Genomic DNA, 72089 nt, shown 5'->3' on the forward strand with positions numbered 1-72089 from the left:
TTCTAGACAGAGAAAAACATTCGACAGAGTTTGGCATAAAGGTTTGATCGCAAAATTTAAAAAACTTCAATTTTCCAACATATTTTTTTAGAATAATCCAAAGTAATCTGTCAAAACATACACTTCACGTTAACTATCAGAACTGTCAGTCCGAAAGACTTCCTGTAAGAGCTGGTGTTCCTCAAGGTAGCATTTTCAGACCAACATTATACAATATTTTCACATCTGACTTACTTGATTTACCTCAGGAATGGTAAAAATCTTTTTTTTTTGCGGTTGACACAGGACATTTTGGATATTTTTTTCATACTTAAAAAATTGAAGATTTCTTCTAATGCTTCCTAAACTCAGAATTCTTACATACACCAAAAGCTCTTCATTTGAAACCTTCAAGTAGATAAGTTGTCATGATGAGAGGAGTTCCAAATAATTGGTTAGATAAAGTTAAGTATTTAGGCCCCCGCTTAAAAAAAAAATCAAAAATCACATTGCGGGCATTCAAGCCAAATGTAACAAATATATAAAATGTCTGCATCTGTCTTTTGATCTTGAAACAAATTTCAGGCCAGCCATGTTGTATGCTGTCCAAATATAGACTAGCTGTTGTAATCTCAGGGTGAAAGCTTTGCAGAGGATTCAAAATAAAATTTCGAAAATGATTCTGAAGCTCTTCCTCTGGTACAGTACTAATGAGATACATCGAATATCCAATGTTGAAACATTGGAACAAATATCGAATAGAATTGATAATAATTTTGAACAAGAATGTAGGGTAATTAAGGTAAAGTTAAATGAAAGCATTTTTTTCGCATATGAGCAGCACACAGGTATTTCCACATTTCGTTCAAATCATGTGTGTACTATTTTTATTAATAGTTGTTCAAGGTAACTGCTTGGAATTGCAGGTATCGTCAATGTGCGAGGCCAGTATGGTAAAGTGCTCTGAAACACATTGTTATATGATTATTGTTATCAGCACTAGCAAGTCAAGATACAGTTACTTATTCGACCTAAACATATTGTGACCAGTTCAATGATTATATCTAACTGTTACTGTTGAAACCCTGAGATCCAGGAATAGGCTGAAGCAAAACGGTGAAACAATTAAAGGTCAAAACAGCCACCCAACCAAATATCAACTCCGAAATTGGGTTGATATAACAGGACACCATTTGCGTCACCGTTTCGTTAATTAAACCCGAGAAAAAATAATCACACCAAGTTCCGTGAGAACTCGTGGTCCAGATCCCTACTCGACGTTAATCGTTGCAGCAATCTATCACCCTGGATTCAACAAATTGATCCAACATTTTACCCAACCGAACAGCCCCGATGGTTAATGATAATCGTCCTCTCTGGCTCGAAATCAGACGAAGAAAAACTCCAAAGCTGCCACTTAACCGCCGTAACAGCGCATAATTAATCAAACCTGGTTGGGAAATACTCGCGTTGCTCTTATTACAATCCTATTACTGAAATTCATAATTCACTTGCGACCGGCGATGAAGAAACCCGGAGGAAAAAAATCCAGATCGAGACTCTTCTGGTGAAGGAGAAAAAAAAATTCCATCATCGCGCGCGAACAAGCGCAGCAATCTCGATTCGCATGTGATTCGATTTGATTCCGTGAGGAGCGCGACGGCGTCGAGAAAGAAGGGTGAGAATCGATCGAAGCAACCGACAAGCCACGGCAAAGACCGCGCACGGTCCGAGGACAAGGGGGTATAAAAACACAGATAATAATAATGAAAATAAACACAAATAGGGTACACCAATTATCGAATGGACTTATAACAAGCTCCTAATAATATATAATAAATAAAGTAAACATCCACCACTACCGAAACGGGTTTCGGATGATGGTTGAAGAAACGAAACGCAAGAAAAAGTAATGTAAAACCGGGCCATCTCTCACCTCGGGGGCAGCGATGCCAGATTTTCGGAGCATTGATTCCGTCGGTTAGCTTATCGGATTGTAAGGGATAGTACGGCCAATAAATCTGCTATCAATATAATCATATGAAAGTGACTACATTGATGGTCTTTTTTCTGGTCATATATTGAACCAACCAACGAAATTCAGTTATTTAGGGTGCGGTGGGGAGTTGATGAGCACTTAAGCACTAAAAACCGCTGAAACCTATCGCTGAATATCTAGTAATTTATGTTAAGAGAAAAATAACCATTATCGTTTTACAGATTTTCAAAACACATTTTCAAGAAAATCTATCATTACATCGCACTTGGTGTCAGTAATGCGATGATAGATTTTCATGTGGTGACAGGGTTGGTGGTCTAATGGCTACCGCCTCTGCTTCATAAGCAGAAGGTAATGGGTTCAATCCCAGGCCCGTCCTTTTCCTCGTACTTCGTAGTTGTATCTTTCACTTGCTTCTATCTTCTACTCTTAATATATATCACAGTTGATCTATCACAGTTCATAACATTTGCTAGAACCCGAGACGGATAAAACAAAACCATTTCCCCCTACGCTACCATTCTTGCATTATTATAGCACGCCTTTTTTACGTTTGATGCATGAACATGCTGTAAAACGTTTGACTTTTACTGTGCGCCCTGTTTTCAAGTTACCCGTGAGCGAGAGCGACACAACACCAAAACATGGCGCACTGTATAAGTCAAAAGAACTTATAGCACATACAAAGGCTCATAAGCAGTCTGCTAACGGAACAGCAAGCCTCCCTGCCATAAAAATTACCGCCCCTCTACACCCTTCCCGCATAAACTGGAGCCATCATCAATTTCTCCCCCTTTCCCTCATTGGTCTGCATTCTGACGTTGCAGGCGCCATTGTTGCCTAAAATAGAAGATCACCAGCACTGAGGGTATCTGTTAGTCCCAAGCAGTCATCTGGTTGGTTCCTTGTATAAGTGCAAATGATCTGACGATTCTAGAGTAGTAACCACGGGTGGCCAATCAAGTTTAAGCTCTCAAGCTCATTTCATCGCACTTGGTGTCTGTAATGCGATGATAGATTTTCATGTGGATTTCTTTGAATTTGAACCAGAAAAAAAACTTTTAAATATTTTGATTATTGCTGATGATTGAATGATGGATTCTTGAGTCTTGTGTTGTTTAAGGCTCAAGAATCCATCATTTAATGCTAAGAGTTCACTTTACCAGTGACATATTTTTAAGAACATGTGTGCGTAGTGTTCAGGTAATTGGTGCAAAAGCACTAAATGATTTATCAAAGTTTTTTTTCGCTATTTTGTATATTCAATATTTAATATAACGGATGTTCAGTCGTAACTTAGAATGATTTCAATACCTTTTTGTAATTTAAGAAAAGAGCGTATTTTTTTCTCTCAAGAGAATTGCTATCTGGACTTTCTAAAAGTGAGTAGCGTGTTTTTTTAGCTCGGGTGCTGTCAATTCAATCGAAATAGCAATCACTCCGCGAGCGTGTTGTATGGTTTTACGGCTTTACCGTACGTACCGAAAGAAAGGAACCCGACCAACTTGCCCCCGTTGCCGTCTCATTGAGTATTTTTTTGGCTCCCTTAGTGGCCTAGTGTACAAAAATAATTGTCGGGCCAAGGATAAGAAGCAGTTGACCACGAGGATCCGGAATTGTATTCGGAAGGTGGACGTCATTGCCGTCCAGCGCTCTAGTGAGAGCTTCGCGACTAAATTGCGTCGTACGGCAGATCAGGGCCCCTTCCCCAATATTCATTGACGTTTTTGATTTTTTTAAGAATAAGCATTACGCTTTTGATAAGAAAAAAATACTGAATTCGTTGAAGAAATTTTTTGGCTGTATGACTGAAAAAAATCTTATTTATTAATTAAAACCCGTTCAGATCGATAAACTGCTAGTTAGGGCCTTCCAAGAGTAACAACTAGAGGAAAATAAACACAGACACCCGTTTTCAGCCATTTAGCTCCTCAGACTGTAACTTAACACTAGACAAGAGACAAGCATGTTCGAATGGCTCAGCCGAGAAACATTCCGAAAGAAAAGTTTTCATGGTTGATGCGGGAATCAGACACACACTGCATGCCACAAAACGCTTATATGCCTGGCGACACTAACCGCACAGCCGCGTAGCCCAAGTATAGGAGTAAACCTTGGAAGAATTCCCATTTTATCGCTAAAAAATATCTTACAATGATTCAAGGAGAATTTCCTACTGAGTTTCCTTTCAAATATGCTGAGGAAATTTCTAGAACAATCCATGGAAAATTTCAACAAAGTACGTTCTTGATAATCTCAGATGCTGTAAGTGGAAAAGACCCTGGAGAAATTCCTAGAGCTTACCCTCGAGAAACTTTTAAAGAAATACTAAGAGTCGTTTCTATAAAAATCATCGACAATTCCTTAGAGCAATTCCTGGAGAAGTTCTTCTATGTTAAGGCTAAGTAGCCCTTCATTCGTTTTTGGCAGCCATCTCGAAATTGCAGCTCAAAATTTCAAAGTAATAAAACGCATTTCTCATAGTGAATATTGGTCTGGAAAAGTATTACTATTTGTGCGTATGTGCTGATACTTTTTCAGTTGCATCAATGAAATATTAAGTGAGTTTCATTTATTCGAAATTGAGACTTCTTCGCCTTAATAAAAAACCTCTTGGAAATCCAAGGGCAACCCTGAATAATTCCCAAAGGACATTCTAGAAGTAAAGGTTGGATCATTTCGGAATAAGTCTTTGGGCAATTTCATGGGGAGTTCATAACGAAAATAAACATGAAATCTTGTTGAGCATTTTTGAAGAAATTTTAGCAATTCTTAAAGGAAAGTACAGAAATGTTTATACACATTTCAATACTAATACCTAGAAAATTATTTCCAACGTTAAAATATGAAGGGAATATTTTGGATTAATCTCTGAATGAATTTCTCCAAAATCTAGGGGGGGGGGAATTACAGAGGAAACCATAGAGTAAATTCCTACAAAATTCATGAAAAATCTTCAATGGATTTTCAACATTATTTCTTATGGAATTTTAAAAGGAAACCATGTTTTTTTTTCAAATATCATTCATGTACAAAATCTAAATTGTTAGAAATGTTTTAACAGGGAAACCTAGAGAAACCTTTGGACAATCCTCACGATACAATGCTGGATGGTTTCTTAGAAGGAATTCTACATAAACAACTTTAAAATGAGTAAATGAGTGTGTTATGAAACACATTGAGAAACTTCTTAAAGAATTAGCAAAGGACTCCGTGGATAAACCCTTTTCTTTCAACTTATAGAATGAAAAAACTCAGCGTCTTCGCCAGTCTCGTCTTAGCTTAAGAATAAGAGCACTTCCACAGTTATTAATTACCAGTTTTCTTTTCCGATTGACAATGTTTGAACTCCTGGCAGAATAGCAGACGGGTTTTGGAAATAATTTTAACTGCATTCTTTGGAAATCCTAACGTGACATAGGGCCAAATTTTAAAAGGATCTTGATTGATATTGAAATTGTAATAGTTTATTGTTTATGAGAATTTCAAGAAAATTTTGGTAACTTAGATACAGAATTTTCCATTCAACACCATGGGTTCATGTTTAATAAACTAATACCTGGCCGAAATTTACTGAGACCACGTCTTTTGATCACTCAGAAAATTTTCTGAAAAATTAAACTGACTTCCAATTTTTAACTAGATTATTTAGAACCTTAGATAAAATTTTGAAGAAGCCAATTAGATTTTACTTGAAAAAAAAAATAACAATAAAGTATTTGGTAGAATTGCATGTGTGATTTCGCATGAAATTTTGGAGAAATCGTTAGAGAAATTTCTGAAGGAGTTTCATGTAGAATCCCAAGTCAAATTTGAAGAGGAATTCCTGGAAAAGTAATAATTATATATCCTCGGATAATCCTAGGATGAATTTGAGGAGCAACTTCTAGGGAAAATGTGGGTGAATGCTTGAAGGAATCCATATAATTCCTGAAAGGATAACTGGAGAAACAGGCACAGAAATTTTCGTAGATTCCTGGGAAAATCCACAAATAAATGTTGAATGATTTTTTTTCTTTTTTGTTCTTGTAAGAAACTTTGGAAGATCTTCTATAGTTTCAACCGGAGAAACCAAAGGAGTCAAGAAAAGCGTTGGAGTGCTCATGGATTTTCTAGAGCAAATTACGAGAAAAATATCCTCTAACCATCGCTTGAAACAACGCTGGGAGATTTTTTAGAAGACTTTGTTACTATATGAAAGCATGGTGGGAACCCCTGTTATGGGAAAACCTATAGGACAGGGGTTAACAACACACCTTTTCAGGGTCGCTTCAGATGGTGCTCCCGGACAATCTTCCCGTGAATATTTGGTGGCAAGGTGGACAAATACAATACAAAATGGCGGAAAACAAGATTTTTCTCTAAAGATTAACTTAGAAGATGCAGTTAGGGTTTAGTGGCCATACATATTTAATTCAAAACTTTTGAAAGAGCGTGTTTAAATTTCAATTTACAATTTATTGTTTTTCATTTTTGTGAGCTCACCGGTGCGGCCGTTCGTTGGTCGACATGCAGGACATTCAGGAACATGCGGTCAGGAACTCCATCGATGACAACTCTTCTTCTCGTTCTTTTCTGCTTCTACTCTCTTCACTTTTCTTCTCCCATGGACTCTTCTTTACTTTCTTTCACTGTCCCCACACTTGACAAGGGAACCACTGTTCGTGTGTCGTATGGGCCATTATAGCGAAGGCCATTGTTCCATGCCCGGGGAGTGGTACCAAATCGCGCGCGCAACTTTTGAGTGGTTTAATCAAGCGAGCTTGCACCACACTTTGAGCAGGACAGACACAGTCTTAACACAATACCTTTTCTTATTCTGTCCGCTCACCACTCTTAATTTTTCACTGCAGTTCTATTGTTCAAACCACCAGCTCGCTTGATTCAATTACTAAAAACGGTTTTGCCAAAGTTAGACTAACGCGACTAGAATTAACGTTTTTCACTAAATGGTGCACTTAATTTTCTAGCCGTAGGTGGTTTTACTTAACAATGGCCCGTATTAGCAATTTAACGTATTTTAATTTAGGGTATTTTAGCTGTGATATATACGTTTTTACTAGTTTGTAAGTTTTAACACGTTTCAGCGTAACGGTTATCTTACACGGAACTACTAAGGATAGCTAATGTAGCGTTCTATCCCGCGGACCGACACACTAACTTCACTCCTCCGGACGGTAAAATTAAACAAGAGACCCCACCCTAGTTGGAGTAGCCTATTTATAGTCCATGATCATATTACATAACTCACGGTCAAGGTCTAGACGATGATGACGATGACGAACGTGGACACGAAGAAGGACGAACGATGACAGTCGGTCGGCGAAGACTTACACACTAAAAGGAGTTTGGTTGATGCCCTATACTAAATTACACACCTACTCCGACAAAATTGGCTGCATGCTTTGCCTTAACAAAATTCAAAAACCCTAATACTTGTTTCCGCAAAATTTGATATTCTTGATAATATAACAGATCTAGTAATATGTAAATAATGTTCTAAATAAATAAATAAATTTGGTGTAAATAAACAATCTGAGTAAATAAATAAATTATGTAAATAATAATGTAAATATTCAATCGAAGTAATCTAATAAAAAATGAATAAATAAATAAATAAATAAATAAATAAATAAATAAATAAATAAATAAATAAATAAATAAATAAATAAATAAATAAATAAATAAATAAATAAATAAATAAATAAATAAATAAATAAATAAATAAATAAATAAATAAATAAATAAATAAATAAATAAACAAATAAATAAATAAATAAATAAATCTAATCTACGGTCGGAGTAAGGTTACAAACAAAATAAATAGTTTTGTGGAAGACATCAACCAAAACACTACTAATTGCGAGATAAACATCACTCAAACACTAATAAAAGTGGAGACAGATATTTATTTCACACTTAGACATTTAATTGTTTTAAAACGGCACATTACATAAATAACAATATATTGGGACTAAACCTCTAACTGGCCTTGCCAACAAATATTTTATTGTGACCTTAAAGTGAGCGGTCACAATCTTCCCGGAGTCGGGGTAAAAAAAACCAAAAGGTTTTTTTTTTGGGCTGCCGACCTTTGATGCGACTACTGCTCCACCAGTTCCAGTTACAATTCGTTGGATGATTTTTCATGGAAACCAGAGGAGCTCTTTCCAGCGAATTGTAAGGATCTAATGGAGTGAGCCTGTCCATCAGATGCGACTACTGCTCCACCAGATCCAGTTACAATTCGTTGAATGATTTTTCATAGTAACCAGAGGAGCTCTTTCCAACGAATTGTGAGAATCTAGTGGAGTGAGCCTGTCCACCTTTAGTCACGAGCAGTTACCAGGGAACTGTCAAAGCCTGTGGAATAGTGAATCCTCCAATTGTTTTTTGCTAGGATTGTGAAAATTGCGTTTGTCGAGATTGTTCATGGTGCGTCAGAATAAACTACATGTATAGGCCATCATTTCAGTTGTTGAGTTCAGTTACAGGTCAGAAATTCTCACCTCAACTCCTTGGGTTGATTTTAAATTAGTGCTATAGAGACCAAACTTTCTTCAACGTCTCTTTCAACATCAACTGTCACAAGATTCTCCTTGGACCCCAAAACACTTATTATACTACCACATTCAAACCGATTCATTCACACGCACTCATACATAAACCCCCTTATCATTCACGCTTACAAACATACTGTCATTCACACACCTAATTATACATACAAATCTGCCTTTCGACGCTAGATTTATGAGCTTGCCTAAACTATGGTAGGGTACCCTTTTAACTAAGTTTGTCATATTATCACTCTCCTAGGACAGAGTGACTATGACTTTTAGTTATTTAGCATTAATTGAATCTAGCGCACTCGACTCGAGATTTCTGTTTGCTCGCTTGCTTTTGCAAGTGAAAAAAGGAATGAAATTTCGCTGAGTGGCACGGTTCAATTTTCCGTGTATCCTATCGGAACTCCGACACGGATGCAGCTGCGTGCGCGTCTCTTGCACACCCCTAATGTGTACTAGATGACATTTAATATCTGTCAATGAACTCAACGACTACAACGATGACAAAACAAAACAAAACTGATGGCGAAAGTTGAGTTGCGGTAAGTATGATACTAAATTTGGATTATTTTTCAAAATGGACTTTGATCCAACCAGTCAGAAGCATCAATAGTGCAAGTTGGGCGCCAATTGTTACTATATGAAAGCATGGTGGGAACCCCTGTTATGGGAAAACCTATAGGACAGGGGTTAACAACACACCTTTTCAGGGTCGCTTCAGATGGTGCTCCCGGACAATCTTCCCGTGAATATTTGGTGGCAAGGTGGACAAATACAATACAAAATGGCGGAAAACAAGATTTTTCTCTAAAGATTAACTTAGAAGATGCAGTTAGGGTTTAGTGGCCATACATATTTAATTCAAAACTTTTGAAAGAGCGTGTTTAAATTTCAATTTACAATTTATTGTTTTTCATTTTTGTGAGCTCACCGGTGCGGCCGTTCGTTGGTCGACATGCAGGACATTCAGGAACATGCGGTCAGGAACTCCATCGATGACAACTCTTCTTCTCGTTCTTTTCTGCTTCTACTCTCTTCACTTTTCTTCTCCCATGGACTCTTCTTTACTTTCTTTCACTGTCCCCACACTTGACAAGGGAACCACTGTTCGTGTGTCGTATGGGCCATTATAGCGAAGGCCATTGTTCCATGCCCGGGGAGTGGTACCAAATCGCGCGCGCAACTTTTGAGTGGTTTAATCAAGCGAGCTTGCACCACACTTTGAGCAGGACAGACACAGTCTTAACACAATACCTTTTCTTATTCTGTCCGCTCACCACTCTTAATTTTTCACTGCAGTTCTATTGTTCAAACCACCAGCTCGCTTGATTCAATTACTAAAAACGGTTTTGCCAAAGTTAGACTAACGCGACTAGAATTAACGTTTTTCACTAAATGGTGCACTTAATTTTCTAGCCGTAGGTGGTTTTACTTAACAATGGCCCGTATTAGCAATTTAACGTATTTTAATTTAGGGTATTTTAGCTGTGATATATACGTTTTTACTAGTTTGTAAGTTTTAACACGTTTCAGCGTAACGGTTATCTTACACGGAACTACTAAGGATAGCTAATGTAGCGTTCTATCCCGCGGACCGACACACTAACTTCACTCCTCCGGACGGTAAAATTAAACAAGAGACCCCACCCTAGTTGGAGTAGCCTATTTATAGTCCATGATCATATTACATAACTCACGGTCAAGGTCTAGACGATGATGACGATGACGAACGTGGACACGAAGAAGGACGAACGATGACAGTCGGTCGGCGAAGACTTACACACTAAAAGGAGTTTGGTTGATGCCCTATACTAAATTACACACCTACTCCGACAAAATTGGCTGCATGCTTTGCCTTAACAAAATTCAAAAACCCTAATACTTGTTTCCGCAAAATTTGATATTCTTGATAATATAACAGATCTAGTAATATGTAAATAATGTTCTAAATAAATAAATAAATTTGGTGTAAATAAACAATCTGAGTAAATAAATAAATTATGTAAATAATAATGTAAATATTCAATCGAAGTAATCTAATAAAAAAATGAATAAATAAATAAATAAATAAATAAATAAATAAATAAATAAATAAATAAATAAATAAATAAATAAATAAATAAATAAATAAATAAATAAATAAATAAATAAATAAATAAATAAATAAATAAATAAATAAATAAATAAATAAATAAATAAACAAATAAATAAATAAATAAATAAATCTAATCTACGGTCGGAGTAAGGTTACAAACAAAATAAATAGTTTTGTGGAAGACATCAACCAAAACACTACTAATTGCGAGATAAACATCACTCAAACACTAATAAAAGTGGAGACAGATATTTATTTCACACTTAGACATTTAATTGTTTTAAAACGGCACATTACATAAATAACAATATATTGGGACTAAACCTCTAACTGGCCTTGCCAACAAATATTTTATTGTGACCTTAAAGTGAGCGGTCACAACTTGGTGGTGGAATCAATAGAGACATTTCGGAAGGAGATCCCAGAAGTATACCTGATACTGAAAAAAAATCAATAAAATTAAAAATTAATGAAAATCATTGGTTCTACTGAAAAATCTCTTTGGAAAAGCTTCAAATTTTATGAAATATTTTTTCTGACAGCCCCCTCAAACTGACAAATCAGGCCATAACACGTTAAATGGGGTGGAGAAAAGGAGTCAAAATCAAATTTAAACCTTGAAATCGTTTGCATACTTTCTAAAACCTTGAGCTCTATTTCCAAACACCTAGCTCAATACTATTTGGATTTATTTCCCAAACCGAATAACTCAAGATATTCTCAAAGTTGCTCTGTGCTACACAGTGTCTTGCCTTTGACTCAATCATATTTTTATATTTATAATCGTATTCTAGTACATGCTTGTTTTTCCTTGAACATGCTTGAAATTTACGGAAAATATATCTATTCTGAGCATATACAGTATCGGACATATAAAATGCACCATATGATGAAGTGAATGAAAAAGTTGTCTGAAAACTATTGATTCAAAAGTTACAGATAGGTTGAATTTTGACATAAAAAATGCACCAAAACACTAAGTGATGTAGCAGAAAAACTATGCGTCGTATCCTTTCGGTGTCCTTAGCACATTTGGTCCTTATCACTCAATGAACAAATGCGCTGAAGACACCAAGATGCTACTTTTCGTCTTGGTGCATTTTTTATGTCAAAATTCAACCTATCTGTAACTTTTGAACCAACAGTTTTCTCACAACTTTTTCAATAGTTATTAAATATTGATGTAATTTGTAGTTCGTCACAGAAAAAATGAGAAGAATCGGTTGAGAAACGGCGGATATATAGCTCTCTGAAGTTGACCATTTTGTATGGGAAAAAGGCTTTGGAGCATTTTATATGTCCGATACTGTATACGATGTTCAGTATTTTTAGCATTCATGTGAAAAGTTACAAAATATTAACCATTTTTCAGCGTTAAATGGTTTTTTCTTATAGCAAACAAATTTCTTTGCAACTTTTCTGCGCTAAAAACGTTTTACGACTCAAAAACCGAGACCAATAATTAGTTTCGCTTATTTTTCTTTTATTAAAGACGATAAAAATAAAAATTGTCTTCTTATTCAAATTTTGTGGACCTAAAATCCATTGGTTTTCATAGAAAACAGAAAATGTTTCCGTGGATTTTATCCACAGAATCCTTAAAAACTCTTCAATTCCATAGATCTACGAAAATTTACGTACATCTGATATCGCTGCCTCGGCGCAGTGAAGATGCAGAGAATGAGAAAAAGAAGAAATTGTGTACCAAATGGAAAGTACATTAACGCGAACAAAGAGCGCTAAACGAGCGCGAGAGCAGAAGCAGACAGCGGTTGCTTCCATTCAGGGTAATGTTGTTTTTAAATTGATATCGAAAGAGATGGAGAGAGCGGGTTGCACCTGCCATAGAAGGAGTAACAGTGACAACATGACGCTAATAAACATTTAATTTGCTTTTCCCCCATCTAAAGTCTCACGATTCAATTGTACGCTTGTGTACATAGAGAGGGTGTTAAGCCGCTTAACTCACACTGGAAGCAAGCAAAACCATGCAGAGACGGAATGGAGACAATGAAAAGCTCGCTGAAGGCCGTAAGCCACGCCTACTGTGTGCTGGCGAAACATGTTGCGCGCACCACGACATAAAAATTAACAAGGCAGGCTCTTCACTGATGTAAATATCAAGTTTGATTGTAAACATCTGACGTCACTCCTATCGTACCATATACCTTCCGGACCACTAGATCATTTTTTTCGCAAATTTGTTCGAGGTAGATAGGAATGACGTCGTCAAGTAGCTGTCAGTTTTCGGAATATATCACCTTCTTAAATATAGTACACCGTGGCGCGCACTAACCAATACAACGCAGCAGGCTGGTGCGCCTGGTTGTGCAGTGTTTAGAGGAATGGGGGATGGAACACATGCAATTCAATACGAAAAGCTCGCATTGCGAAGAGTGTATTGGTGTCATAATCCATATTAGCTCATTCATAGCGGAGTGTGCGGATAGGTTGTGAAAAGTCACCCTACCAGTTTTCATTCCGTGTTCAGCGTTCGTTGAGCAAAGTTCCCGTGTTTGTGCGTTGCTCTTGCTTGATCTTGACTTCAGGTCCCTTCATCGTTGTTTCTCGCGCCACCTCTCCGTCGTCCGTCGCTTTCGTTTCGTGAAGTTCTGCGCCGTCGTCGGATACAGCCATTGAAGAAAGTGTGTTTTTGAACAGCAGTGCTAGCAATAACAACAGCAACATATTGTGCACGCTAATTGGTGTGGCCCGGTGATTGATGATCACGCAATTGTGCTGTTTAGTGCAGATATATAGTGAGTTGTTTTTCGGTGCGTTTTTGACTAACTCAAGTGAAGAGATTTGTAACGAGTTAATCAGCTTGTGAAGTGTTTGAAAAGTTTAGCTGAAAGCTCTGGGTTCAACGAGGTACTCAGCGCAGAGAACGCAAGAAGAGAATTTTATGTGATTTTCGGTGCAAACAAAAGTTACAAAATTTCGACCTACAAAATGCCGACGCTTCAGCCGCGGATAGGTTTTAGTATTGACTCTATAGTAGGGAATAGTACTCCCAAAACGCCACCTCATGCGATTACTAAGGTGGATAACTCGCAGCGTTCGCCGAGTCCACCACAGTCCTACTCGGTCCGGTTGAATCGGTTGCAGAGCCTATCTCCGCCCCATAACTACAGCATCACTCGGCTTCCAGAATCGCCGCAGAGTATACCGGAGACTCAGACCCGATTGGAACCTCATCCTACAACCAGTCCTGCTCTACAGGCGCGGCTAACACCAGATGATCATCCGTCAGCAAAGCGACCACGAAGCCCGTCGCCACCGTCATCTCCTTCTGGCCCTATGCCTCAACTAGGCGCTCCCGGACCAATCGTAGTACCTGGGCTACCAGCTGGACTGATACGACCCTTCCCTGTGAGTCCTCCACAGCAGCAACCACCTCAAAATCCGGACATAAAGAGCCTGCCACCGTTTATGCATACCCCGGAGATGGTGCAGGCTGCGCACAATCAACACTTCCTAGCCGCCCAGTTCCAGGCAGCCGCCCTAGCACATGCTCAAGCTGGACAGCCTTTCCCGCCTCATCCCGCTGCTGCTCACCTGCACAATCCAAACCTTCCACCCCGGGATAGCTACCCGCTGTATCCATGGCTACTCAGTCGGCACGGCCGTGGCGTCTTCCCCATTGGATTCCCTGGCAGTAAGTACCCTGAAACCCTACTATTGATTTGACCTCAGTAGGTCACCATCAGTACCGCCGGCAACCCTCGTAAATCTACATCCTACATTGTAGAGCCACGTCCGGAAGATTGACGACCCATTAATTCCGACTAATTTCGTTCCGCCGTCGGTTGGTAGATCTCGGCTCCTACCTTAAACTTTAATAGCCTACTTAACAAATTAATCGCTCTGGCTCTCATGTGGTCTTTTTCGGTCTTCCTCGAAATACCCCGGTCCTTCTAGTAGACCGTGGGTAGATTATTAATTGCTCAATTTTGACTCGAGGCTCTACTGATCGCGTTCTCAGCAGCAGCCGAGAACATGTTTCACGCTAAATTTTCACAAAACGATTCCGATCCTGTCTTTGTCAGCCAAAAGTTCCCATGCTTGTTCTCGTTTCTTCTTGAACAGTCGGCTGCTCGTCTTCTACTGCTGCTTCTTCCCGGCAGACGGCGTTCTTCCCGAAGTCATAATTCTCCTTCGGAGACCGTTGTTGTTCGCTTGCCGCACTCATGCTGTGCGCACGTTTGTTCGATCGGGTGTTAGCATCTCGACTCTCAATATCCCAAAGCGGCTGCCTACACAATTTCTAACACACAGAGACTGTTTAAGTAGCCTATTGTGCTGGATTCCTTTGAACGCCGTGCAACTTCTTTCTGATCCCTTTCGGATCTCTGCCCTTGTTTGAATTGGCTTTTATCGAGTCAGTCTTGCACCTACTTCAGCATCCGAGGGAGTCAGCCGGGGAAGGCAGTGCGAGGGAAGCGAGGATGATTATGATGATGCCCGGTCTCACTCTCGGCATGTCTCTTGCTGCTTAATTGGAAACTGATCATTCCGGGGCGCGCTGCATTCGGGATTGGAACGATCCAAGAAAACTGTCATAAAACAGCTTGATTGTTTGGTGATTTCTGGGAAAGAATGGTTTGTTTTTATGGGATTTCTATCGCTCGCACTCTGAGACAGGCTGTCGAGACTGGGGAGATCTTTTTTTTATGGGTGCGCGCGAGCGATCGTAAAGTGATCATATTCGGACCAAGTTTGCTCTTTTGTGAGGCTGGGATCGTCAATTCAGAATGACGTTTTATGTGCATTTTGGGGGCGCTATCGTAATATGGTGATAATGGAAAAATTTGGATTTTGAGATCGATTTATTTGCTAAATATCGAACACTTCATCTTTGAACACACTTCTTCTAGTAGAAACATTATTATGAATGAAAATTTTACACGACCAAAAACCACAAACTCATGATGTATGATTTGAAATAAATTTCGTCATTCGTCAAAGAAACGTGTTTAAAGAGACCTCCAAAAGTAATTTACAAAACGTAGTTATTTCAATCTTCTCAAACTTATTTGAAATTGCCAGAAAGTATAGATGTAAAAGAATAGAAAAAGGCTCTAATAGCCTCATAATGGTATAAGTAAACAAAGCTGTCGTATCCAACTTACAATTTCACCATTTTTGAAAAAGTGTGTTATAATAATCAGCTCAGTCCGTTGAAACTTCTATTTGCGTAATTGTACTATTGAAACATGTAAAAAATCAGTCCAATACAATAGGAAAGCATTGATTGTGAGAAGTGCGGACCAAATTTTAACCCCAATTTAGTATATTGGAAGCATTGAGAGCTACCACTATCAAAGGTCGGTTCCTAGTAGAGTGCAAATGATCTGACTTGTGTCATGTGATAGTATATGGATACATATTTATGATCCGTTATGGACGATCAACTGTCACATGATATTTCGGAAATCTGATCTCAGATTGTTCATATACTACCAAGAATCGAACTTTGAGATGAAAATTTCTTTTCATCTTAAAAATCGATTTTCTTAAGATTCCCATAAAACAAAATTTGCCACCTATTCAGTTAGACATTTACTTATCTGTTCAGGTGTATAGTTCGTAAGTGGTTTAAATTGGTAGTTTATGTGTGTTATGGACTAATGACGAACCCATATACAAAATTCAATTAAATCAATTGAATTGTTTGCCGGCTAAAAGCTCCTAAATTGGTGGCTTGTTTGAATAAATATTATCTATAGATATCATTGAAAATTTAGAATGCCCGTCTGCCTTCGATGTCTCTCTAACAGCTTTCCTGACCGGTGGTTTGCTGACCCCTTGGTGGCCATGACAGCTACCCAAGGGGTCCGCGAAGCCATTTGTAAATATGTTGCTTTTTATTGATAGATAAATAAATGTAAGGAGTCTCTTACATCGTTTGTTTTACAAGAAAGCATCAGTAACTAGGTTCAAATTGTAGCAAAAAGTAAAAAAAAAACTCTTTTGATCTTGGAAAAAAATGATATAATATTTGTATTGTCCTTCTGTTAATAAGAAACTGCAAGCCTTATTTTACATACAAAGGTATCGACCGTGAGGCTGTCTTGGTAGTGTCATTCTCAAAACACACCAAGCCGTTCCCATAGGGGACGTTAGCCACAAGGAAGAACGTTTCAAGTACAGTCATCCCTCCATGCGTCAATATTCCTTTGCTCGATATCGACTCATGGAAACATACTAAAAACATAAAATCATGGTTACTATGATGGTCCCTTCAAACAGCTTTCCAAAGAATGGCTGTTCCATGACTCGATATTTCCACGAGTCGATGGTCCCTTCAATATCGACTCATGGAGGTTTGACTGTAATACTGTTTCATATGGTATGCCCTCTTCAGCATCTAATCCAATTTCTCTCTTCCCTTACGGTACCTATCCATCTAGTATTCATTGCTTTCTTCTCCATGCTCCCTCTTACTTCGAGCAAAAAGCGAATTGGTAAATAAAACATTTGTTGTTTCTTGAACTGTCCTTAACAAATTCCTAGCACACTTTGAGTTTGATTTGTAACAGATTTCACACGCTTTCCCTTGAAAAGGCTTAGAAGTGCCTTGACAAACTATTGACGAGATATTAGAAATTCGAAATTGTTCACTCTTTCCTTCATTGGCGAAATTCTTTTGAATCTATCAGCAAATATATCTTCTGTGATTTTTTGGAGGATATATGTAGTTGTTATTCATGATACAGTCAAACCTCCATGAGTCGATATTGAAGGGACCATCGACTCATGGAAATATCGAGTAATGGAACAGATATTCTATGGAGTGCTGTCTTAGGGGACCATCATAGTAACCATAGTAACCATAATTTTTGAAAATTCGTATGGTTCCATGAGTCGAGATCGAGTAATGGAACATCGACTCATGGAGGTTTGACTGTATTTTTTTGCACAAACTTTTATTGAATACCTTACTAGGTTTCCAAGAGTTCAAGTTCTTCATATATTCAAAGCAGCTAACAGCGATGATGATTGATGGACACCTAACATGTGTTAAGGAAATTTCTTGGCTAGAATTTTGCCGATTCTGGTAAAAACCTTAGAAATACCGGAGAAAGTCGTGCAAATCCCGTGGTAATTTTCGAAGAAATCTTCATTAAACTCTTGTGAATATCGTTGACAAATTGAGTTGGAATCTTTCCAACCACGTGGCCAATAAAATTTTTCGTTGGATTTTGGTAACACCCTGTTTCGAAAGTTCCTTGGAGGTTGTCCACTCCCACCTCTCTTGTTGAATTTTTTCTTTATGAAGAAATTAAAATTTGTATGGACCATGGTCATTGGCCACACATTACTCCTCCTCCTATATGGCCATGTGGTTTATAGACGACCCTTAATCGGAATTTGGAACAGATGTTTTAGGGGGCTCCTTAGGGTTATAGCAGAACTCTTGTATTATCTGTGGTGGAATAAATACGTGATTTTCGGGTGTACTTACCAAGGATATCTGTTGATTTATAATAAGATCCATAAACTTTTATTTTGGAAGTTAGGGGACCGCGTAATGTTTGTGGATCTCTTAAGGGGGTCGCACCTTCAAATATGTTGGGAATAACTCTGTTAGTTACAATTATTATATTTCTTTTTTATTTGATCATGATTTTTTTGTTGAAAACGTGCAATTCTTGCTGTGGTATCGATGTTTTCGTGAAAATATCAATAGTTTGATTTTTGTTGTTGAGCTCCATAAGTTTAAAAATAATCATGAATCTTCTGTTACTCTTTGAAACTTATGAAGGTACCACCAAAACAATATGTCAAGATTTCAGTTTTAATGTAGCTTAGTAACAATTTTGAATGCAGGTTAAACATTCGTTTAATTATGATTATGATCTACTACAAGATTTTAGATGAAAACCCCAATTAGTTCACGAAGAAACGCACAAATTTTATAAATTTTGTGCTGAAGGAACATTTATCATATTGTCTACAAGAGGTCATGCACAAATTAAGTCACGCTCCAAGGGGGGAGGGGGTCATGCCAAGCGTGACAAGCCTTACAAAATTTTTGAAGGGTCCATACAAAAAACGAGACAAAGGGGAAGGGATGGGGTCGAAAAAGTCGAAATTTAGCGTGACATAATTTGTGTACCATCCCCAACATCAGAATTTTTAAAAATATCGATGCAGAATTCGATTTTTACAGCACTCATTGTAATTATCCGACTCGGCAAGTCTCGTAGGATAAATTTACGACTAGTGCTGTAAAAATCATCATTCTGCAACTTGTTCTGTAAACTACTATTCACTAATTTATAAAAAAGGGTGTAAAGTAAAAAAGAAGTATGATTATATCAATACCTTCGAAACTAGTTCTAGCGTACAAAACAATTATAGCTGCGTTGTTGCTAATCCAATAAATAGAGCTTGTGACAAAAACAATTTATTATTCTTTTTTTATGATTCGGAAAAAATCTATCTGTCTATCTAACAGCTGCTCAAAGCTTGGCGACATAAGTTAGAGGCTATTTTATTGCATCACAACATTAAAATTCATTATAATTCTCGACTACTTTTACGAAAATTAAAAAAAATGTTCGGTTATTTTTAGCCAAATGTTGTTTGGCCGAATGCCGTTAAGTCGAAAGGGTCATTTGGCCGAATTACGAACTAAAAATTAATTAGATGGCTACAATACAGATGTGAAGAATTTATAAGTGCGGCCCAATGACTGATCAGCATTATTTTAGTTTTTAGATTCTTGTTATGTTACTGATCATCATGTTTGTAGTTGTATAGAGCTTCAAGAGAAGCATAAAACCAACTTATTAATTTAAAACGAATCTTCACACTTGGTTTCGAGATTCTTAGCTGTTGGCTGGTTCATGTTTGGGTTATCAGCTGTGTGCTGAAGTTGGTTTCATCAGAAGTTTTTCCTTCTAGGCTATTCTTTCGAGTTGTACTGGTTTCATTACATTTGACGAACGTTTGCTTTTATTTCAATAGGGTATTTTACCTTCTTTAAGTCATTGGCAGCTCTTTGTAGTTTTACTGATATAGCAATTGTTTGTATTACATTTTCATACGAGATTTTTCATTCGTCAGAGTACAAACTGTTCTTCCATGAGAAAAGTATTTCTCGTAATTATTGAAATTGCAGTTTATAATATATTTATCAAGAGTTTTATCAAAACCTTAATTCTGTCTTTTAATATGATAGCATTTCATTCGAAATTTGAACTTCTTTGAAGCGAAGCACGGACTTGAAAAAAAGCACTCAAGTAAATGTTTTCCTTTTTACCAAAGTAATTTTGACAGCTGATCCAGTATGAGCGAAATGTCACTTTAACTTACGGAATAATTGGGCGGCACATTTTTCCGTACGGAAAAATGACAGCTCCATTAGATTTGCATGGCAGGCGTTACCGACGTTAAACCAGCCCTACTTCTCAGCAGCGTACAGCGCAAGTAATATCGGTAGCTGAATGATTCCTTGACCGTTTCTTGTCCTATTCTACAGTATGTATTAACAGCGTACCACCCATAAAAAAGGCTTTTCTTCCAATTTGTGCAGTTCAGGCAATCTGATACTGTAGGGCTAGTTATTTATATATCAATGATCAATTACCCTTCTTAAAAAAAAACTGTACTTTGCATGATTTTCAATAGAATTATCATAGTCACTATCCACTTTATCGACGTCAATGCACCCCTCTGGTGTAAAGTTTCGGTAATAAACACAAAAAAACTGTCCACTTTTTTGCATGAAGGGGCCGGTATTGATATTGATATAGGCAGAAATGTAATTCTTTTTAGAAGACCCACAATTGACTTCTGCACGGTTTCATTATTAACGTATGGCTGACATCATTCTAGATATAAGCATCATATCCTGTTTTTGGAATGCTATTTATAATTTTTTATTAGTGTCATTTTTCGGCTAAACAGCATTCGGCCGAATGACCCGAAGACCTTAAATTCAACGATAATTTATTGTTTTCAACTGTGCTAATATAAATTAGTGCTGTGCCAATGCCAGCTGAATAATTTTGTGAAAGAGTCATTAGAATTTGCCAATCTGCCTAAAGTTATATAAAGAGTGTATGAGAAACTAGTATCATCCCGGTGAAGAACTAGTCATATGTCGATGTCCTAAAATTTACCTTAATAAAGAAATTAAGAAAAAGAAAACAAACATTTTTCTTAAGCACAAAATTTAAAAAATCTGTAGGGGATCGATGATTATATAACCCAAACTTTTCCTTGCGAAACCATTTTGAGTTGCGTGATGAATCATTACACAATAAGTTTCGGAAATTTCAAAATGATTTTCAATGCATCCAAATATGAATTCTCAAGTGATTTTCTACAAAAGTGTAAACAATGTTTTTTGCAATTATCACGCCAATCTGTCATGAAACGGCCTACTTTCCTACATTTAAGTATGCGGGAATAGTCATTACGCAACCGAAACCAGTGCTGTTATGATTCATTACGCAACGCTTTCTTATTACGCAACTGTTTTGAGTTGCTTAATGAATCATAACACAACAATTTTTCAGAAATTGTAAAATAATGGTGAATGCCTTCCGATATAATCTGTGATACCTTCAAGTGCTCTTCTACGAAATTGCAAAAAATGTTGTACGTAACTCATTACAACGCTGTTGTACTGCAACTTGTTCCGTAAACTACTAGTCCGCAACTTGTTACAGAACTTCATTTTTACAACACTAGTCGCAATTATCCAACTAGGCAAGCCTTGTTGGATAAATGTACGACTCGTGCTGCAACTTATTTTATGCTTTGTACCATTACGTGAACTACTATTATAAGTGTGCAGAAGATGTAACTGCTCTAAAAATATTGATGTCAACGAAATAAAACCTAAATTATGCAGTTTAAAGAAAATTGACAGTGATGCTATATTATCTAATCTTAATTTTAGTCTCTATATATTTTCGTTAAAAAAATTTCAAATAGCGGCGATAGCATTCTGTTCATTTTTTTATTGAAAGTTACATTCCATAAAACAAGTACCAAAATAGCTCAGATGCATTTGGCCAAGCATGAGCTGTAACGTCAAATTTCTATTTTAACGCAAGCACAACTTCCTATAAGACCGGATCAATTAATCATCACAACATCGCATGAGGGGTATCATCATCTTTTCTGCAGCTACTCGTAGAACTGAGAACTAAGTTAGTGATTTACCCTTTCTTGTTCAACTACTTTGAACAACTGTTTCTTTGAAAACAAAAAAGTGTTTTTACGATAAATGCTAGAACAAACAATGATACAAACTGACTAATTTAAAATCTGTATGATTTATTTTAGTGTTTTTTTTAATCGTAAATTAATTGTTTATCAATAGTTATACTATTTAAACAGTTAGTTGACTATTATAAAAGTGTTGCATATTATTTATCTGATTTTGTTTGTTCAAAATTAGCGAAACTTAATGGAGCTCTTGAGCTACCATGGAAAAGAGAGGGTTAAGGTTCACAAGAACTATCTTAAATGTACCTAAGCCAAACGAGAGAATCTTACGTATGTTGCTTCGCCATTTTCAAACTTTAGTCTATAAAAAAGAAGGCATGGTTGCTATTCTTAGAACCTGAATCACGCAACTGAAACTAAATTGTCGAATATCCGCATCATTCATTATTCCTATCTGGAACTTCTAAATTATCCGGCGGAAAACCCATCAAACTGAAATCACAATCATTCAGTCAAAAAAAAAAACGGGAGGCATAGGATGCTAACCCGCTCAGAAGACGAAGCCAAACGCGAAAACCGATTCTGCTTCGTTTAGGTAATTCAATTCAATTATGTTTCGCCACTCTATAAAAGCGCGTCGTTTAAACTTTTAGTCATGTTGAGTAAACTACGGTTTGGCAAAGCCGCCAACGAACTGAGTGAAGTCATCGCCTGGGTACAACAGGTTGTTCATAGTGTGGCGAACCTAAATAGATATAGGGTAGATGCACCGGTATTCACCATAGTGCCAGTATTCGCCATCCCAGATTTTAAACCGTTTAACGATGCAAATAGGCATAAATAGTTTAGCGTTTACCCAATTACTCAAAGATGATGTCGAAAATCGAGGTTTCTGACTAATTCTAAGATTGTTCCTTCTAAACATGAGTGGAATGCTTTCGATTAACATGTTAACAGTATCCATAAATCTTGCGATTTTTTTAAACAGTTTAACTAAGAGTAGTGAATACTGGTACACCTACCCTAGCGACCCGGAGCTGAGCGCAGAGAGCGCAGATCATTAAAATTCCGGCGGCAGCTTTCGAGGCGTGTGAAATTGGTTGGCCATAAAATGGATTTTCTGCTTCTGCTGCCTGGATCTTGTGAGTGATGCGTGTGAGCGCTTTCTGATTGCGCTGCGTTGCGGCGAGGTTTGCGCTGCTCCCCTTATAGGATCGTTTGGCTCTAATTGCGAACACTGTCAACCAATAGGTTCGTACGCGCGATCACCCTCTGTCGCAGTAGACGAGTGGGCGCGCGGCTTGCTGGGATATTCAGTTGGTAATAGAGAACCAACACATTTACACCTACTATCTACTGCTGCCGCCCACTGCCATCAAATGCGTTTGGCGTGAAGACCGAAGAGTACATAGGGAGAAGATGGAGCAGGCGAATATTTCCAATTTATATCAATACTTTGCTTTAAAAACGAAATAAAAAAAAATGTTTGCAACCTGGAATCGAACCAAGACCGTTCGTTTGATAAACTTATACGTAAACGATATCGTCGCCTAGATACGAAAAGATGCTAAAACAATGTATAAAGCATTCATGGTGCAATAATCGCTCCATTCGTAAAAATCTGAAGAACTATTTGACAAATGACTTATCACACTGTAGCCAATCTTCACAAACTCCATATCTTCGTCTTGGGCAAAAAATGTGCGTGTAAGGAGAACTTGTACGAGCCACGCGCAATTTCTACCAGATACCAGACCCTCGCTCCCTGTCTCCTCAGGAAAAAAGGGACCCAGGCCGATGATCGCATGTTTGTTGTGCTATTGTGAATACAAAACATGTCAGGTTAATTACGAGCCGAACGAGCCAACTCGTACTGATACAGTGCGCGCCAATCCGTTGGTGGGGCAGCAGCTAAAATGATTGATTTCGCTATGGTCTGTTTGCTTTGCCGCTTCGGCGATGGCTTCGGATATTCGGGCGCACTGGAGCCAACGACGTTAGAGGAGATACAATTAAAAACGCATAAAATGAGCCGACTGGACTCCAACAAGTCCCAGTCGATATGGTAATGGACCCTTTCGGGCGGATTGTGTTAGCATGCGTGCAAACAACCGCGGCGGCCACGCTTTGAACAGCTATGCGAAACTACACACTTACCGATCGGCTAATCAACGTCAAAGAATCGCACTGTTGTTTGGATTTCTCGATGATTAATGAGTTGGTTCGTAATTAGCTAATTTAGTTGAAAAACTGCGACGCCGATGCTTGTCGTGAAAATCGTACAAGCCGTTGGCAATCAGTAGGCTGGAAACAGAAGAACAACTGAATTTTCTTATTAAGCTTTCGAAGTTCCTGAGTTTCTGGGTTGCCTAGCGATTGCAATTCACCTTACAACTTTACTTTTGCATTGTTCTTGGCATCGAAAAACAGTCCAAATTTGCACAAAGAAGTCTGTCTAACGTTTGCATTCATCCTCAGGCTACTTGATCAGCCAGTTGATTGACACTAAAGTCGAGAAGAATACAGAAATGGTTGTTGGAATTACCTTCGAGTTCTGATGAAGAATCCTCATTTTGTCGTAGAATTCTGTTACCATCGAGTTAGGAGATATCGAGTAATAGAACACATAATCAGTGTTAGTGCAGTTCAATGAACAATCGTGTCAGCCATGAAAATCAACTCTTACTATGGTTCTATAGCTCGATGTAAACATGTATAACATTTACTTCCTAGCAATGCCTTATTTGCTCTATCAACGTCAACGCTGTCAGGCTACCTAATTTACCTCACACCTTTCGTACTCATCGAAGTCCATCACCAACACTCTGCCGATCAAAGTAACACTAATTTCTGTCGCCTCGCTAGCGCGTAAGCCTCGTGCGACAACGCCATGATCGTCGTCATGGTCTCCTTGGCTGATCGACGATCGCAATCTTCGCTACGAAAAGTTAATTAAAAGTGTGTCTGCAGTTTGCGTCTCCGCTACCGCGCACCACTTACTGGTGTGTAATAAAAGCCAATTCAGCGCTAATTTATCACTTGTGTGCACACACGCACACACTCATACGAGAGTTTCCGATCAAGCGATCAAGAGAATGCCCTATCTCTCTTGCACTGCACTCGGCCCTCTCGAAGTTATTAACACCCTATATCGAAGTGTAGAGTAGCACTGCTACCGAAACCCTTGAGTCTCCACCTGGACCCTAACGAATTTATGCATGTTGGCACCGACCTTACCAACCGATAATTTATGCACTGGTCCATCGCCTTCTACCCAGTCGATAAACACGAAATCAAGCTGCGCAGCGGCGTATTCTAGATGGGTGACAAGAAGGGCTGCCACTTCTGATTCCGTAGTCTACACGTTGCGGCCGTCATCACCGTCGCCGTCGAACGCAGATCGCAAAAGTTGCTAATGCGCAAGAATCTTAAGTACGTAATTACGCTCGAAACAGCGTAATTGCTGCAGCCAGCGCTTCGATCGTGGTCATCTCCGACGATGCAATCCCAAATTGGAGAGTCGATGAACCTCGGCGCTGAAAGGCGCAAACCCTCTGATCGCTACTCCAGTCAGCTGCCCGAACCGAACCCCGAGTTATGATCGCGTGATGGGCAGTACTTCGCCAAGAGTACCCTCCTTCATCCCGTCCAAGAAGCTGACCGTCCATCATAAGCTTGTTAGTAAATTATCACATCGCGCAAAAAGTAAACTCATAAACATTAGGACATAATGGAGGCAAGCGTAGAAAATCGTGAAGATGTGATTATACCTCGGTACCTCCGGTTTTCGTTTTCTCTCTTGCTCCATCTCTCTCTTTCGCGACCATCATCGGAGACCTCAGCATCCGCAAGAAGAGTCCCCGCGCGAAAGAATGCCAACGAATATTCAAACTCGTAGCCAAGGGGTGTGCAAATTACCTTGTCCCTCCCCGCTTCCAGAACCCCCCCTCGCAGACCAATTGGCCAAAACATTGGCACTCGGTAGTTATTACCTTCCAAATCGGACTTTTCTCACATTCTTGCTGCGCCGGCACATTCGCCCTTCTTCGCTCCGTTTCCTTTTATCAACGCTTCTTCGCAGGCCCATCGCTGACTCCGCTGACTGCAGGGCTCAGCAGATTTAACAATTCATAACATATTTGACTGCAGCATAAATTATATGATTTAGTATTTTAATTTAGGAGATTTTACACGAAATGACGAGCCCTAACAAGGGGGCGAACGAGCCGTTGAAAAGGGCCCTCGGAGAACAACGCTCCGCAGTTGCAGACAAATGTGTTTGCCTTCTGCTGCGCTGACTTCGGGCTTCGCGGCGAGGGGATCAGGGGTGGAAGAAAATATTTAAAACAACTCGAAATCACCTCGTGGCGATGATATAAATTAATAAGATTTTATATACGGTTTGTTGCTTCCTCTGTTTTTTTTTCTTCCTTTGCATTTTTTGCAGCGAATTTCTGGGACCGCGTGTTCAACGAGCAATCCGACGCTTCCGAGAATGCGAATTTTGAGGTTTTCCGTTTCGGGCCAGGCTCATTCATTCACCTGGCAGTTAGCGGGTTGGGACTTTGAGCAATTCTGCAGGCAGAAAGAGGCATTTTTTAAAGTCTGGCAAAAGGTCTTGGCTTGAATGATTGATCTCTGCTTAGAAACTGCTTATCTCTGCTTAGAAAATAAATACTTCTCAAGGAAAAGAAAGTTCTAGTCTGGAATGGTTCAATTGTGCATTTAGTTGAAAAAAAAAATATGGCGCGAGCAGCAGTTGGGCTGGCAACACTGAATTTATTTTGATTCCGTGTTACAAATTCTGGAAATCGCAAGTAATTAGTACTTTACATCCCTATTCCGCTTACTACCTTTTCTCCTTTCTTTTTTTTTGTAATCCTATGAGACTATTGCATTGTTTCTGTCAGAAATCCCTTCACTGATTCCTTGAGATAAAGTTACAGAGATTTGTTCAGGTTCAGCAGTCCAACTACTGGAGCAGTAATTTACACCGTGATTGCCAAGATTTCAGAGATTCTTCCTGGTCTACCGATTTCTCCAGTTGTTACTCAAAGATATCTTTCAAATATTCTAACAGTCTTTGTTACATATCACAGGTGTTTCAAGATAAACTAATAATTAATTCAACAACTTCAAACACATCCCCGTCAAATGCAACCTCAGCGCAACTTCAATAGGCCTACCTCTTTATAGACACTTGTGTTTGGTAAAATTAATGGTGGGGCCTATCCTCGTTCTCTGCCTCAGAGATATGAAGGTCTTCTCCATTGACTTGCGATCGCCAGAACTCTTAAGGATGCTCAAGGGTACTAATGTCTGGAAAGTGCGTCCACGGATTGGTAAAGCTGATCAATTTCGTGCTTGGGAGTTTCGACCGAGATCTCTCCAGATTTTCAAATAGCTGGCAAAAACCCCATTTCAAACTTAGTTTTTAGTTGAACTACAAAGTCAAACATGCATCTACTATATCAGATAGTTGAGAATACGTACGAAAAGTAAAAAATAAATATGTTTTTCTGCATGTTCAGACCTTAAATAGCTGCACATGTACAAAAACCTAAATTTTTGCTTCAAAACTCAACTAATTAATTTTCACCAAAACCGGTGCAAATTTTGGTATTAGCATATTTTTTTCTGGTCGATAACTTACTCTCATATAGATTCACCATCTTTGGGTGCAAATTTATATTAAAGTGTCGTTAACCTTATTTAATTAATACTTATTGTTGTAGGTACTTCAAATGTTTAAAGAAGAGCAGGATAGAGACTGTACAAATCGCTCCCCGCCACTCCCCGTGGAGAAGTCTTGCTGAAACGCGCGTCTAAGACTAAGCAATCGATTGAAGATGATTCTTCTTGCTTAAGTTTGCCTAAACGATAGTTGTTTGAAAAAGTTGGAACCCAAAAAACGTATGAAAAACAGCATTTTTGTTAGAATTTCGCCCTATGACAACCAAAAACTTGTGACTATGCCCAAACTAGTGTCTTCAACCCTAAATCATGTTCCAAAACACTTGTAATGGCTAAAAATAGTGAAATATCGAGAATGCACAATTTCTGCCATGATTTTTCAAAACTGGACTAATGTGCGTCGGCAGCGAGCCATCAAATGGAGGGTCCATAAAAGGAAACGTCAAATTTGTAAACATTCCTATTATGGACCCCAGGAGGGTTCATAATAGGCATTCGAACAACAGTTTTCCGAATGTACATTTCGCTGGACAAATTGAATTATTTTGTATGTTTCATAGGCGTACTATGAAGTAGAGACATTGAACTTGTTGTAAGACTCCACAAAACGTATATCCGTCTGAGATATCATTGCAGAAAAGCGTGGAGAATGAATTTCAGTTACTAAGGGATTCATTACTAGCATTGAAACCGTATATCCTACGGAATTTGATCTTCCTGATAATCTAAAAAAAATTCAATCGGACGAAATTCCGACGAGTTCGATGGGTTGAAGTGTTTTTTAGCCCAAAGCAACCTTGTTATCATGAACGAATCTAACAAAGACGCGCATATAGACCGATGCACGAGTTCACTATCTGACGTTTGAGCGATGCCGTGTTATTTACGTGACCATGGTAACGAGTGAATTCGGCACTGCTCAAACGTCAAATTAGTGAACTCGTGCATTGGTCCATTGACAAAATTACGCCAGATCGCCGATGTGGTTAAAGCACAGCTATTCAGCATGACCATGCCAAGGGTCGTTGGTTCGAATTCCGCCGGTCGAGGACCCCTTCACATAAGGAAATTTTCTCCACTTCTCAAGGCATCTTAGGGACACTAAGCTGACGCAGTTGGGACGGAAAAATATCAATAAAGTTAGGTCATAATAGAGTTTCGCCTTCGTAAAACCGCAGTTTCTAGATTGATAGTATCCGTTGTGATGTATGGCTGACTCATCTTGTCCCACCCATAGATGACCTCAACTAGATTATTTTTGACGAATTTGTCCACCTTCTTTTTCTTACCACTCAGAATCGGCCAACCATGATTGGACAACGCTAAATACCAGCATCTGTGTCATTAGAACGCATGTCGCTTCCGTAAGCCACTCTCGGTACAGTCTCCTGGCGCGGGTTTTGGCTTCCGTGTTTCGTTTGTCATTCCGGTACCTTCCTGACCTTGTAGACGTAGAAATCGTTCAACCAGCTGATAGGTTAATCACTAGTTTTCTTCGATTCCGCTGCCTCTGACCATCGCTAGGTCATCCAAGACTTAGTCTTCTTGAATGACTTTACTATCCGAAACACCTTCAAATGGTGGAATTCACAGGTCTGAAACGGCTGTCAACTGGAGTGAAGCCAAAAATTTGGTGCTGAAGAAGGTGCTGATTTGACAGCTCGTCCAAAAATACCGTTTTAGGCACGAGACACACTAGTTTTGGAATGCTAGATTTATATTTTACTTATCATTTTGGTAAAAAGTGCGTATACTTTATCTAATTTACTGTAACTACTAGATAATTTGACCGCATTTTATTAGGCACAATAATAAACGATTATCAATAGTGTATTTTTTTTTTCTCTTACGAAATTTGTCGCTTCCGCGCGGGGTTTGATGAGGGCAAAGCCTAAAATTTGTTTACTCAGCACTAGCGCCACTCATATGGTGGCGGCTTCAAGAACTAGCGCTTCCTTCAGCGGGTTGGTGGAATTCCGGTTGACTGTTTAACGATAAACTTGCGACGATCGACGCGCCACCATATTCCATATAACGGAGGTTATTAGAACTAACTTGGAGGTAAAATCCCCTCCAAACACTAGCGATTTTTCTGTGGGATGTTGACGTTTGATGACGAATTGACCTGCTCTCAATGAGAATGTATACTAAGGTGTGGAAGAAGAAGCAATGGCTATGTATTAGTAAAGAGAAAAAACGTAAACAAAAATAACTACGTCACTAATTTACACGGCTTCTTATGGGAGCTCGCCCGCTTGTAGTTGTGAAACATTTTGCACCGTACACGGATGTCACGCACACTAAATGTCGTCTTCCTCACCTCGGTATATATTCTCATTGACCTGCTCTTGTCTCGCTACCATCTTACACTCTTGGAAAGTTTCAATGTATCATTTTTCACCCACACGCTAAAAAATTACAAGTTAATCAATGTATATCATTCTTTTCGTGGATTTCATGGATTTATGAAAAAAGGGTTAACCAATGCCGTCGAAAAGCTTCGAAGTAATTATCATTCTGTTCTGCCCCCAGTGTTCTTCTTCTTTCTGGCGTTACGTCCCAACTGGGACAAAGCCTGCTTCTCAGATTAGTGTTCTTATGAGCACTTCCACAATTATTAACTGAGAGCTTTATTTGCCGATTGACCATTTTTGCATGTGTATATCGTGTGGCAGGTACGAAGATACTCTATGCCCTGGGAATTGAGAAAATTTCCTTTACGAAAAGATCCTCGACCAGCGGGATTCGAACCCACGACCCTCAGCATGGTCATGCTGAATAGCTGTGCGTTTACCGCTACGGTTATCTGGGCCCCAGTGTTCTATATGACAATCCAAATGATTTTAAGCTTTTAATGTTGCTAAAGATCCCCTGTGGAAAGCGAAGTCATTTCAGCAAATGGGCGGAAAATAGACCGAATCGTCAACACATGGCGGCACACTAAGTGCAAAACCGGGTCTGCAGTAAAAGAACAAAGCCTCCAACTATCGCGTCATTTAAGTACTGCTACTTCAGCGATTCATCAGCACTTCTCACTATTTTCTACCAGCTTGTACCCACACAGCCTGATGATATGATTATTTTAATTGAATTAACTTTTGCCATTTTCACATGGCTCCAGAGCGGCAGCAACAGCCCCGGTGTCGACGTTTGTTAGTTGTTTTTTTTTCGTTCTTGCTTTGAGTGGTGGTGCAGTTGTTGTTGTTCGTCGTCAGCAAATGTGTTAATTTGCGTCGACTTAATTAAAACGTAATTAGTGTGAACTTCTCCGCGGGACCTGTGCGATTGTGGCGGAAAATGGGGCGTAAAGGTCGCCCTGCTAAGTTGGATCTGTACGGATCCTAGATTTGGTCAGAAATCAGGAGATGTGTTGATTGCCTTTTAATTGGACTCGAGCTTTCCACCGCACGCCTCACCTTGGAATCAGTGGGTACTTCTGAAGCGATTGCGCCCTACAGCAGCATTGCCGGTGTTGTAGCGTGTGTTCACACTTGAACGCCATCGCCGGCACTACTACTAAAGACGACGGTTGCAATTGATTGAACGGACGATTCATGAAAGTTGTAAATTATCCAGAAAATGAACTTCCATTAAAAATCATTTACGCAGGCATCGTTTGAATCCGTTGTTCACGTCTTTTTCGAAGCGTGGTGGCGAGGATGGCGATGGGTGGGTGCAACTCAGGGCATGATCGCCATTTAGGGTGTAGCACTTGTAGGCTTCGGCATCATTGCCTTATATCGTTGTATTACTGCCACTGACGAGAGTGTGCTTTCGCTTTGTTTTTTTGCCTTCTGCGCACCTTGGCCAATTGCCGGCGACCACCTTGTTATACGGCTTGGAATTAACTTGTGACGACTACTTAGGAATACACTTGTCCGGCTGCATACTTATAGGAAGCCCGAGTAGAAAATAACTCCGTAATGACATTATCGGTCGAATCATATTTTGTTTTCAATTTTGCTTAGTGCGTTGTACAAACTATAGATACCTAGTTTATGCTACAAATCCTGTTTAAAATCAGCGCACGATTACCCCAATTTATTACGATGTTTGGATAACAAGCAATATTTCCAGCTGTCAACCGAAGTTACTGTATTTCGCTCAGCAATTTGTGTTCGAAAAGGATTGACCACAAAATTTGTTACCATACTGCTACATTTCTGCTCGGGTAGTCCGCAGCTTACATTACTCACTCATTCTCGCGGAGGGAAACTCGATGCAGTTCACCAACACTGCACCAATCCGACAACGTTGGCAGTTGTTCATTGCCGCGTTGTTGTTGTTGTAGTGTACAATCGTAATATATTTGCCGTAATGATATATAATTATTTAATTACGACTGGCTTGAGCTGCCCGAGAACCGCGGGAAGGAAACGAGCGCGCGTTCACCACTGAAAACGACGCTGCCTCAAATGCTGCATTTAGCCATCGATTACATCGTTTTCACCAGTGTTCCTCTCGATCCCACTGAGTGCCAGTTTCCCTCGATTGGCTGAAATTTGCCCAAATTCGCGCTAAGCCCTAATTACCTACCATTGCGCTTACTTCACTTTCGATCCTTGGGCTCCATGTGGGTCATTTTCACGCAGATTCCTCCGTCACCGTCAAACACCTGCCGATGACAGCGACACGTTCATCATTATCTTCCGCAGCAACAAAATCGTTTCGTTAACTCATGTTTTACTCTTTCTTTCTCCTGCTCCACAGACTACCTCATCCCGTTCCGCAAATCGAAACGCGTCCGGACGGCCTTCTCGCCCTCGCAGCTGCTCAAACTGGAACACGCCTTCGAGAGCAACCACTACGTGGTCGGAGCCGAACGGAAACAGTTGGCCCAGAATCTGAACCTCTCGGAAACACAGGTAAGAGCTGGGTTCAAGGTTGGGAAGAGTGGGTGACTTATCCTTCTTTCGAATCATCCCTCGATCATTGGTTGTAGCTATATATAACTGGATGTTCAAATATTTTCATTAGAAATTAAAATCCAGAACTTCCAACACTTCACAAATTTCTTAAAGAAACCCATTTCAGAAAACAAATTGTGTTGACACAGAGGAACTGCAACTAGTTACTGGAGCCTATAGGTTCATGTAGTGATTTTCCATTCTGAATGAAACTGAACACGTTTTTTAACTTTCACAAATCAAACACGTCTATTCACAGTTAAACAAACCAACAAACTGAATTTACATTTGTAAAATCTATGGGTACTACGATCACGATTTCTCTTGCGCTTCTACTTCCTCTCCTCTCTTTTCCTAATTACTCCTAGTCACCATCTTAACCCTTACGTTCCCTACAGTTCATTAAGGCCATGAATACATCTGCATCTGCGAAAAAAAAAGCTGACGTCCTGTATTTTCAGTTGCATTCCGGAAAGCTACACATAATTATATTTGACGCTGGCAATACCGATCAAACTGACCAACGATTTTGAGCGAAATGTTTCGGCTTTGTAGTTTAATGTCAGAAGCACAAACTATTCAATCTAATCCTACACCATCCTATACACAGGAAACCTAGTAATCAAGACAACGAACAAAACCATTCGTTCTCTGACATTCTCTCATTCTGAACAAGAATTATATGCGATGTGTCACGAACTGTTATGATTCATGAACTGTTACTCTCTCTGAATATGGTTCGATCGGCTTCAATCGGCGGATCAAAAACAAAACTCTGGTTTAGCTCGTCATTTCTGAGCACTTGAACGGATTTACACGTTACCCCCGATTCTGTTTTTACACGGATTTTTTTAACGGCCGTGCAAAAAAAGTTTTCATTTTTTTTCCGCCACACCCTTATTTATGCATGAAACGTCGAGAAATAGTGTTACTTTTTTTGTACTGTTATTAAAATTTTGAACTGAAAACTTTTTTGCGCGGTACGCATCCCCCGTGCAAAACAGAATCGGGTGTATTTAAACTGCTGTAAGATAAACAACTCAACTTGGTAACGAAAATCTCATATTTCAAATCCAATTAAAAAAAAACTTAGATGTTCAAGAAAATTAAGGTCCAAGTAAAATGGAGAAAATGTCAAAACTGAAAAAGCAATTTTCTCTTTTAAAATTGACAAATCGAAGAAAATAAATACACACAGCTCTTTTATTTAAACAAAACAGTTGTGTATTCTCATGTTCTTCGATTTCTCGGTTTAAAAGGAGAAAACTGTTTTTTTTTTTTCAGTTTTGACACTTACTCCATTTTTAATTGTGCCTTAAATGTTGTATATATTATCCAATGTAATATGTGAATGCACATTTCAGGGTGCTGGAAGCACTACTCAGAAAACAAAATTTAGTGTATCAGACTCATTGACTGAATGACGGATAGCTCAAGTGTTTTGTGAATGCTTCAGAACTTTTTACAGCAGACCTCCATCGATTCTGCTGAAATTCATCTGAGTATTCTTCCAGTAATATCTCTTGAATTATTGTTACACATTTTTACAAAAACTACACCAGGAACTGTTACATGGTTTTGTCCTAATATTCTTCCGATATATCTAAAGAATTATTCCAAAAATATCACCGAAAATTTAACAAATATTTCCCAGATGTTTTACCTGGACTTTTCTTTAGAGATTATTGTAGAAAATTTCTTGAAATGCCTCCAAAAGTTTCTCCTGTGGTTACCCCAAGAATTTCTCACATGATTCTTTTCGGAATAATCTCCGAACTAATAAACAAACATCTTTTCAAATTCCAATTGCTCTAAGATTTTATCCAGATATTTTTGGCTTTAAGAATAATTAGGGATTTTTGAATTATTTTTTTCAACTAGTCTTGTATGGTGAATTTTGAAAAAAAAAAAATGTACAAATACTTTCTTAGATGCTTCCAGAGATTCAGAAATTAAATGTAATGATTCTTGAAGGGACTCTTCTTTTTCTTCTTCTTCTTGGCATTAACGTCCCCACTGGGACAGATCCGGCTACTCAGCTTAGTGTTCTTATGAGCACTTCCACAGTTATAAAAGAAGATCTTTCTTTGCCAAAGTTGCCATTTTCGCATACGTATATCGTGTGGCAGGTACAATGATACTCTATGCCCAGGGAAGTCAAGGAAATTTCCATTACGAAAAGTTCCTGGACCGACCGGAAATCGAACCCAGACACCTTCAGCATGGCTTTGCTTTGTAGCCGCGGACTCTAACTACTCGGCTAAGGAAGGCCCCAGAAGGAAGAAGGAAGGGACTCTACATATTGAAATTAAAGTTCTTGAATTTGCTTCAGGAGTTCATATTACAAGAACTTTCCAGGGGCTTATCTTGAACTTCAACCAAAATTTTCTTTTTAAATTTATCTTAAATTTTCTCTTGAAATTTCTCAACCATTGTTATGTTTTTCCTTTATCTAGCATGTTATGTCGATTATGATTATTGCAATGATGATATAAGCGGCCATCTATTGTAGCATGGTGTCCACCGGCAGCAATGGCCTGTCTAACAACACTTTGTTCAAGATTGCATGACTATTTGTATTCAATCATACTCCTATCTGAAGGGCCAAAAACGAATGGCGGATCCGTTAGCGGAGATATTCACGCGAAACCTGCAAGGGAAAAAGAATATCCTTCCAGCAGTAAGTTCACACAAATAGTTGTTTTATATCCTGCAAATAAAGAATTGAATAATATGTTAGTCAGTCCACAGTCTAGGAAGTCTCTCTTCTGAGCCAACGACAGCCAGCATTTATAGTAAAAAAAAATCCGTAGGTACAAATAAATTCAATGTTGAAGCTGGTCGTCAAAACGATGGCGTAGAACTGAACTGTTTCACCGTTAACTAAAAAGTATCATTTAAGCAAGTAACTACGACACAAATCTGCGCACGTAAACTGATATTATGCCAATAGCATGAGCACTCGTCTCTTAAAAAAAAAACTTTTTTCTTTCCGAATCTCGAATTTCGAGTCACGCTTACTTTGATCAATACGATCTACTCTGGTTCACCCTTCGATTCTACGAAGGAACGGTGCTACCACCCGCAAAAAGTTTGCTCGATTAGTGAAGCTGAAAATTTCACCCGGCAAGGTATAGGAAGCAAAATTTCAAATGCTTATTTGAAATAACCTACAATAGTTAATTATCTCCTGTTCAGTATATGTTGATAGACTTTTGATGGGTTACGTTATAGAAATATTGTTAATACTTTTATATTCCTTTCTCAATGGTCAGCTGATTTTATAGCTTGTCAAAAGTACACTTAACAAAATTTCATTGAATTGTGTTTTGATTGTTTAGAAGCATTTAAAATTTGACTTCCTATTCTTTGTCATGCAAAAAATATCGGGTGAACTTTGGTAATAATCTTCGTAGTCGTGAATCGTGAAATTCTGTGCAGAAAGTTTATTTTTCAATTCTGTACACGGAGCCGCAAAAACGAACATGGACGTCGAAATTTTTGATTTTTCATCATCAACCATGTGTTGCTACTCGAAAATTTCGCTGAACTTTCCCTTACATTCAATTTGCCATCTTGTAGTAAAAGTGTTGCCAGATATTTTCTAAGTTTGTCAGTTCTTTTTACGACTTTGATAAGTACTTTTCATCAATTTTTCACTATTAAGCATACACTGTAAACTCGGCATTACCCTTTAAGGAGTAAAAAATGCCCATTTTTTGCCGATATATGCAGCTGTCAAAATAATGGGTACTTAACAATTTCCAATAATGGGTATTAAGTGCCCTTTTACATATTCCGTTTATTTACCCTTTAATGGGTGAAAAAATCCTTGGCAACAATCGGTAGATTTATGCAGCAGCCCAAATACTACAAAGTTTTGTTCTCATAAAAATACAATAAGTTCGAAGAAATGCAGAAAGGTTCAAAGTAGGTACATAAATTGCCTTTTTTGTATGTTTTATTTATTATCCTATCATATTTTGCAGGATTATTTTGCTGCTGAGTACATTCCGCATTCCCGAAACCTCTAGTAGCAGTGGCCCCATTTTCCAGATCAACAAATTAGTCAGATGGCTCATTTTCCTGCATTGGAGCAATAATAATTCATCGTAATAAATATATTGAATAAAATGTATTATATTCTCGAGATTTCATTGTTGATTATGCTACGAAAAGTAATATAAAAATTAAATTACATTTTCATCTTAAAAAGAGTAAAATTTACTCTGTCTCTCGTGAAAAAATATTTTGGATAGAGGGTAAAATTTACTCGTTGATTTGACGTACAAGCCGTTTACTCTTTAATGAGTAAAGGCCCTTTACTCTTTTTATGAGTTAAACTAGTTTCTCTCAAAAAGGGTATTTTTTTACCCTTTAAAGGGTACTTTGGTCTTACAGTGTAGGCCGTTTCATGTGACAGGTCCGTCAATGCATTTGTCGGTGCAAACACAGGACTGTGATCCCCATAAAAGAACTGTCAAAGTGCTTCAAAATAAGCTGATTCAAACCGTCTCATGAAAAGCCATATTCAAATTTGCTATCTTGTTGTAATATTAATTTATTGATTTTTTGTATTATTTTCTGTGAATTGTTAGTCTTGAATATGAAACGTTTAGGGTAGATGCATTAATAGTGGAGGTACTAAGCACGATTGAACTTCATATAAACGCCAAAATTCAAGATGCGCAATTGATGTACATGTTAATGTTGTAACGGGAAGTATCGACCATTGACTTAATGAGAAAAATGATTTCATCGCAGTAATCCATGGCATGTCAGTGAAACCTCCACTATTGATACACGGTTCCTTTTGTTGCGGTATGTTTTTATTTTGTGTTCCTATAGTTGCGGTATCCGTTGTTTTCTTATGGGATCCTCCACTATAGGAACACTTTACCTCAACTATTGGTACAAGCAAGTAAAGTTATAGCCATTTTAGTTATGTTTCATCAGTTATAAAGCAATTTGAACGCTCTTTTCAGCTATTCCGTGTATTAACAAATCAATACGTCGATTGGCAGTGTCGCTTCTGTGGTTAATGTAATAAAATCAGTGAAAATGGCACTACCGCAACTATAGGAACACCCACAACTAAGGGAACACTTACCCTATGGTCTTTACCAGCTCAATAGGGCTTACAAAATTTCTCCACACCTTTTCGATTCACCATCTACCTCACAGTTTTTATAACGATTATAAAAAAAAATACAAACATTTATTTCGATAGAATCCGCTCAAAACCAAAACAACCAGACTTCCAAAAAGAGCGCGTTTTCGAAGCTAAGCAGGTTATTTGTAGTCTTCTAAGCAGTTATATGAACTTGAAGGTTCACTTTACGTATTCGGAGAGCGTTCTAAGACGCTTTCGGAAAAACTAGCGGAAAATACCCCGAAAACGGAAATATAATCTTGCTGTTAATTTTATTGAATCTTAATCAAATATTATTTCGTTTGTAACTAAGAAACCTTTGAATGCCCTTCGGTTACACCTCCATCCTTTCCAAAATTAAAAGTTGTTCACGTGGATCTTGTTGTGAACTGCTTAATAAATACATAGGACGCTGTATCATTTGTAGTAATGATCAAACTTGCCAATACACTAATACAGTCTGATTGTAAAGAGTAAAATGGTAAAATGTTAATAATTATGTACGGAAAGGTATCTCTAAAAGCTTTCGTGAAAACATATTCCAACGGAAATGAATTCTGAATTCCAATAGAAATACAAATTAACGATTTTCATTCCAACCAACACTCGAGATTTCGGTTGAAACTACCAACATTCACCAGATTTTGGCCATCCATTCCAGGCTGCAATTTGACTAGGTTCTGTTTATAGGTTTTGCAATGAAAACTAAGGAAACGCTCTTGAAACAATTAACTAAGAAGCAAGTTGTGCTCCAGGGATGATGCTATGCCAACTAAAATAGGAAGGCTCAAAACCCCCAAATTTATCGCACATTAGGCATCCCTATCGCTATTTCAATTGTATTGGTCGCGACATAATAGACCTTCACAAACAAAAGAATTGCTAAACCGTCAAGTCCGTGTTCTAATTCAAATGGTCGGTGGTGATAATTACAATGTTTCTCCCCATCGCATATAAAGCTCGCACAAGCGTTCCTTCAGCCGGCTAAGCGCATTATGACACACCACACCTCTGCTGCCATGCTTGTCACGCTCGCTTCGGTTAATTTCGACTTCTATCGCTCTTTTTTTTTCAAATGTGACACCGTTTGCCGCCAACAAGCGTGCTGACACCCATGTGACATGATTACGACAAATGGCGGCTTGCTTCGACCACTGCCGACTCCACCACCATCACCACTACCCATCGCCTTCTTCGACTTGTTCTTCCCTCCCATTGTACTCGACCCGAGTGTTTCTTCTTTCTTTTCCACGCTCACATTCAGAACACGATTTCTTCCCATGATGGCGCTCTCCCGTAATTGAGGGGGGATGATAAAGATCAAACGAATAGGCCGTCGGTGGCGCAGCTTTCCTGGACCACGACCACTCGAATCAATCTCCCGTCCGAAGGGCCAAGATACGGCGAGACTGATGACGGAATCGAACTTACAGCAACAATTATGGCGTTTGATAAACGATCAAGATGGCCGGATCCGATTGTGATTTTTACCGGGTGTAATTTCCTGCGCCTAAATTTATTGCTCGCAACGCACTCGAGCGTCGCGAACCAAGAGGGACAGGCACCGAATTTCCCAATTTCAGCACGTTCGTCCCCTTCTCAATTATTCGAGCGATAAATCATGATGCCAATCATAACGCTCGGCGAAGGATAAAAAAAGGGACGACCGACTCGTTACCGACGAAATTGTCACCACTTTGTTGTACAAATATTGACTCGAGGGGTTGAAGAAATCCCTTCCCTTTCTTTCAATACACCATCATTCAGCACACCCGAATCTAACGACCATTTTCCCCCTTTTTCTTCCAGGTCAAAGTCTGGTTCCAAAATCGGCGCACCAAGCACAAGCGCATGCAACAAGAGGAGGGCAAATCGGGCGAATCCAGCGATCAGAACCGTTCGACCTCGAGTCCAGCCTCCGGCGGAAGCTGCCCGGAAGACGACGAGGATGAGTTCATCGATATGGACGACTGCCCCAGCGACGAAGAGAACATGCACCACAACGCGTGAGGAAGCCGGACGCTACTGCCGAAGCCTTCTTCCTATGCCGAATTTGTCGACGTCCAACGTAGTAAGCTGTGCCAAATAGACTAAGCTCCACCACTCCACGCGCTCCAGTCTACCGGATCTTAGTAGACTACGACTTTTTGCCAATCGCAGTCTACCGGAGAACTGAAGCTGAACTCGCTGCCAGAGAATGATGATTGATGGCGAAAGTGCGTGTCCCCCATGTAGAGATAGCAGACGCCGTGTTGTTGATCTTAAATTGTTCAATTAACCGAGTTACTCAGATTTTTGCGAGGGCAAGAGGGAAAAAGCGAATAGCATTTTGTTCAGGAAGGAAAACCCGTTACAGGAGCTGCAATTTGTACCAGTGATTGTCTTCTTTAGCTATATGTAGGCATTTGTTTAGCCCTATTTCGATTTAGGTAAGGTGAGAAAGAGATTTTATTTTATCATTGTTTGCTCGGTTTGCAGTTCCCGAGTTGTTGTAACTTGTGCGAGAGAAAGAGAGAGAGATAGAGAGACAGACATTAACCGTAATGAGTGTAACGCAAGTGAGCGATAGGAAATCTGTATTAAATGTGTATATAATGAGTACTTAATAGCTATATAATAACAGGAGGCTTAAATTGACTGTAATTTAATTTTTATTCTGCTCATTTCGACAACGATCAGATCTGCAAACCACCCAGAACACTTCCACATTCACGTGTCGGGAAACCAAGGCACAGTTGTAGTTTAATGTATGTAAAAGTCGCAAAACAGGTTGCGTTCTGGATGCTGTAGATCAACCGCGGAAAATTGATGATGAATGTGCTGATGTAGATTTAAGTTGATCGTATCGTATAAGTGGCGCGCGGTGTAATGACTGTGTAAATGGTATGGAAGTAAATATCGTTTGTAAAGCAATTACGTCTACCTTCTACTATCTAATTGTAGAGTTCTCTTCGATGGAAGAATAGTGACATTAAAATAAACGCAGTATTCCACAATGAAATTGAGCTCTTTGTAACTATTGATGACATTCTGTTGATATACATTCAAATAATCTTACCCTGGCAAATATCTTCCCATGTATGGGACAAAAATTTCCATCCGACCAATCCATAAAGATAGTCTTGAGCAAACATTATTAGTTCCTTCTTCTTCTTCTGACCATTACGTCCCAACTAGGACAAAGCCTGCTTCTCAGCTTAAGTGCACTTCCATAGTTATTAACTGAGAGTTTTCTTTACCAAAGTTGCTATTTTACATTCGTATATCGTGTGGTAAGCACGATGATATTCTATGAACAGGAATGTGAAGGGATTTTCCAAAATGAAAACATCATGGACCGACCGGGAATCGAACCAGATCTGCAGCATGGCTTTGCTTTTTTGGATGGCATATACAATTTTTGTAATGGAAGTTTCCTTGACTTGCATACACCTCAATTGGACTCTGGCTCTAAGATCTTTTGGAAATTACCTAAATTTTTGAAAAAAAAGAACCTCAAGAGCCAATACCGGCATTGAAAGAGGAAAACAAATTATCACTAACTAATTGCGAAAAAGCTCAATAACTTGCTATGCAGTTTGAAAGCGCGCACAATTTTAATTTAGAACTTACTAGTCCAATTGAAAATCAAGTTACTCAGGACTTCGAAAATATTCTCAATCAAGAGAACTTTTTCGAAAATTCGAAAATTAAAATATGAAAGCTCCTGGCGATGATGGAATTTTCTAGATTCTCATCAAGAAATTTCCATAAAGTAGCTAATCATTCTTAGTTGATATATTTAACAAATGTTTTCAATTAGCATATTTTCCTGACAAATGAAAATATGCTAAGGTTGTTCCAGTTTTAAAACCAGTCAAAACTCCTGCAGAAGCTTCTAGCTGTTTGAGGTTTTAGTCTTAAATAAAACTCAAAAACGGATTTTTGCTTACATCCGACGTTTCGGACACATTTATTGTGCCTTTTTCAATACATGTGTCCGAAACGTCGGATGTAAGCAAAAACCCGTTTTTGAGTTTTATTTAAGACTGAAAGCCATAATCTCAAACATCAACATAACAGTCGTACCTCCAAGAAAGCTTCTAGCGATCGTCCAATCAGTTTGCTTCCCTCCATCAGTAAACTTTTTGAAAAGGTCATTTTGAACAGAATGATGGTCCACATCAACGAAAATTCATTTTTTGCCAATGAACAGTTTGGATTCCGCCATGGACATTCGACCACTCATTAACTTTTACGTGTAACAAATTTGATTCGTTCCAACAAATCTGAAGGCTATTCTACTGGTATTGCTCTTCTAGATATAGAAAAAGCATTCGACAGTGTTTGGTGTGAAGCACATACATATTAAGGTGCTATTTGATTACTTGGGTGCCATACAGAAAGTAAGATGACCTAGAGCTGTATCCGTCCTATTATGGAGGACTTAAGCACGGTGTTGAAGTATAAATCGTATTACAGTGTCCAAAACCTAAATATTATTGTATACTAGTGGTCCCGGCAAACTTCGTCTTGCCATCAAGTAGGCTGTTCAAAAATGCTATGGATCGTCCCATACAAAATGACAGTTCCGTGCACTCTCGTTTTTCCAACTTTCCCGGTGAATATCCTGGGATTTTTATACACACAAACACGTCGGAACCCATGACGAACAAAACGGAGAAAGAATCATTCAAATGCGTTGACCCGTTCGTAAGCCATTTCGTGACATACAAACACAATTCCATTTTTATTTATATAGATTGTAATGTGAAGTGTTAAAACTATCCTTTATCTGGAGTAAAGTGAAGTAAAAAAGTAAATTTTGGAATCAAACATACATTTTTTTAAACATAAATCTGAAGCTCTTTTTCTGTCCTATTATTGCGGTAGTGCCGTCCTATTATTGCGGTATACAATTACATTCAGTATATGTTCAATGCCACACAATGTTCGAGCATTGAAATTATGCTCTCTACATGTTAATGACACTGCACGGTACTGTCAGTTTATGTGACTTTGGACATATCTATAAAGAAAACTAATTTATTATTTTATGTCACGATTCGAAAACAAATCAACAGAATCGAATTATTTTCTGCCGGTTTCGTCTCCTTTTCCGTCGTAGCTGGACAATGTTAAAGTAAATAGACAAGGTTCTTCCATCTGAGACCAGTAGTCGCTATATAATGAATTTGTTGCCTTAAGAATGACCTACAATTTTGGTTCTTTTTCACTAGCTTTCATCAATCCAATGCAATTTTTAAAGAATGTTTCCTTTTGGTTTCCTTTTTCGATTTTCAATCAGTTTACGTGATTTCTCAGTAATGCATATATTTGTAAATAAGAGCAACACAGGGTAAATATAAACATAAATCTATTGTTTGACTAAATAAATGTATGATTGACACAAAATTGTGTCCAAAAATAGTATCCTAATAATATAATTAATGTTTCCAGCAATTACATTTAAAATGACTATTGAAATATCCAATTTTTTAATGTGATTTACAGATACCACAATAATAGGCAAAAAGATATTTTCATTGTCCTATTATTGCGGTATATGCTTATTCTAAAAAATATAGAACTTTTATTCAAAATTCAATATCCATCATGAAACTACATCCATACTGAACTGATATACCCGTTGCATATAATCATTTTGTTTTTCTTTTTTTAACTTAAAAATACACGCTTATGAAAACCCGCCCGTAGATAAAGGAACTGGTTAAAAATATAGGCTTTTCTTGATGCATCATTTAAAACTGTTCTTACAACGATCATAATCGTTTAATTTTTAAAGCATTTATCTGGTACAGCTTGGGAATACTATAAGCTTTTATCATCATCAATAAAATCAATAAAAAATAGAGTTTTCGATTTATAATGAGGGTTTAATTCTTATACCGCAATAATTACCCTACCATAGTGGTAGCTATATGGCAGATGGTGCCAGATTCAGCGTGTTATGAGGTGTAATCCGATTAATGAACGTAGCTGTGTATTGAGGATACGGGGCAAATTCTTCAACTACAGCCTGATCAACATCTATGCGCTGACAAACAATAAACTTGATGACGTGAAGAATTCGTTTTATGATTATCTTGAAAAGACCTACGGAGGGTGCCCACAACATGTTGAGAAAATTATTATCGGGGATGCCAATGTTAAGGTTGGAGGAGCCATCACTCCTCCACCGATGACAACGGCCTAAGATTACTAATTTTCGCCGCAGCTAGAGGGAAGGTCATCAGCTGCACCTACTTTGCTTTCAAAGACATCCAAAAGCACCCCTGGATGCACCCAAATGGTGAGCTTCGCAACCAAATAGACCACGTTTTGGTGAACGACCGGCATTTTTCGGATGTCATCGATGTAAAGACCTTCAGAGGTCCAAGCATCGACTCTGATTACCTCGTTGTCAATCAGATTCGTGCTCGGTTATTTATCTATCGAACACAAAAGCACAGTGACCGTTGCGTTTCAATATTCGATTATCAACAGACGATGTAGCATGACCTAGGAACGTTTGGTTCAATGAGAAGTGCCAAAAGGTGACAGATGAGAAGAATGTTGCCAGAAGCCGGATATTAGTGTCTGGTACCCTGCAGAATAGAGAACGGTACAAGAAAGCAGCCGAGAAAAGGATTTTTCTCAGTAAAGCTAGGTATGCTGTTCCGCTCAAGAAAAGTAAAAATTTCTGCACAAGAAATGGTCAAGAAAATTCCTACAGTAAGCTATATTTGAAATGACATTTCTTTTCAACTGCGTACTGCGATCAAAGAAATTTCCCATGCATCGAGGTAGGCGATTACTTTTCTGTTGAAGTGCATACTTCGCTTAAGAATGAGCAGTATGAAGAAGATATCATTACTGAGGCGCAGAACAGCACGGAACAAAATGATATGCGGAAATTTTACGAAACTGTCAATGGCGTGTGGAGAATGCTAGCTGCCCGGTGGAAAGAGCGTTTGAGCATTTGTCGAACAGAGAGAATTGAGAGCGCGTCTGAGAACAGATTAACCATCAGTGACGATGAACAAGCTGTGTAGCTCCCGACGCTAGATGAGGTTAAACAGGCAGTATCCACAGTGGATACGAGTAACTGACACGGATGAAGACTGCAATTGGTAGTCGAAATACGCGTATCTGTCAAAGATAAGCATTTAGGGGCGGAATAAAAAGGTACAAGGTATTCCATCTATTTTTAAGTTTCTCTATTAAAATTCTGCTCAGAGGATTCGAATACATTGATAAGAGTTTTAACTATATAATTTTTCACATATCATGTTGTTATTCGTAGCAAATAATAATATTAATTTCCTTTTATGTCCTCCCCCCTTTAAAAATCCGAAAATTTTGAAGGGGAGAAAAAAAATATTCATCATTTTTTTGACATCAGTTAGGTTTTTTTTTGATTTTTAGAGTAAAAACCAGGTAAAATAATGATCCAGATGACGATTGGAAAAAGTTTAACAACTATCGTTAAAAATAAAATTTAGAAAAAATAATTTTTTTTTTCATTTTTAATTTTTTGCTCCTTATTTATTTTTATCCCCCCCCCTCGTACCTTTCAAGAGGTCTCGGACATAAAAGAAAATTAATATTTGTATCAGATGTTTTACAATCTTTTTCAAAATTTTGATAAATTTTCAAAATTTCGACCATTTTATGTGAAGTGTTTCGGAAGAACGAATCATTCACTGTTAAGCAGCGAATCAGACGTACAATAGAGGCAAAATTTCATTTTCATTTTTCATTACAATTTATCTAATTCATAATTCGAATCTGCATACAATTTGATAGCCCGTTAAAAACTTAATTGAAATTACTAAAAGGAAGTTTGATTTGTATTTCTATTTTAAGTTTATGTACACATATCTGCATTACAACCTAATTTTATGTAATAATAGATTTTTTATTCGATTGCATAAAAACCTCAAATTTCACTAGAAAATCAAATTTTCATGGCAACGTTAGATGGATCAAAATCAAGTGTGTGGGCTGTGGATGAGATTTCGACCTACTTCGTATCTTTCGATGGATTGAAGCAAGGAGATGCGCTTTCGAACCTTTAGTACAACATTGCCCTCGAAGGAGCTATTAGGAGAGCAGGCGTGCAAAAAAGCGTTACCAACGTCACACGGTCCCATATGCTCCTAGGTTTTGCGGACGATATTTATATACAGTAAACTCTCCCTTACTCTATATTCCGTATCTTGATATCAAGTTAGAGAACCATAGTAGAAATTTTTGTTCATGACTAACTCGATGGTCGCTTGGATCGCAATAGGGTTCTAAATTGTTTAATGAAATCTTGTTTTTATTTAATAACACGAAAGATCATGTTACTATAAATACTTTAGCAATTGTACCGCTCAAATAACGGCTATATCATATTTAATCTTTAATTTTAAAATTGGGTCCATAAATGAACCTTGACACTTTTGATCATGTTTGACGTTCGCTTAGTCGACAAAACACCACAGGGGTTTAAGTTTTAACACCGGAGTTGTTCCTATCTGACATTTCGGAAGGGACACGGAAAACAAAATACACCCAACATTTGAGTTTAAGCCAAGGGGTGTGACAAAATCTAAAATAAACATAAAAAATGTTTTTTGGATTGAAACTACCGGAAAACATTAAAAAATTGAATAAACATGTGTTCTTGGCCTAAACTCAAGCGTTTGGCGCTTAAATTGGGACGGGGCTTTAGTACCCTATTGCACTGGTTATATGTTCTGTAACTCGATCCTCCCTCGATGGTCCCTTCAATATCGAGTTAGGGAGAGTTGACTGTAATTGCCCATTGCACGGTGACGTCATCAGAAAATTGCTCTCTTTCTATCCTACAAGAAATCTGAAAATAATTGGCACCATTGTTTTCAAGTTTTGTTGAAGAGCAAAAGAGAGAGCATTTCGCTGTGAAATGCCTAAAAAGGAGACTGAGAGAATTGGACTTACCATCAATACCAGCAAAACAAAATACTTGATCGCTGTTGCTGGGTTGTGAACGATTTGAAGTACCGTAATTTCGGATGAAATTGATCTTTCATGCAGATATGCTTTTAGTTCTGAAAACTGTATCTTAAGTGAAAAATCAACAGATGCCATTTCTGGGTGAAATTGATCGCCAAAATGTGCAGATTGGTACGAATTTCGAAGATAAAATCTGTTTTCGGGATATATTTCAAGCATCACCACAAGCTTTCAGGTTGACACCATGTCCAAATTCTTGTTTAAAACTAGAAGTTTTTAGATGTTTGCCAATACAACACCAAACACAATCATGGAATTTCACATTATTTTTCTACAAATAAACATTCTTTAACACAAATAACATCGCAACATACAATTCGACGATAGTTAAGACATATAAGGTTCGTTTGTTATAGGTTGCATTGATGTTTGTGCTCTAATAGTAAGAAATAAAATCGTTCACACGGTGCTCAATTTCACCCTACCGATCAATTTCACCCGAATTTACGGTAGTAGAAGAATTTGTTTACCTTGGTACTCTAGTGACGTGTGATAATGATGTTACCCGCGAGATGCATCTTAGGGATGGTACACAAATTATGTCACGCTAAATTTCAACTTTTTCGACCCCCTCCCCCCCTTTGTCCCACTTTTTGTATGAGTCCACCGAAAATTGTGTAAGGCTTGTCACGCTTGGCTCGACCCCCTCCCCCCTTGGAGCGTGACGTAATTTGTGCATGACCCCTTACAGATGCGAATAGGGTTTTTAACGGATTCTGTAAGCAGCTAAGGTGTCGCGCTATACAAGATACTGAGTTTTCCGGTTGCTCTATACAGCCATGGTTCCTGGACGTTAAAAGAATTCGACCGGAAAGCGTTCAGGGTTTTTGAGCGTAAGGTCCAGTGAACAATACTCAGTGGTAAACTTGAAAATGGCATCTGGCGGTGCAGCATAAATCATGAATTGTACTAAGTTTATAAAGAAGTGGATATTACTAAGCTCATGGTCACGTGGTATGCATTCCGGAAGAACAACAAGCAAAAACAATATTCAGTAAAAAAAATCCGGTAGGCCGTACACACGATGGCTTTTTGCAGTTGAGGAGGCAATTAGAAGCGATTGGCTCTGGACCGAGCCCAGTGGAGGAGAAATATCCACTCGGCGCAGATTCAAAGTAGCGAATTTTAGCCCATCACGCATCGAGTTAGAAAGTTCTTTCCATTCTAGATACAATTCAAAGTATCCTCCAAAATTTGAGCTTATTGGGATTAAAACTGACATTGCACGAGCCCTTGAAAGTTTGCATGGGAATCACTATGCGAAATTCAAGCAATTTTTTCAATCGTCATAGTATTTGCCCATGTGATCTTGAGGGTTATTGCCGTCCAATTTAAAGGCGGTCTTCGGCTAAGTTGTAGCTGATGAATGGATCTAACAGTATTAGCACAACACTAATCACGAAGAGCACATGGATAAACACTACAGCCGAATGAATGAACTGCTTGCTTTCCCCATAGTAATTTCCGTACAAAATTTGAAGGGTTTGCGAGGCTACACAATTTGAAAGAATCGAAAGATCGGTGTGGAGCAAAAACGATATTGATTGATGATTGGCCTCCATAACACAGGTAGTCCTTCACGTGAAACGTTACGAGGTAAGATCTACCGAACCAAAACCTAGTATCATTTATTCCTTCTAGGGTTATCGTTTTGATTCTAAGGTTTGCAGTATTTAGTTCTTTTTACCGGTAACGGTCTTTGAATTCAACGTTAACAACTTTACATTATCTTGTAGATAGTTAAATGAGTGATGATAGTTTTTTTTTTCAATAATAGGATAGGGATTGTACTAACTATTCAAAGATTGATCATTGCCGGTATTCGAGAATCCTTGTTTGAAATGCTTTTGTTGTTAATAAGAAGACCCATAGTTTACGTAGTCTCATGGATAATATAAAGGGGCTTCCTTAGCCAAGTGGTTAGAGTCCACGGCTACAAAGCAAAACCATGCTGACAGTGTCTGCGTTCGATTCCCGCTCAGTCCAGAATCTTTTCGTAATGGAAATTTATTTGACTTCCCTGGGCATAGAGTAAATCGTACCTATCACTCGATATATGAAGGCAAAAATGGCAACTTTGGCAAAGAAAACTCTCAGTTAATAACTATGGATGTGCTCATAAGGACACTAAGCTGAGAAGCAGGCTCTGTCCCAGCGAGGACGTTAATGCCAAGAAGGAGAAGATGGACAATTTAAAAGCAGGGCAAGGATATGGCTAGGTTTCCTATGTATGATCAAAAATTAGTAACTAATATTTTTTTCTCTTATAAGCATGTGAAACCAACTCACTTGTAAAAATTCTGATCTGCTACGACAAATGAAATATAATTTTTATAAAAACTTATATTGGTTTAACCAATATAAGTATGATAGTTTATTCCAATGATACTAATATAGAAATTGAAAAAAGTAGCTAATATTTTATTTCTTTATGAATCAATTATGAATGATAAGAGAGCGCCTTCGTTGAGGTAAATTCTCTGTGAACACAATTGCGAGGCCTCTATTTGTCTTAATTGATTCATTAAGAGGAAACAATACAATAACTATATCAAATTTGATACTTTATTGTCTCTCAACGGTAATTGAGTAGGGTAGGTGTACCAATTATGGATGCAATATGTCAACAGTAGTAATAAAAATCAAGTTGTAACTGCGTTTCTAAAACGCAAGCATGACTTTTTGTTGTCAATTACTAGTTTAAAGCCTTGCGAATCTGTTGATTTAAACAGTTTTAGTACTAAATTGACTTTAAGCTTCTAAAAATGGATTTTAAAAAGCGTTGTCTTTGTACCAATTATGGCAATAGCGTTCCTAGCATTCGACATAAAAGTGTACCAATTATGGACTATCGAATATTTGCACGAAATGAACTCAAACGCCATGAAGAGCGAATGATAATGCAACGCTAATATGTAATGAAGATATCGCTCATAAAATTTTCCAAAAATTTTGGGGTAAATAGATGTTAAATCAATTTTTTGCAATGGGTTCATGGGAGAAAATTAATTTTCGAAAAAGAAGTCAAAATGTAGTGTAAATGCAAATTATGATACAAAACAATATTAATGATCTCACATTACCTTTCCAGTGCCAATTTTTAGCGAAAAAAGAGGGAAAATTCAAAAATCGAGTGTCGCTGAAAACCCCTCTCTATCATGAAATTAGCATCTTCCGCTCGCGAACGTTTTCGAACGTGTGATTGAAAAATCTTAGTAATTGAGTACAAAACATGAAGATAATGCCTTACCGAACCGTCCCGTCGTGGAAGTCGCCCGTAAAATAGTTTTAATTCTTTTATTTTACTGATCAAAAAATGTAAACAAACCGCCTCCAGAGTATTGCCATAATTGGGCTCTCATACACTCTTTGTACCAGTTATCGACATAGTGGAAATAACACGATTTCCAACTTAAAACAGTAGAATTGATTGCATACCAGCTAAATTTATTCATTTGTTCTCACTAGGTAACATACATTCATCGGTTGAAACAGTTTATCCGGATGAAAACATACATTTCGTAACGGAGGTCCCTTAGCCAACTGCTAAGAAGGTGACATATATGTGAGGCAAAATTTTCAAATGTTCATTTTTCGAAGATTATTGCACGAATGTTCTTTTCAAGGTTTAGTTACCATCAAAAACAAATAGTTTAATCATTCCTGTGAATATAAGCCATTATAGTCTAGTGAAACAATATGAAAAATCTCTTTTTGTTCCCACTATTGCCATAATTGGTACTATAGTCATAATTGGTACTTCTACCCTATGTTGTATTATACTTTAAGGATACGGGTGATGCCACACTAGATCTAAAAATTAATCGCAGTGGCGGATTCGAACAGGAATAAAACTTATAGAAGCATATTTGCTGGTGTGTGCCTGAATTCAAAAAAATAATTACTAAATATTCAAATCTTAGTAGAGAGTAATGAAATGAGCTACAAGACGCTGTTATCCCGCTAAACGGGGCAAGTTACACACAGCCACATTCGTTAATCCACATCAGTCAATTTTTGTTTTGTTTAGAAAGACTTTACCCAGAAGGGGCATTCGTCTCTAAGCATCAGTCAATCAATTGTAGCAATAATAAGAATACTGAATCATAGCCTTTCAATCATGAATTTATACGCCTCTCAATGATCAATTATACGAAAACGTATCAACTATTAGATACGTGACAATTTTAGAACAAAATGTGGAATGTCGCATCACCTTCAACATTAACTGAACTGGTTTCAGGCTATCCTTACGCATGATTTTTACAGTGCTTTTTTGAGAGGGATAATTTTTGTCAAAAAAATGAATTGATTTTTTACCCAAACTAAAACACGCCCCCGAGATGAACTAGCCCAGGGCTGAAAATTTTGTTATTAAAGATAGAAAAAAAAATAAAACACGTTTTTTTTTATCTCATTTTATTTTTCCAAAATAGTTTTTAAGCAAGCTTTGAAACGGTATATAAAGATTTGTGCATAGAATGTTGCGATTATACAGTAGGGAGCCGGATCCTATTCTTGGCACTTTTGATTCACTTCGGCAGTGTTTTTTTTTAAGCTACGGAGCTTATATTTGGCCACAATATGCGTCGTATTAAACCGCTTCCTATTGCGAAGTTTCAGACAGTGCAGCCGATAAAAACACGGGTAGAAATCAGAATCTAAAAACAAGATTATGACTCATGATATCATGATTCCAGCGTGTTTTCGTCTTATGAAAATACACCATGATTTGGACTCATGATATCATGAGTCAGATTGCCGTAACGCAACACACGCGTTAGGTTTTTGTAGCTGATTGCTCGGAATCATGATTCAAATGCCAAAAATGCTGAGTCGCGCATCCGTTTATGATCGACAAAATAAAAAAAAAAGTTAAAAATAGGATGCATTGAGATTCGAGCCAAGAACCTTCCGATTGTGAGCCACGTACTCTACCACTCAACCGCTTCGTCATCTAGAAATATAAGTGATCGATACGAATCAGATGAAGCAAAGTGCGTCGCTTAGTGTTTTCACCCTGGATGTTACGCTTATGAGGAATCATGATTATGACTCCAGGAACCATGATTTGTGATCCTGATATTATGACCTAACCAATTTATGAATTTCATGATTTGTAAATCATGGTGTGGGGATCAGATTTTTATCCGTGAAACTTCAAGGCCAAAATGAATCATGAAAGTGGTCAAGTAGCTTTGCAACCTATATTTCATTTACTTCATTCACCGTTTACCATGTGTTTGCATTGATTTTTTTAAACTATAACCATGGCTATCAGACTTGAGGGGGGCGGTTCCTTCTCATGAGAGATAAAAGTCGTAAAGGATTTAGATAACTTAACAACGCTTGTTTCGATAATATTTGTGAACCGATTATAGTGGCGCACTTTCATACAGACTGATCAACTTTCTTAGATTACCAAATGTCACTTTTATTGAAAAATAGTAAAAATTTATTTAAAAATCTATGTTTTCGTTTTATATTGTCAAGATGACGTATTTAACCCAATCTTGTAGATCTCGAATAGAATACAAATTTTTTAAAGCAGATTATAATCAGGATTTACCTTTCCAATTTGATTCGAACTAGATGTTTGCAAAGTTATAAAACAAGATAAAGATTTCAATGTATCACCCAAGCCTTTGAAAAAAAAATTGTTGCTTAGCATTTCTGTAGCAAACGATTCATTTCTTTAAACCTCTCGAAACCAAAATTTGTACATAGGGTTGAATAATACCTTTTTTGTTAGAGTTAAAAACTTTAAATCCTAAAGCTGCTTGGCTACCATCGTATTTAAGGATTGAGTTTTTTTTTTGTATTCAAATAAAGCTGTCGTCAGCAAATTCGTACGATAACAGTTGTTTGTAGAAAACAGGATGGAAGGTTTTGCTCATGGATTTATTAATATCCAATCATAGTAAGGCAGAGCAAAAGTTCGACCTTAGTGGTATAATCAATATTTTTATGAAAACAATAGGTAATAGTTGAAAATAAATACCATACAGTGAACAGTCAACATATTTGCTATAATTTCGCTGATTACTTAAATCAAACTTTTGCCCCATCGGCGGGGTTCGACACTTTTACGACAGACATACTTTATATCAACTTATGTTATATGGCATTTATAAGCTTTGATTTGATTTGAGCTATAAATCCTAAACATTCGATATCTTATCATTAATCTAAAAACAAGTTTTATCTATTTTTCTTACAAATAACGCAACGTCTTTTAATTACAGAAATTTTACATGAATGCATGTATATTTATAACGAAAAAAAAAACATCTCTGAACCGAATTGATGTGGTGACGGACCTGGTGAAGAACACACGTCGAGGACCTGGGATCGAATCCCATTCTGGAGGTAGTCACTTATGACTCAAAAAGTAATAGTGGCGACTTCATTTAGAAGGGAAGTGTAGCTGTTGGTCTCGAAATGAACTAGCCCAGGTTTAAAAATCTCGTTAACAAAGACAAACAAAAATAATTGATGTAATGTACGTAAACTACGTAAGATGCCAAAAAAAATGGCGCGAGAAAAAATAATAAAAATAAATAAAAAAAAGGTCATATTATAAACACTTATAGAAGAATTAAAAGCGTGTCTTAAAACAATCTTCAGTATGAATAAGGTTTTACGTTTATTCTACAGAAATCAATAGTTACATAGTATTATTTAAAAACTTCAGTAAATTGGTGTCAACATAACATTGAAAAAAAAAATTGTGTGACATCTACGATTTTACACGGTTCGATATGGTTTTTTGTACGAATCCGCCACTATCTTACTATATGTAAAGGAATTTCAATGTTCACAGTTTTGCTGTCACATTTGAATGCAACTGCTCCACTGTCGTCTACTTACTAGCAGTTTATATTTGTTCCCGACGTCTCGGAGTCAAATTTATCGAATGGCTCATAAATTTGAAAATGAAACATTTAAAAGTCCGCAAAAAATCTAATACACAAACATTTCCCTGTAACAACGATTCGTCCTAGATAATTGATCACAAAATTTCGTAGCTTTTTTTAAATAAGAAAAGACTTTGGTTGTCTAATTACCACTACAAATGGATCAAGCCAGTTCTTCTAATTCTAAAACGTGCTTCAATGAATTTCAATATCGGGAAAGGCAAAAAGGAAACAGTATGGTAGTATGTGACGTTTTAAAATTACATATTGCTATTGCCTGTCAAACAATGATCATCCATAAATTTATATTCAAAATGCGTTTTATGCGACCAGTATCATAAGTGTTTGATACTAAAAAATAGTTTTAACTGTATTGTCATTTCTTCTCCATTTTTTTTCGGGGGGGCCAAGCCCATGGTTCGGGGGGCCAGGCTCCCCCTGGTCCCTCCCTATTTACGCCAATGACTATAACCTTCACGAACTTTACGAATGAAACATCAAAAGATCTAGCTCTGATATTCCAGGAATATCTTAATAACAGTGTTTACCAAGGGTTGAATTCTGAGAAAACTGAGAGTATCTCTAACTAATTGCTGTCTGTAATAGTCATGATCCACTGTACATCATGAAAGTCTGTTTTTCGCCTACTGCTACAGCTCTGATTATGTCGGGGGATAACAGTGCATGACAAAACCCATCTAAACAAACTCCAAACCTTGAGCACTATTGCTCGAAATTGCTTTTATCTGAGACTACTTGCGAAACATAGCCGATCATTGACCGATACATGTGCGATATTTTTCTTTGCTTGCTTTAATCATGCTTGAAAATCAATTGAGAACGAAGTCTGCAGTACCTGGTGTTTGTAATGGAATGATGTACAAGAAAAACCTATCAGAACAATTATTTCGATTATTGGCCACGTGATCGCCCACGCATTATAGAGATGAACTAACGTGTAAGCTATATGGCAATGGCAATATGAATAGCCAAATCTGAAACAATATTTATAAGAACAGACTCATCCATAAAGTGCATTACGCTTCGTAGTCTTGGCAAATTTGTGTAAGCCCATTAAAATCGATTTCGCCAAACTCGAATCCATTCTCGTGTGCGTAACCCTTTAACCTCATTCCTTAATTAGTGGCACTTTTAATTGGATTTCCATATCGCTGACCGTCTGGAACCAGGTACGTAAGTTCCCAGGTTTTGTTCGACGTCATTGGCCAGGGTCCAGTTTTAAACTATATTAACGCAATTGCCCATTCTGCTGTCCGAGTAATAGCATTACAGTCGATCGGTCAGAAGGCTCAGGTCAGTGTTTGCTACTGCCGAAAAAAGACTGTCCGAAAATCGGTCAATACTGCACGCAGCGGGATACCTCAGGGAAGGAGGACCCTTTTGTGACAGCAAATGAGCAAATAATTAAGAGCAGTTCTCCAATGTGAATTGATTGACTTTTCAGAAATGAACTTTGGATTCTCACTCCAGTGCAAACGAAAACGAAATGTGCAAACAAAGACCACACTTAACGAGAAACCGAACAATCGGAGTTAGTGTGGGAAATAATGAGAACTTATTAAGTCACAAAATGACACAGTTTTACGGTTGTTCTGCCGAAGGGATTTCTTTCGAGCGTCTGTCGTTATGCCGGAACGGTGTTTCCCAAACCGTAGTTATGAAAAAAAATCTTCATGATATCTGTAAACACCAGTCGATTTCATTAGTCCTGGAAAAATTGAAAAAAGTAGGGCCACAAGTCATAAGAAAAAACCGTGGTATTTTCATTTGTCGTTATTATTCGAATATATATATAGGGACCCTCCCTAAACCACGTGGTTAACATTTTATTGATCTATTTTTTTTTTCTAAAATGCGTCCAGGGGTAATTTTAACTATGCAAACTAACTTAACATCAAGATTTGATGATGACAACAATAAATTTATTTTTATAAAAATAATGATAAATAAAAAACCGTATAGATATCTGTTTACCTTAGAATTTGTAAAATTAGATTGTGGGCAGAAGGGCTTTACGATCTTTTTGAAATTTTTGCAGTTAAGCTAAAGAAATCAACTACTGAGCTCAGATGTGCTGGAGATATTTTTCTGATAATAACGGTCTGAAGCAGCACCGTTTCGGAAGGTTTCAAGTTTGCTGCAGTAGTCCAGTTTTAACAGTCAAATAGTTCGCCCTACTCGGAACAATATGACTCTTAATTAAGTGCAATTGTGTCGAACTTCCCTTTTCGTGGCCATTTAATTGAGTCAGTCAGCAAGTTAGAAATGAACGATGATCGATTGCATCGGTAGGTATAACACACCACCAGTGAAAAACGCATATGAAAGAATGACCCTGCACTGCACACTGCAGGGCATTTCGCTACCGTTTCCATCATCGGAAATAGATCGATCGATCCATCACTGTGGCTGAATGACTCCCCAGGCTTGAATGCAACTCGGAGTAGCGCCTTCAAGCCATATGTGCGGTACCTAAAGCCTTTCCACCATTCACCACGTTGCCGGCCGTCATCACCACGTGTCATCTTCCGGTTGTCTTTTGAAGCAATTTTTGGCGTGTAACGAGGTTTTCGGTAAATTGGATCTCATTAAGGCGAGGGATGAAATAAGTAGCTATAGTAGCACGGCAGCACAGATCGCAGCACAAACAATGAGGGTACAATAATACTTTTGTTTTGGGATGGCCAGGAGAAAAAATGTTTTCCACTGTGGTCAGAACCAGATCAGAGGGTTAGGGTGAGTCATACCAAGGAAGGGCTTGAAGCGATCATTGGAAAACAACATTATTTCCTCATAGCTGTTCTCACGAGATGATTATTGAATTGAAAGTATTCAACACTGAATCAATAATTTAACGTAACAATACTCGGTTCGTGGCCGCATCTCCACCCTCGGTGCTGCCCCAAGCTAGCCAGATCGTTGTGCACTTGATCCTCCCACCTAGTTAGTACCCACTGAGTCTGAAGCGCACAACTTCTTTGAAGGAGTTGTTATCCGGCATTCCTTCAACACGCCCCGCCCATCGTATCCTTCCAGCTTCGGCCACATTCTGGAAACTGAGTTCGCCGTAGAGTTGCGTGAGCTCGTAGTTCATCCTTTTCCGCCACACACCGTTTTCCTGCACTCTGCCAAAAATCGTCCTAAGCACCCGATGTTCGAAGACTCCAAGTACTTGCAAGTCCTCCTCGAGCATCGTCCACGTTTCATGCTCGTAGAGGACTACCGGCCTTATGAGCGTTTTGTACATGGTACATTTGGTGCGGGTATGAATCTTTTTTGACCACAGCTTCTTGTGGAGGCCATAGTAGGCCCGACTTTCACTGATGATGCGCCTCCGTTATTTACGGCTATCGTTATTGTCAGCCGTCAGCAAGGATCCAAGGTAGACGAACTCATCGACCACACTCTTAAAAATAATGGAAATCACTGTGGACGTAAGTCATGGTATGACATGATGTAAATGATAAAATGACACAAAAATGTGTCCTTGAGATGGTTAAAGGACACGAATACAATGGTACTATGATTGGCATTTCCTGAATCAGACGCTATGGTATTTGAAATGTGACATAAATTCACATCATTCGACTCGCTTCTTTTATGTGCATCCAAAAGACGTAAAATCACATGATTTTTTCGGAGTGTGCACCTCGAACGTATCCCTATTTATTTATTTATTTATTTTTTACACTGCTACCGAGGCGAGCCCTATCGCACTCGGCCCCACCAGCTAGCATGTACTTTGTCTTGGACGCATTTACTACCAGTCCAACGTTTGCTGTCTCGCGTTTCTGGCAGGTGTACAGGTGGGCGGTTTCCATACAGACTGACGGCCAAGCATATTTTTTCCATCTCAAACCAAACTTATTACTTCGCAATATGCCCTATTCAAAAGTTAATCTCGAAAACTTGATTTTGAAAATAAAACATCGAATTTGTATCACGCAACTCATAAATACGAGAGTTGCGTGATACAAATTCGATGTTTTATTTTCAAAATCAAGTTTTCGAGATTAACTTTTGAATAGGGCCTATTGCGAAATAAGTTTGGTTACTAATGATGCATATAAGCCATTTATGCGATTAACGTTATGCAAACCATTATGAATATTGGAACTTACAAAGAAATGATGATATCAATGGTTTAGCGATATTCAGTTATTCTCTGAATTATTTTTTAGTTGTTTTTAATGGAAAACTGTAAAAAATATTGGAAAAATTAAAAAAGCCCAAAATGAAAAAAGTGCAATTTTGTGCAGCTAAAATCTTCACGATCCTTTTGTTTACATCTCAAAGTACCCTTGGAAACAAATTTTAGCCTGGGACAACTTGGGACAAAAAAGAATGGGATGTGTAAAGCTTCGATATAAAACCAAATATATTTTTTCAGTTCTCTCCCCCAATTTTTCCAACTTAAAGTACGAATTTTTATTTTATTTTATTGCTTTAAGATAGCTTTTTGAATATGCTTTCGAACAGTGTATAAAGATCTGTATAAAATATTATGATTATGCAGTATATTGTATTCAATATGTACCTTGTGTTTTCACTGGAATATTTATTTTTCTTAAAAACTCTAACTTTGTCATACTGTATCAATTAAACTATAGAATATTCTGCCCTGATATTCCAGGAATATCTTAATAAAAGTGTTTACTTCGGAATGTTGTACAAAAAAAACCTATCAGAACAAGTCATTTTTTCGATTATTGTCCACCTAATCGCCCATAGTGAGGTCTGCCACCTTTTCAAATTTTCGGCCAATATTGTCCAAATTATCCACGAAGCAAACAAATTGACTGAATTTTGTAAAAATCGTACCCCTGCTGTTAAGCCCGGCTCTCCGAAACACCTTCTAGCGTAATATTGAACAACAGGCACGAAAGTACATCACCTTGTCGCAGTCCTCAGTGGGATCCAAACGAACTGGACTGTTTGCCTGAAACCTCCATACAATTTTGCACACCTTCCATCGTCGCTCCTTTTAGTCTCGTGAGCTTCTCGGGAAAGCTGGTCTCGTCCATGATTTTCCATAGCTATTCGCGGTCGATACTATCGTATGCCGTATTGAAATCGATGAAAAGATGATGGGTTGGGATCTGGTATTGATGGCATTTTTGGAGAATTTGCCGTACAGTAAAGTTCTGGTCCGTTGTCGATCGGCCGTCAACGAAGCCGGCTTGATAACTTCCCACGAACTCGTTTGCTACAGGTGACAGACGTCGGAAGATGATCTGGGATAATACTTTGTAGGCCGCAGTTAGAATGGTGATCGCTTGAATGTTCTCACAATCTAACTTGTCGCCTTTCTTCAGCTTTATTGTTCTTGAGCTGGTGAATGGCATCCTTAACCTCCCTCAAAGTGGGGGCTGGTTGGTTTCCATCGTCCGCAGTACTGACGAAGGCATTTCCTCCGTTGTCCCGTCCATCATTGCTGGTGCTCTCAGCGCCATTCAGGTGCCCGTTGAAGTGCTGCTTCCACCTTTCGATCACCTCACGCTCGTCCGTCAAAATGCTCTCTTATCCCTGCACATCTCGGTTCGCGGCACGAAGCTGTTGCGGGATGCGTTGAGCTTCTGATAGAACTTACGTGTTTCTTGACACCGGCATAGCTGTTCCATATTCTCGCGCCCCGTCTCCTCCAGGCGGCATTTTTTTCTCCCAAAAGAGGCGGGTCTGCTGTTGCCGTTTCCGTCTATAACGCTCCATGTTCTGCCGAGTCCCTTGCTACAGCATGACCGCCCGCGCTGCATTATTACCCTCCAGAATCTGCCAACATTCCTCGTCGAACCAATCGTTCCGTTGACTCCGTCCCACGTACCCGACATTGCTCTCAGCTTCATTGTTGGTGGCTGCTTTCACTGTTCTCCAACAGTCCTCAAGAGGGGCTACATCCAGCTCACCCTCTTCCGGTAATGCAGCGTCGAGGTGCTGCGCGTATGCAGTGATTCCGGTTGGAGCGATTCTGGTTCACAGGCGCTATGACGACCCGAAACCTATGGTTTGTGACGACCGATGCTACTCGAACCAATGTTGACGTTACGCACTCTTTCTTGCTCCAATTCTGGCTAGCAGAGTGTCGAAGTCGGTCAAAATATTCCGGTTGGAGGATGGCTTCTGGTTCATTGGCACTCCGACGACTCAATCCGGTGAAAAAAGCATTTCGCATTTTTTTCAGTCTCCATTCCGATGCTGGGTTCCAGAACGCCTGGAATAAATGCTGAGAGTATTTTAATAAAGGATATCGAGGAAGCAAAACGTGGACGAGGAGACAGGCCTGGACGATGAGACAGAACCGAGGCAGAATGATGAGGAGGTTGATCCTGAACGATAAGGTTTCTTATAGACAAATATATTATAAAGCTAGAAACATGCACCATTCACGGCTGTCCAGGCGCCGATTGAGTTTTGGCTCTGTGGTTCTTATTCTTATATCAACTATAACTACTCTGGTTCACTTGAGTTGTTGTGAAAGGGGAAAAACTCACACCTCACATAATCGGCTTTGGAAAAAAGCCTACATGTCCCCCGGAAAACCTTTATAGTATTACTTCGGGAGACGGGGGTTTATATTTTTTAACGCCGCCATACTATAAGCTCTCCGCTTCTGTAGATTGCTTTTTAAGCTGGCTCCTGCTCGCTCTCGTTGGTCTTCCTGTTTTCCCCCGGCGACGGAGGTTGTCCACTAGTTACGGTGGGGGAAAACGGCTGCACTGTGGGGCCCCGTCTACCGGCGAATATCGCAGGGGAAATTTCACACTATACGCAGTCTTCGTCTCCGGGTTGCAGAGGTGTTTCGACAGTTCCGGTTTGGGGATGACGTACGCACTGTCGATGCCCTACATACCCGAAGCTACTCTTCATTCTTCATCGGCTGGCTTGTCAGGTGCCGAGGTTGGTCCGACGATTTCGGTTGGGGGATGACTTCCGGTTCATCAGCGCCCCGACGACCCAAGGCCATACCGCACTCATTTCATCTTTTTTCTTCGTCAGGCTGGCATTCCAGTGACGAAGAAGGTCTGAAAATAGCTCTTCAGAATCCGGCAGATGTGCTCAGGTTCTCTCATGCTATGCAACAAATCGGTTAGAACTGGTCCTAGGGCCTTCTTTGTGTCCAAGGCTTTCGCCACACCGATCAACTCCTCAATTGTTCCTCGAGATTCATCGTAGTCTCCATCCTGCGGCGAAGTTGTGCTCCGTGCTGTAGGAACAGTCCATCAATAATGACCATCATTCTCTCCGGGCACTTTTCCGGTGGCATGATTGATTCTTTTAACTTCGCCATAGCTGCTCTGTACGCGTCGCCCCACGGAATCGCGTTTCCTTTGTCGCAAATTTCTTGAAGACAAGCTTTTTTGCTAAGCCTTATTTTACTTTTAAGTGCTAATCTTGCCGCTCTGTAGACGAGTCTACGTTCCTCTCTTTCAGCGTTGTTACAAGCCCGCTGCATCCTCCTTCTGGTTCGGAGGCAGCTTCCACGTAGATCGGCAATGGCCGAGTTCCACCAGTAGGCTGTACGGCGACACATACAGAGTAGCCATGACGAAGATAAAAGGATTAACCATGCCACCGGAAAAGAGAAGAACGTAGACTCGTCTACAGAGCGGCATGTGCGTTATTATGTGGTGAGTAGCGAATCAGACCATGCATGTGACCCATTGCACCTAGACACATTCAGCATGGTTTTACTTAATAGCCTCGAACGTTATAAATAGACTATGAAAGGTCCCTTACTATATAATATCTTTAGTTATTGTAAGATATTTAGTAGAGTTTAACTGAAAGGATGCCTAGCCCGTAACGCGGGTAGATCACCTTTTCGAAGTGCGTTACGGGGTAAGATCTACCATATTGTACTCTTGTTGTATCTGTTCTTGTGAATACTTATAAGTTAGGGTCGGAAGAGTACCTACCTTGATACCTTGATGGCTACAGCGTAGCATCACACCATTGCCGGGCGTATTGTAGAGCTCCATCTTCGTCGGTCTTGGGCGAAACTTCTCCAGTTGCCCCGAACGTTTAGGGTCGCCAGGTCCTCTTCCACTACGTACAGCCAGCGTATTCGTGGTCTTCCCCGAAGCCGCCGACCTCTACCTGGTCCCCTGCTGAATATTATTTTCGCAATTCTTTCTTCCGACATTCGCACCAAGTGACCAGCCCACTGAAGTCTGCCGTATTTTACACGATTGATAATATTCGCATCTTTGAACACTTGATACAACTCGTGATTCATGCGTCTGCGCCACACACCATTTTCGAGTTTCCCACCGAGTATTGTCGCAGCACTTTACGCTCGAAAACACCGAGAGCTTTCCGGTCTGACTCTTTCAACGTCCACGCTTCGTGCCCGTAGAGAGCCACCGGAAGAATCAATGTTTTATACAGGGCGAATTTTGTTTCGGTTTGCAAGCTGCGGGACCTAAGCTGGTTACGTAGTCCGTAAAAGGCCCTATTCGCAGCCGCAACACGTCTTTTCACTTCGCGGGAAACGTCGTTGTCACATGTCACAAGTGTTCCAAGGTAAACAAATTCTTCAACAACTTCAAACACATCCCCATCAAACACTACCTCAGCACTTACACCGCCATGCCTGACTCTATCTCTACCTGCAACCATGTACTTCGTCTTGGCAGAATTGATGGTCAGGCCTATCCTCGCTGTCTCCCTCTTCAGAGGCACGAAGGCGGACGATGCTGTATCGTGTCAGCATCGAGGAGGCAGCCCCTCTAGCACGATGTAGGTAGCGCAACCCTGGTTAGGTGGCCTATCGAAGACTCTTCACCAACCAAGAAAGGCAAAAGTAGAGCAAACGGATTGATTTAACGGGTCGGAAGAGTATAAGAGAGTAAAAAGGCACTAAGACCCACCTATTTGTCCTAGATAATGAGGAGGTCGAAGTGAAAAAATGGCTCAATCAGCATCTGAGGTTGGTTTCAACTCATGAGACAATTTCTTTCCCAGTTCAAGAGCTTATCTTTTGATATCTAGGAGGGAAACGATTCCGAATCAGTGGAGTAGCAGACCTCTTCCCAACAAACAATTTTGCTGAATAAGAGTTGAACAAATCACTCTCGAGCATACTTCAGCTGAAGAAACTGTCATTCAGTTACTAATGTTACCTGAGTTAACTTCTAAAATAAGCTTTTTGTTTCAAGGAATCTAAAGGTCTCTTTTTGTTTCAAGGAATCTAAAGGTCTCGCTCGGACTGAACCTGTTCACAGTTTCAAAAAACGACTTTGAACCTTATAAGTAGAAGCAATAATTTGATACGCTAGAGTACCGATGCATGGTCAAAATCAGTATCATTCAACCAGCTTAGTGGCCGAACCTGATTAAGGGGCGCGCTTTTGAGAGTTTAATGGTGACAAACTGTTTTCTCCAAAAGGTATAAATATCGGTATCTTTTTCTAAAGAGGCTCTATGCAAAATGGTAAAGAATGATATTTGTATAAAAAAAAAACAGAAAAAAAAGCATAAACTAAAAGAGATTCAACAAAACTAACAAAACCTATGCGTGATTTCTGATGAGATCTTCGACCGAAGCCTGGAACTAGAATAGACTTATCTACTTTGTCTTGGCATCAACGTCCTTACAGGGACAGGGCCGGCTTCTCAGCTTGCTGTTCTTATGAACATTGACACAGTTATTAACTGAGAAAAGTCTTTGCCAAAGTTACCATTTTCGCATTCGCATATCGTGTGGCAAGTACGATGATATTCTATGACCAGGGAAGTCAAGGAAACTTCCACCACGAAAAGATCCTGGACCGACCGTGAATCGAACCCAGACACCTTCAGTATGGCTTTGCTTTTTAGCCGCGGCTTTAATACTCTAATCACTCCGCTAAGAATAGACTCATAAGTTCCCTTATATGATCAACAAGCAAATTTTCAACTCTGACAATAAAACATGAATTCATAAAAAACACGCCGCACCCTACGAGGAAGCAAATCGAATTTTGGCATGTTCTGGTGCCGCACATCAGACCGTAAGGAAAACTTCACCCGGCATAAACTAACGAGAGTCCAAAAGGTCAGTTCCGAAACGATTAATTATAGGAGCTAAAGGATTCTCGCTCGGACTGAACCAGCAGACACCGACAGACAACCGGGAGAACACCGAATAAAAACGGAGAAAACCGAGAAAGATATGATTATCACTTGCATATTACGTATAATCTAAAATGGTTTATAACATATAATTATGATCGAGTTTGGAGCCAGTGCCAGTGCAGAATCAGGGAACAGACCGGGAGAAACGCGATCCGGGAGGGAACCAGTTCTGCAAACACATCCGAGCATCCGATGACTCCCGTTTTCTTTCATGCTGATGATGGTTTTGTTTTGCGATCCGAAAATCCAAAGAACCACAAGGCAACATATGTAGATAAGTACATATGTAGGTCTGTTTTCTGCTTCTCCGAAACGAATTGAAAGCGGTTTGGAGAAGTGCAGTTTTCGCACTAAATGGAATTTTCCAATGATTTAGATAGGCAGCGCAATTATCAAGCAATCAATAGAGGAGAACTCTTAGTGATTTGTAAAAATGTAGCCAAAAAAAATAATTAGGCATTAGCAACAGTTTAGACATTTTTATCAATAAAACAATAACACTATAAAATACTATATTCCTAAATACTAATTCGGAATTTTCAATTGATATTGTATGCCCAATTATTGTTTGTCTCGAATAATTTTTTCGCTGTTATTGGATAGACTAATGATGGTTTTTCTTTTCCCAGGGCATGATCATTTTTCCCGATTTAGCTAACATAATCACCCAGCCATTTGGGTGAGAAATCAAGTAAAAATTATTAGCCATGTATGATAGTATGCTTGGTTCAAATGACCAACGCAACGCCGTTTGAACTAGGTAAGTGACGATGATTAGTGTTGTAGCGTTGTAAGTACAAACGAGAAGTCAGATAGAGCTTAAACGCTTCAACAAGCAGTGCGTGTCGATAATCGTAGTCGTCGTCGTCGCCGTCATTCAAGTGGTCGTCGATGTTGTATTTAGGCTCCTTTGAAGATAATCAACCGACTGCATCAGCTCAGTACTTAGTGCCGGCGAAATGAGCTTGTAAGAGGGGATACTTATCAGATACTCAAACATCAATTTGAACGTTCATCAAAGCAGATGCTATCTGTTCTAACATGTTTGAATGCAGGGTAATTGATTTTTAGATTGTATTTTTCAGGGCGCATTGTCTTACGGGTAATGATTTTCAGGAATAAAACATAATCAAAACTGCTTTTTGGAATAGATTGCGGCACCGCATTTATAGCAAAATTAATTTTCTAATATGAACAAAACGTCAGATCTCTGTTGTCCCCGTTATCCCGTACCACTGCGATTTGAAAGCTATAACTGCTAATTACAGCAGTAATCATAACTCGCAGCGAACTGGACTATCAAAATTCACACATTTTGCCTAATGACTATATCACAGACAAACGAACGGAACACTTAGAACAAATCGTGATCAGTCACATTCAGTCACATGACCATCTACACCCAATGCTAAAATCGTTGTATTTGGCCGATGAGCCAACAGATGGCGGTAGTATGTAAACATCAAACGCAAACAAAAACGATGCGAGTGCTGCGGGTGGCAGGTTGGCCACCTACCATATATTTGAATCGACCGTTAAAAAGGTGAAAATGGACAATGATAAAAGTGTGACGTATGTTTGTCTGTGGCTAAAAATATTTTAAAATTGACCATTACTAGGGACATAGGAAGATCGAATTTGGAAAATCTAAAGTAGGGTGCCTATGGCAAAACTCAAAACAGTGGGGTAATGGAAAAGCGTTGCGTATTGTATTATTATTGTCTTTATTAGAGAAACTTTCAGCCCTTGGCTGGTTCGTCTCTGAGAGCGTTGCGTATTGATTCAATACGAAAAAAATGAGGAGACAAATTAGTTTGAAAAAAAATCTATAAGAAATTTGCAATCGTTTATAAATTAAAACTTGAGATGTAAAAGTGTAAAAATCACATTAAATTTTGAAGTATTGATAGAGTTTTAACCAAATTAAGAAGAAAATGTTGGAATCGTTGCACTATTCTGCGCGAAGTGAGTCAATATCTGTTAAAACCATTCGTTTTGTCGACCAGTAAATAATCCTACGTGAGTTTCCCAATCAGGTTTAAGTATTATTTGCTAAATTTACTCTTAAAAGTAATACAAAAAATTAAACTTTAACGATAAGTATAGCAGCCAAATAATATTTTTCTCGATAAAATATGATGGGCATTACCAAAAGTAACTATTTGAATTGCCTTTCCCTTTAATGTGCAGTCGTAAATCATACGAATGATGATAGTTTTACCGTACGGCAATAAAATTATCATAATCGTCTTTCATCCCAGAATTTGCATCTTCGACTGCTGCATACGAAAAGTCGCTCCCTTCAATGGTATACTAAATACCCTCGTCTCTGCCACCACAGAGCATCATTTACTGATCATTTTGCTGCCAGAACAAATTTCCCCATTTCTTGCCTCATTATCCCTTTCTTCGATGCTTGGCATTCATACTCCTGCGTGTTATCCTATAGATACCTACTGTCTTGGCCGGGCGAAAGCACATTTACCACACACGGAAGCTCACAGCAGTAGTGGGAGGAGTCGACGGTGGTGGATTATCCTTTCGTCTCGCATGTGTCCTCAGAGCCAACTGAGTGCAGCAGGTTCGAGACTTTTGAACTCCTTCACGGTTCATCATAAAATTTTTAATGCAATTAGAAAAGTAGATTAGAAACTGGTCGAGAAAGGTAATATATCCAATTCACTCGCTGCTGTCTTCCAAGGAAGGATTTGCGATTGGACTTTTCGGCCAAACAATCACTCCTCGAGGAGATTATCTGCCTTTGTTGGTTTTTGGTTTTCGAGCCATAAGGTGTTTCGGCTTATTTGGAAGTCGAGGTTTTGCCTCTACGGAAGGTTGTAGGTTTTTGAATGTGATTTATGACTTCTAGATTGGATATTAGATGTATTGTCTGAGCAGGCTATTTTTTCCTCATTTGTTCGCAATTTGAAGACAGAACGATGACGTTTGATTTTTTTTTTGTGATTTCACTTGGCAATGTGGACTACTCAAAACATTGATCAATATTATGTTGCCCGGAATTATCAATTTATTTTACGTCTATAATAACCAATCATATAATTGTGGTGCTGTAATACGGGGTAACGTTAATCAGTTTTCTAGATACTTTCTTTTTTTTTAACATTTCAAAACTAGTACTGGAATTTCATGACTATATACAGCATTGCGTGTTCTGAATGTTTCAACACGTTGTTTAAATAAATATTTGAATTTATTTATTGATTCGGCTGATTCTGAGTAACATTTATCACCAATTTAAAGAATATTCGGTAGTAATTAATTGATTATGAAGTTATTTTTCAATTCATTGAAGAGGAAAATAATCATCATCGTTTCGTCAATTCTCTAAACCTGTTTAATCGTTCAAAATCGAAGCATCAGTTTTTTTTAATTCATCTTCTTCTTCTTTCTGGCGTTACGTCCCCACTGGGACAGAGCCTGCTTCTAAGCTTAGTGTTCTTATGAGCACTTCCACAGTTATTAACTGAGAGCTTACTATACCAATGACCATTTTTGCATGCGTATATCGTGTGGCAGGTACGAAGATACTCTATGCCCTGGGAAGTCGAGAAAATTTCCAACCCGGAAAGATCCCCGACCGGTGGGATTCGAACCCACGACCCTCAGCTTGGTCTTGCTGAATAGCTGCGCGTTTACCGCTATGGCTATCTGGGTCCAATTCATTATTGCACTATCTGAAATGCAGTGAAATAATGTTCATAAAAAATATTCGAATTTGAACGAAAAAACTGGTTTTGAATACTTGTTTTTAATTATGAATCGTGGTTTACGGCTAACCAGCCGAGTGGAAGCTTAACAACTACTGAAAAGCTAAACATTACATATAATTTGCAATTGAATTAGATGGACAAATTGATGTGAAGATTTGCGAAAAAGTTACACGTCTTCTCAGTGAGAATCGAACTCACGACTCCCCGATCTCTAGTTGGGGCGCAAATCTTCACATCAATTTGTCCATCTAATCGAATTGCAAATTATATGTAATGTTTAGCTTTTCGGTAGTTGTTAAACTTCCACTCGGCTGGTTAGCCGTAAACCACGATTCGTAAATAAAAACAAGTATTTATCGAGCAACGGACTCATGTTCCGTAACCGGTGGTTTGAGAACGTCGCGACCCATTGGAAGCCCACACAATAGAAACCTCAGCCAGCGCAGTTGCTGGCTAGTGTAGTGTGCTAATCCTATACCTAAAAAACAATGCGCTCTCGGGCTAGGCATTGGATATATGTAGAAAGCGTTGTGTTTGGATGGGCATCTAATTCTTCCGAAAGAGGTGCACTTTGCGAAAAAGGACCACGTGATTATTGAGATGAAATCGAATTCAGGTTAACTTCTGCGTTCATGAGTCCTCTCATGGCGTAGTGGTAACGCGCCCCAACTAGAGATCGGGGATTAAGGGGGCAGGATCCGTCATTGATTTCAGAATTTTCAAAAGCAGTTATTTCGTTCAAAATTAAGAAAGTTTATAGGAAAATGTGTTCACTGTATTCTATTCTCCAATCGAAACACAGTAAATACATTTTCATCGAATAATTTTTGTTTTCGAACAGAAAAACTGCTTTTGAAGTTTCAATGATGACGATGATTACGATGACGGCGCGTTGAACGTTAATGATTAAATAATGGATTCCTGAACCTTAAGACAAAGTAGGCCACCCGTAATTGTAATTTTTACATGTCGTTGATGTCACAAATTCGAAGTAATTAAATTCAGGTGGTTTTGCACTGATACGGTTGAAAAAGAATCAACATACTCTGTGTATGTAAGGGCATATAGTGATACCTCTCCGAAACAATATTTATCATGAGGCCTGAGTTTCGTTAGTGTAAGGTGGGACAAAAGTTCGACCTTATTGTAATAATCAATATTTCCGGAAAAACTATAGTCGTCAAAAACAAATAAATACATATTAAAATGAACCCTGTTTTATGCAGTTTTTATGAAAATTGAGTGAGTATTTTTCTGCAAACATAAGTTTACGGCTGGTTTAAAGTATTCCTGTAATAAAAGTACCAATATTTTGAGTTTCAGCCAGCGAACTTTCGCTCCACACTAGATTCGAACTGGTGGGGCAACATTTTGTTCAAGACAATAAATTGTAAAACTGTTAACTGAGTCAATATTTTGACATATTTTTGTAGAGAAAATTGTAGCCAATATGTTGAAGGTTTACTGTGTGGTACACATACTCAAAAATAGAAGCTATTCGCAAAAGTTAGTAAAAACGTAAAATTTTTAACATCTTTTTCGCTTAAAGAATATATGTGATTATGGGTAATATGTTAAGTTCAGGCAATTTGCAATTTTCACCATAAAATAATATATGATTCGAAATTTTGCTCCACAATGGGCCAACAATGGTTTCCTAGAATTTAAGCAAAAAAATAAAACAGTCGCCTCTTCACATCTCGATATCGAAGGGATCATCGAGATAGGGAGAGATTGAGACAAAGAACAAATTTTTGATGAATACTAGATAGAAGAACACTCCGTTGCCAAGAAAGTAATAAACAAACAGATGCCATTTTGCGCTCCTAATTTGTTTTGAGTCCTGAAACTCTGGTCTAGTAACCTTCGATAATGGTCATATCGACATACGGAGAGAAAACTGGGAACAAAAAATCACCAGAAACACATCGAGATATGGAGATATCAAGATAAGGAGGATATCGAGATATGGAGAGAAAAAATGTATGCAGACTGAAGGGACCTATGAAATCATCGATATAAGGAGAGATATCGAGATGTAGAACATCGAGATGTGGAGAGTTAACTGTACATCTCAAGGCATCTTTATGATAGACCCAGAAACGTCCTTAGATGAAAACAAAACAAAAATGAATTTCCACGTTTTAACAAACAAATAGCCGTAACTTTTTCAAATCTCAATCGATTTCTATAATATTTGTAGTGAGAGTATCTTGTTTAAAAAGCATTAGAACCACCACGACATTCATAATATTTGTTTTGAATCGAGCTAGAAAGTTTAAAAAGAATCTCTAGATGCACTCGAGCTTTTGCGCTTATTTACTCTACTTTAAAATTGTGAGCTGCAAACTGCCGTGAATCGCAAGTCAGTCCCATCTGCATTCTCGTCAAAATTGAGTTGGGTTCATTTTTCAACTTATCTTCCAAAACTCATTCAGCTGCACAAATGATGATAATATGATTGGTTCGGAAAAAAATATGACAAAACTGCAAGTCAAATTGTCCCATAATAAAAAGTAACCGCATGTCAGTCCCACTACAGATTTCCGCACCGTGTCACACAAAAATGAACCGTATTTTGATCATCTTTATATTTTTTCGGAAGGATATCGTAGTACTTTATAAATGCCTACTTTTTACAAATGGGACTGACTTGCGATTCACTGCAGCAAAGTCAACATCAATGTTCAATGTGTCAATTACAGTGTTTCACCAATGCACCACTACCCCCCACCCCCCTAATTATGGTATGATACCAAAATATGGTATGTTTAAGTTATTGGGGAGTTATTTATTCCTCCTCGGGATATAAAAGTGAAATTTTTCAATACCTCCAGCATTCCTATCGAATACCAAAATGAAGTATTTTAATTGTTTTTCAAATACCATTATAATACCAAAATGAGGTATTGACAACTGAATAATAATTATGGTATGATACCAAAATATGGTATGCATAAGTTATTAGGGAGTTATTTGTTCCTCCTCGGGTAACCAATGCAATTCACTGATTTGACGTTTGAGCGGTGTTAAATTCACGCGTTTCCATGGTCACATAAATAACACGGCACCGCTCAAATGTCAACGAGTGAACGCGTGCATTGGTCCATTAGAAAAATAATTGACCATGAAAGGGTTCATTCAAATATTACGTAACGCAAAATTTGTCAATTTTAGACCCCCTCCCACCCCCATGTAACAGCCTTTGTACGGAAATTTATGAATTTTTGTATGGACCGAAACACTATGTAGGACCACCTCCCTCCCCCTGTTGCGTTACGTAATATTTGAACGGACCCAAATCCTAACAAGGAAAATTTTCTACAGCGACTCCCATTTGAACTGACATTTCTTATCAACTGCGTACTGCGATCAGAAAAAAGGGCATTCTTGATCGATTCCTTGCAGAAATTTTCCATGCATCAAAATAGGCCGAGAAATTACTTGGCAGCAGCGAATTAGGCTTTACAAAAAAACGGCTTCGAACATTATAAGTAGGCCTCTATAACTTATACCACAGAGAACAGACATGGAAGCTCGAACAAAATTCCTTAAAAATCATGTGTAAAGGTTAGAGTCAATCATCAGCGCCGCCAATACAGACAGCGCGACGTACAAACTTGTTTAGACCACACGATGGCATTAGTAAAAGCCTGGGAGGGAGGCACCGATACTACACACGAAATATAGAACAACGTTTGTTTGAACTGCAAGATAACTCCAGCTTGCCAACAACAATCAAGGCAGGCTTGGGGAAAACCGCTAGTTTTCTTTTGTTGTGTACTTTCGATCTTGACAAACATGGAAACAGGGCCACAGTTTTCTATGCACCAAATATTAATTTTCATTGGAAAAAGTAAAACGATGCGTTTTTCAATGCTTGACATTCAATCAGTTGAAAGGTGCTCACGTAACATCACTTGCATTATGTGCATGAATTGATTTTCATTCAATTTTTGTCACTTTTGATTTTTTGTTTTTTAAGGCACTCCGTGCTTGTGGCCACTACTGTGCCGGAATCAGTTTATCTGTATCTTCCTTACCGATACAGTTCTATTTTTAGCTAATCTATATTTACATCTGCTTTCACTCTCTTCTGCTCTTTTTGCTCTCACACCGAGCAGGTAGGAGAGTGCTCTGCTGTTGGTCCAATCGATTTCCATAAGCCATAGTCAATTGCTCTTGCGGTGGTTCGTTTTTGCCGTGTTCCTGAGTCGTTTGAGGCTAGCTGCCTGCGAAGTGGGTCAGTTTGTCTCAGTCACCATCTGATACTGACGGAGGATGGATGTGTTCCCCTAAGCACGGTCCTCCGTGCGGCGTCTTCTGGTGGCTGGACGGGTTATTTTTTTTTTTTTTTGGAGGGGCTGGGAATTGAATCCATGACCTTCCGTTTCTGAAGCGAATGTCACTTTTGATGAAATGCGAAAATGTGTTTTAATCAGTTACGCGCTTTTTCCATGTTAGTCCAATGTTTGAGATCTGGGCTCACAGTGACAGTTCGTGACAGCGGAATCCCGGCTCACTATGACGTACAGAAATTTTTTATTGGTTTCTCCCTCCCAGGTAAAAGCCAACCACAGAGAACAGACGTTCATCTTTAACCGTCTGCGTGTGTATTTCATGTGTGTGGTCATTTCAAAGTATGTCGTTATGCTCCTGTTATGCGGCGCTGTCATCAGAATATAGGAGCTTCAATTTCGC

The 72089-nt window shown here is 38.7% G+C and overlaps 1 protein-coding gene across 1 annotated transcript; it reads left to right on the forward strand.

Moving 5' to 3' along the window:
* Positions 1-13098: 13098 nt before the first annotated feature.
* On the forward strand, positions 13099-40583 carry LOC5578275 (homeotic protein empty spiracles). Its single transcript, XM_001663753.2, has 3 exons — positions 13099-14297; positions 32234-32388; positions 39392-40583. Exons 1-3 carry the CDS (start codon positions 13592-13594, stop codon positions 39590-39592), a joined length of 1062 nt encoding a protein of 353 aa, XP_001663803.2. The 5' UTR covers positions 13099-13591; the 3' UTR covers positions 39593-40583.
* The last annotated feature ends 31506 nt before the right edge of the window (positions 40584-72089 follow it).

Source organism: Aedes aegypti, chromosome 1 (genome assembly GCF_002204515.2).
Source record: "Aedes aegypti strain LVP_AGWG chromosome 1, AaegL5.0 Primary Assembly, whole genome shotgun sequence".
In the NCBI taxonomy this organism is placed as follows: Eukaryota; Metazoa; Arthropoda; class Insecta; order Diptera; family Culicidae; genus Aedes; species Aedes aegypti.

Coding starts and splice junctions, on each gene's coding strand:
- LOC5578275 (XM_001663753.2), top strand. CDS start 13,592: ATGCCGACGCTTCAGCCGCGGATAGGTTTTAGTATTGACTCTATAGTA. Junction 14,298..32,233: donor CCCCATTGGATTCCCTGGCA/GTAAGTACCCTG, acceptor CCTGCTCCACAG/ACTACCTCATCCCGTTCCGC. Junction 32,389..39,391: donor TGAACCTCTCGGAAACACAG/GTAAGAGCTGGG, acceptor TTTTTCTTCCAG/GTCAAAGTCTGGTTCCAAAA.